Source organism: Centroberyx affinis, unplaced genomic scaffold, assembly GCF_046629955.1.
Source record: "Centroberyx affinis isolate AG114_WGS23_722 - 3 ecotype Tasmania unplaced genomic scaffold, CSIRO-AGI_Caff_v1 ptg001782l_1, whole genome shotgun sequence".
Classification (NCBI taxonomy): domain Eukaryota; kingdom Metazoa; phylum Chordata; class Actinopteri; order Beryciformes; family Berycidae; genus Centroberyx; species Centroberyx affinis.
Window position 1 is genome coordinate 953 of NW_027280175.1, and position 70,209 is coordinate 71,161.

The following is a 70,209-nucleotide window of genomic DNA, read 5'->3' on the forward strand; positions in this document are numbered from 1 at the left end:
ACTGTTTTTCTCAGGTTCCACACTTGCTTGAGCTGAAGAAGTCACCAGGTGTACTGTTTGCTGGAATTGACCAACCAGATGATATTGTGAACCTCACCCATCAGGAACTCCTCACTAGGGGTGGTTTTATAATGTTTGAGAGAGCAGCACTGCAGGCCTTTAGCCTATGTATGAGCACTTATTACTGAATGTCAGCTTTTGTTGTTGGAGATGTTGTCATATAGCAGCTTATGATGTATCCCTCTTCTAATCTAATCTTCAAGGCAACATGAAAAAGATGTCACAATTCGTGGAAGAGCTAAGCAAAAAAGGGAAGTGGAAATGGATGCTGCACTACAGAGATAGTCGTCAGCTGAAAGAAAATGCAAGGTAGGTGTTGCTAAAACTGTTGCTTCTTGCTTTCATTTCCCTATATGGTACTTCACTGTTCTCAACATTTTTATATTGAAATCTATTCTTAAATACCTTATAATATTTATTGTTTTTTTTACTAAATGGCAGTGGATGTTATAGGAGATAAAGACAGAGGTCGCTAAAATAACTGAATTGCTACTTCTGTGTCCAGGTTGAGTGCTGAGGCTAAGGAGAAGATGCATTTCATAAACTGCTGCCAAGAAGCTGGAATAGTGGAGGTCTTGCCTTACCATGAGTGTGACCTTATGTCAAGGGATCGACCTGACTATCGCACTTGTCTGGTCCGCTTGCAGGTCCAGAATATATCATCCCGTTTCCCTGTTTTTATAACTGGTGAGACACTAATGCATTAACTGTACCTTGACATTCACAGAGCTACATGACATTGTGGTTTTAACTTATTAAACATGTAGTTTGTAAGATTTTATGCATGTAAACATCTCTAATATTTTACTATGAATTGTGCATGATTGTTAAATTAAGCTCCTATATGAAAAACCCATCGGCATAGTTTTGCAATGCTGCAACGCTTTCCTAGCATATTGGCCCATATTCATAAAACTCAGTGTTAACGGTGCAAAATCTGCAGTGCATTAATTTGAGGTGATTCATAAAGTTACTGTGGCGGAGACACTTTACTGGGGCCTTATTGTCCGCAGTGGCCCGGGTGAAAACCAGTGAAAATCAACGTAAACTAAGTGTTGCATATTAAACATCCCCAATCATCCACACCCATGTGCAAGCACAATGGATTATGAACTAGATATGTAAGAAAGGCAAAGAAAGCCGAAGTTCTCACCAGCAGAACTCGGAGGTTGTGTCTCACTATGCAAAATGTATTAAGCACTAACACCTGTTTCCATGGACGGCACTGAAACACATTGACAAAACATAGCTTTTAGAGAGATTTTGTTTATTAATTAAACTTTTACAAATGTAGGTAATCATAAATTGGAACAATACCGTCTTGCCAGAGTAAGTGTTATTTTTTATGCAGTAGTGTGCTTTCATAAATCGCTTACAGGACATGCAAATGATCAGAAGTGGGCGGTGGCGCCAAAATGGCGCAAGCGGTAAAAACCTAGGCGGTATGAATAGGGACCGCCACGGTATTACCCACTACCACGTTGTTAACCCTGCCGATGAGTTTTATGAATGTGGTCTTGGTCTTGGTCTTGGCTGGACATTAAAAAATACAGCTTAAAGCTCATAAGTCTCTCTCCCAGAGGAATGCAGCTAATGGTGGTTGTGCAGAATGTATGGGACTGGGTAATTTAGCTAAAAGAGGATCACAAGCAACAACATCCACAACATGCTTTTCCTGAAAATACATAGTACATCTTCACTTTGCACTAATAATGCATTATGTGTGAGTTAACCCATTTAAGTTCTAGTTATTGTACAGTGCAAGATGTAGTGTTTCATTTAAGCCAGGATGAAATAACACATTTTTCCTCATTTTTACAGATACAACAGCAGACGGCGCATTTGGGAGAAATGGAATTTTAACAATGAATATCGACTCTTTCCTGACGATTTCTCCCAGCGAAACATTTACCATCTAATGAACTGCAAAGGTTAGATGGCCATGATAAGTTCTGGATTCTGGTAACTCAGTTAAGTACATCGAAATCAACAAAATGATGTCACATTTAAAGAAAATCACCAGTAAAGTGGTGATTTAAACATCCTACAGTAATTACTCCTCATTGGTACATCCAATTATTTAACTTTTTTGTTATTAGAATCGAGCTTGAAATATTCATTTCTGGTGTGATATGTAGTTTTGTCATATTGATCATTTGTAAATTCATTTATCATTAAGTTAATGAATAGTGACAATGATGCCAGTATGCAGGCAGGTGTGTATATTTACTTTTTTGTATATGGTATTTTTATTATAAAAATGTTAAAAAGTGATTTTTAAATTGTACATTATATTTTGTCTTTTTTTTTTCTTTGATCCTAACTGACCTGGCACTTTAGTAGCACCTTCAGTGGTGTTTCTTCAGTGCTGTTTTTTCATGGTCAAAAGATTGTTCACAAAGATTGTTTTTTTGAGGTAAAAGAAATGTAAAGGTGAATGTGGAGGATAGTACATTGCCCTAGCATTACAAGGAACAGTTAAATTAGGGCAGTGAAGTTGTTTGTGTTACTCATTGAGAAAGGTTATACATTGACTTGCTGACTGTTACCGCTTGAATGTTTGATATAAGCTCAACAATTAAAAATGATTGCTTCTCTTCTGCTCATGTACTTTTCAAATGCTAGATATAATGCCATGTTCAATAATTTCAATGAAATTGTTATATTTGTACAGTGCAGCGACTGAGAATAAAAGCAATGACACAAACCTTTTAAATTTGTGATGATTTAGCAGTTTCAGAGCCCAAAAGCCATCCCAGTGATCCCATGTAAGATGGGAAAATATTTTTTCAGATTTGTCCATCATTTTTAGGCTTAAAAAAATCGTATGGTGTATGAGGAGTCTGCATTTTGACCCTGCCTATTCTACCCAAAGAGCATCCGCATTTACTGTAGAAGACCACAAATATTCACTGTTTACAATGCAAGGATGATGAAGTAAATCTTACAGTTGAAAGAACTGTATCAGATGTGCAGATGACTCAACCGAAATAAAAATAATAAATACTATTTTAGTTTCACTTTTGGCAAGGGAAACCAAGCTCAGCTTTACCAGAGAAAGCTGTTTCTCCTTTAGGACTTCAGACTTGTTTGTCAGTGTCATGGGGTTTCTTCTGTTGGTGATTTGCTAACTGCAATTCTGATTCTTACTGTAATTAATTCTAGCCTTGGTTCCAGTCCATTGAAAGCCTTTGCACACATGGCCCCAGAGATTGAAAATACCCACATGACTGCAAGGAGAATGGAAAACAGTGAGCATCTGGGAAGCTTTACTGGGATAGCATAGCCTAGTTTCAATCGATAGGGAAGGGAAATGGTGGAAAGGCATGAGTCATGGACTAGACAGCCAAAGAGTTTTTACATTACAAAATCCAGCATTCATTAATATAAAAACCAACTGCCTACATTAAGCGATTTACATAATAATTTACTGTACGCTGCTTTAGTTGTGTTGATAGATTTAAAGGCTGGGTCTGATGATGGGTTACAGGCAAATATTTAAATTCAAGGAGTTAGGTCACCAACGGCAGATTAATTGTGGGACAACATAACGCCATACGTTACCAGCTCGAGTAACGTGAAAATGTATTTTTAATCGTAAATAATGAGTAAATGTTATTCTTCCGCCAAACAATATAGTTCTTGAACAGACGCTAAATGTTTTCGGTTGGCGCATTAATATACAAATTGACTTATGTGGTGACAGGTGTGAGGTTTTTTTTTATCAGGAATTTTACAACGGCTTCGAACCGAACGTGACTCAGCTGATCAAGTGAGGACCTGAACTCGCTATCTGTTTAATAACTTTTATTTTTCAAACTGCAGCGCACAGTTGCTATATCGGTTAACCGAACGATCAACTATTGAACAGTTACAAACCCGTAATTTAAGAACAAAAAGAAAAACGACTAACATTAGCATGTTTTGTGAATGTAAGTTATGTCTTCGAAGTGTAACGTTAGCATTCCCGAGCAATTTAGGAGCCACGACAAGACTGAACACTCATACAGTCCAAGAGATTCACTGCTGGAGTCCGTACACGACTGCGTATCAAGAAGGTTTTATGGAATATGCGTATACTGCAATGTTATGATTAAATCTGTGTTCCTGCGCACAGTCAGTGATGAATCCCTCGAATACAGCAGAGGTCTGTGGGCAGAGGCATACTTTGGCGCATGCGCAATCGAAATTTTGGGGATGGGTCTGTCGATGGAATCAAGATGGCGACTCTGGCAAAAGCGCCAATATATTTACTAAAGTAGATGTCCAAATTTAACAACCATACCGGGTTTTCTCAAGCCCCTCGCGGGTTCCGTGAAACATGAAGACCGGCAGCATGTTTTGGAAAAGGGATTGACCGGAATAAGACCGTAACAAGTCAGCGAGATGTGCGAGAGCTATGCCCGCTCGCTGCTGCGTGTTTCGGTGGCGCAGATCTGCCAGGCATTGGGCTGGGATGCGGTTCAGCTCACTGCCTGCGATCTGCTGTCCGATGTCCTGCATCGATATATCCAGCAGTTGGCCAGGGGCTGCCATCGATACTCTGAGCTCTGTAAGTGTTACATTACTTTAGCAAATTAACCTGAAATAGAGGATCACGTTGTTGTTAACCAATGAGCCTATCCCGCTATGTGACTAGCGCCCCCACAGTGTAAGGCCTAGTTGCTAGCACAGACTGGCTGTCAAAAAGTACAGTAGCTAGCTAGCTAGCTAAACAGCTTCCATGTATTGTTATTATTATGGCCGCCATGCTTGCCAGCTGTGGTAAACACACTGGCTGGTAGCTTGTGTCAGATATATCAGTTACCAATTAATTTATTAGTTGTATAACGTTTCACTCCATCATTTTGAGTTGGGCAGAATGCCTTGCTTCAGCTCAGATGTCAACATCAGCCAGGGTCACTCCCAGTATGTGCTGCAGTACTTAGCCAAAAACTTTGGCCCAAAACTTTAATGAGGACCAAAAAGTGTGCAGTTTAAGTGGTTTTCAGTGTTCAAGAAGCATACTTACGTATATATATATAAGCTGACGCTGGATCTGTTGTTCTGATGCATCTTTTCAGATGGACGGACGGATCCAGTGTTGGACGATGTCAGCCAGGCCTTCAGGCTGCTGGGGGTGAGTTTGAGTGAACTGGAGGACTATGTCCACAACCTGGAGCCTGTGGGCTTCGCCCATCAAACGCCACTCTTCCCTGTCAGCAAGAACAATGTCCTGCAGTTCCCCCAGCCTGGTGCCCGAGATGCAGAGGAGAGGAAGGATTACATTCCAGATTACATGCCACCCCTGGTCTCCTTACAAGAAGGTCAGTATTTATAACAGTTGTATACTGGTGTGTGTGTGTGAATTTCCAGGGAGCTGAAAAACAGCCCTTAACTGACTTCTTTCTCCCCTTTTCTCTCTAGAAGAGGAGGAAGAAGAGGTCCTCGCTGACATGGGCACCTCAGCTGAAGCTATGCAGGTGCCACTGGATGAGGATGAGGAGGAAATGGAGGAAGATGAGACAGTCAACGATGAGAACCACCCACTGAAGAGGCACCTGGACAGTCCTGATGCAGCTATGGGCATGATGCCCACTTCCAAGAGACCACGCATGCACCCTGGCCTCAGCCCAGAGTGGGGGGTTGAGCCCAGGGAGCCACTCACCTCCCTCAACCCACAACGTGTTCCCCCAGGCATGCTGCCTTCTCACGATAGCCTTGGCTCCCTTTCCCCTGAAACACCCTCTGGAACGCCGTCCTCCTACAGACCTCAGCCGGTAGTGCCGAGACACTCTGATCATAAGTCCCATGGCACTCCAGGAAGAAAGCCTAAGGTCTCGTCCCCCGGCAGACCACGGACTAAGTCCCCTAAAGGGGTTATTGCTGGACCTGTGGGTGGCAGCCCCATCCGCTCTCCGAAGTCTTCTAAGGAGAGGAAGAAATCTCCAGGCAGGACCAAGAGTCCTAAAAGCCCCAAGAGCCCAAAGATGGGTTCTGCCAAAGCATCTCAACCCCAGAGCAAGGCAGATGGTTTGCATAAGCTGCCTCTGTCAGCGCTAAGCGAGAGGATGGGCAAAGAGAACATCCATATGCGTCAGAGTATGGAGGACAGGGAGATAGCCGAGGCTCACTTCAGGAAACTGGAGCCTGACAATACGGCCATCGATGACTCCATTGATGCTGTGATTGCCAGAGCATGTGCTGAGCGCGAGCCCGACCCTTTTGCTTTCTCCTCGGGCTCCGAGTCGGAGAGCAATGGGTTTTCCAGCCCCAGGCGACTCACCATCATGGAGCCTCCTACACCGAAAATCCAGATTACAGTAAACAGCTCGGTAAAAGACACACCAACACTGCTTCACCTGAACACAGGCCCAGGAAACTGGACTATGGACGACTCGATCAATGAGGTGATCCGAAAGGTCAATCAGGGGGGTCCGTCGGCCACTCCTCAGAACCAAGGAGAGTACATGTCGTCAGGATCAGCTTCACCGCCCACTCCTGAACCCCTGCTCAAGGCCTTTGAGGAGAAGAACAAGACGGTGTCAACAGTAGACATCAAGAAGAAGCTGAAGAAGGAGCTCAAAACAAAACTGAAGAAGAAGGAGAAAGACAAGCCAAAAGATAAAGACAGGGACAAGGACAAGGGCAAGCTGAAAGAAAAGAATAAGGATAAGAACAGGGATAAGAGCAAGGAGTTTTCCAAGGAGAGCAAGATGCCCTGGAAGGAGTATGGAGGAAAGGATGATGAGCACTTCCGTCAGCGAGACTTTACTGGCCCTGAGGGTTCCTTGAAGATCAAGTCCAGAGACGGAGATGGCCCTAGGAAGGAGAAGGAGAAACACAAAGACAAAAAGAAGGATAAAGAAAAGAGTAAGAAGGACAAAGATAAGAGGGACAAGGGTAAAGACAGGGGTAAAGACGACAGGCAGAAACTATCTGCCCTGACCCCCTTTGGACTGGGCGAAGTCGCACCACTGTTCAGCCCCTCTGCCTGCTTGCGCATCCCCTCCATGCTGCCTCCACTGCCTCCGATCCTCCAGGATAAAGACATGAAGAGCAAGGAGAAGGACAAAAAGAAAGACAAGAAGGAGAAGAAGAAAAAGAAAGACAAGGAGAAGGAAAAGGAGCGTGAGAAGGCCAAAGAAAAGGAGAGGGAGAAAGAAGAAAAGAGGAAAGAAAAGGAGAGGGAAAAGGAAAAGCGAGAAAAGGAGAAAGAGAAGGAAAAAGAGAGGATTCGATTGGAGAAGGTAACCTGTTTTGTTGTTGTTGTTTTTTCAGCAGTCAGTATGTATCTGTAACAACACAATGATACATTGGTATGTTACTGAAATGTGCTGTACTTTGTCCTTCCTGTTTCCCCAGGTGAAAGTAGAGACCCCCACCCCTGTACCATCTCCAGTCATCCCCAGACTGACGCTCAGAGTGGGAGCTGGCCAGGACAAAATGTAAGTGTTGAATGTGTTTTTGAAGTGATATGTACCATGGCATTTTATGTGAGGTCCTCTTGCTCTTGTATTGTGTATGCCGGTATGTACTGTGAAACCCTGAATATCGTTCATGTCTCTGCACCAGTGTCACCAACACACATTCCTATACATTTATTGCATTTGGCAATTAACATGATTCAAATTTTGATTGATATTCCATACATTATATACTTTTTTGTTGTTGTTGGCACAGTTTTTATTGTCGTATTTATAAGAGATTGAGATCGGCGTACAATACAAAGTTAAATTACAAAACAAAGACAAAAAAAGTAATGGATAAATATAAGTAATGGACAAAATATACTTGAGGAAATATAAATATATATATACAGTATATATACACATACAATACATAGACATACTGTACTGTATATGCCTTCATTACATACTTAAAGGTAGCTCAGGCTCCTGTTCATATTAAAGTTTGTGCCATTAATTTCACCCTTATTGATATATATATCTTTCTTTTTTTTTGTGTGCGTGTTTCTTGTCTGTGTTTCTGTCCATCACCAGTGTTATCAGCAAGGTGGTTCCAAATGCGGAGCCCAAAACACCAGCGCCCAAGACCCCCGCTCCCAAATCTGGACCTGGAAATCGCCCTCGGACACCTCCGCCACCTCCGATTCTCTCCCCAGTTGTACCCTCTCTGGCCCCGCCTGCCTCGCCGCTTCCCCCTGCTGCTGCCCCTTCGTCAATGCTTTCCCCCACCGCTCTGCTCTCCACAGCCAGTTCCCTCAAGACGCCAGTACGCAGCGTAGTAACTGAGACCGTCAGTAACTACGTGGTGAGTGCTCATCCTCTACACTTCTCAGCTTCATATAATGGGCATCCCCTATAATGAAAAACCAATAGCGGGCGTCCTTGTAATATGCAACAGTATAGTTACTGAGGTGTCAGTATATAGGTTTGTTACAATACTAAAATTTGGAACTTTGAAAAAACCAGTAAAACTTCCAATATTGGATACCATTTTCCGCTGGGGGGGGGGGACGACACATGAGGCGCACAAAATAGTATAGCAATTTTTTTATGAATTATTGCTATTTTTTCTGATAAACCAATAATTAGTCACCCCCTTAAATAGTTTCAAGATCATTTTTGTCAGCTTCAGTCAGTTGAAAAAGAAAAACATACAATACAATTAAAGGCAAAAGTTGACAAGTTAAAACAAAAGTGCTATCTGTTTTCTTCTTTTAAAATCAGTCAGGATGAGGAAATAGCACATTCCTGCAGAGCAGAGCACAACAGGCTTGTCACTCGGGTAAAAACAGACGAGGCTCTATCCAACAGAGCAAACAATTAAAACAGTGAGAGAATAATGGTTGGTGTTGCACAACAGGCACAGAAACAGACCTGAGTGTCTGTGAATGTATCAATATCCATTACACAGTTTTTGATTTGTTTGGAAAGGAACACTAGCATATGAGTGTGGTCGTCTGTCAGCCTGGATCGTCTGCTGGTCTGCCATCATGCCTGATAAAATTATTCAACGTGAAGCTGAAGACGGCACAGAGAGAGAGAGAGAGAGAGACTGTGTGTGTCTCCCTCTCCCTCTCCCTCTGTGTGTGTGTGTGTGTGTGCCTTTCTTTTTTTCAGCCATTCAGTTCAATAAGTCAACTTGTGGTCCCATTACGTGCGAAATAGCGAGGCTGGTATCAAATGTATGCCGCACTGGATATTGATATCATTTCAAAAATTCTGAATCAATGCATATAGAAAAATCAATACTTTTGACAACCCTACTGCATACAATAACAGTATGTTTGTAAAGCATGGTACATCTTCAAGGGATCTGAGAAACTCTGCAAAAATACATGTAATGTGTTTTAACATTTTACAACAGGTTTTCTTCAGTAAATAAACTGCACTTAAGATCAAAGGGAATTCATAGTTATTCACTTGCTTTTTAATACCTCTTCATTGCCTATAATGACCATTCCCTCACTGAGCAGCATGTTGCTAATACTTTCTATGATCTGAATTTATCCAAGATCCGAGATGAATGGGGAAACCAGATCTGGATCTGTCCCGGATGCAACAAGCCTGATGACGGCAGTCCCATGATAGGCTGTGATGACTGTGATGATTGGTACCACTGGTAAGAGACTTATTTCCATATATTAATTTCTGTCATTTTGATTCACTTTGTACCATGTTGTCTATTTACAAGATCACAGTTTTGCACATTTGACAAATAATGACCAGCTTTTGCCAAACTTTACAGCCTTAATTCACTGACCTGTGTTTGTGCCTGTTGGTGGAAATCTGAGATGAATTGCATGTGATCAGCAACCTGCATCTAGTAGTAACCTGCAATAACTGACCCGTCCTCTCCTCTGTTTAGGCCTTGTGTTGGGATACTTACAGCCCCTCCTGAGGACCAGCAGTGGTTCTGTGTTAAATGTGCCAGCAAGAAGAAGGACAAAAAACACAAGAAAAGGAAACACAAACTGCATTGAGACTATGCAAAAAGCACATATTTTGGACTTTTTTTGGACTTACTCAAGCCATCGTGGAACACTCCTGGCACTGCTGTAAAAGAAAAAAAAAGACATTCATCTTGTGGCTGATATTCACTTCTGATGATTTTTTTGAATGAAATCAGTCATGATAAGATTGTGACTTAATAAGAGGAAAAAAAAGGCTTTAACCAGCACATATCCAACCTCAGTTCTCCCGTGGGCTCCATGGTCACCCTTTCCATCAGTAAATGGTTTCCTTGAGGCTTTTGTTCAAGATAAAATTAGGAGACTATTAAAATCTTGGTTGTAAAAGATCAGAGCTCAGCATTGTCACAGGGCGGAAACAGAAAATAAACTACATCCATATTTGTTATTTCTGTTCCATTAGTGTTGCCACAAAAGGAATGACCGATACCCGTTTAACCTCTCCCTGGTTTTCTGCAGTATCATTGAAATGTCATGTATATAAAGATGATGGCATTGTCTGTGTATAAATGTGTAAATACCAACTTCCAAGCCAAGTGCATTTTGTTCTTAGGATTCTGACTTGTTAAATCCATTTTCAGATATTGGTTTTTAACTTGAATGATTTTCTGTAATTTCTGTACATTTTTTAAATTGAAAGTTTGTATTTTTATTTTTCTTCATATGGATTTGTCCTGGAGTTATACTGTAGCTGTGCTTGTAATGTAATTCATTTCGCTGATATTTCAATATTAAAGCTGAACAGTCTGTGTATTCACAGACTTAAAAAACGTAAATCTCATTACCATCAAAAATGTTTATCTAGATTTTCTGTAAACCGATTCTCTGTATCCTTTTTTTTTTCCATCATGTTGTCTTTAGCGCAGACAAAGACTTTTCTTCCCTTCCCTCCTCTTTTCTCAGTAGCTGTTTGTTTGGATGCATTGCATTTGCTTCATGAAAATAGATTGGAAATATTTTAACAAACCAGGTTTCAGATGTTGAATTTTTTCCTACTTGCTTCAGAGCCGATGACAAAACAATTCATCTTGCGCTCAGCGTAATGTGTGTCTGGGCTTTTCTCGCTAGTCCATGTGTAGTCTGTTACTGCTCAAGTTTAGGATCCACCCTTTGCAGCAGTCTGTTCAATGCATTAGCCCAGATATCTGAGGCTATTCAGCTGTCTTGTCATTTAACACTTCACATACATGCCTGCATATTACACGGGAGAGTGCTTGATAGTCAAATTGCACAGTGAAGCTCATCTAAGAGACTGATTGTGGACTTAAAATTAGTTTTGAGGCACTGACTTCAAATGATTTAAGTTGAGTGTAAAATTGTCAAAAAACTCGTCTTCTGCAGGCCCATTTGCAGCTCACTTCCTGTTTCTGCCTTTCCCTGAACAACCACATGGGGTCATTCTTCATGCACAGACACTGAGGCGTCTGCTAGCTGCTATGACATGGGACAGGAAGTAGAATTCACGGCGTGCTCATCAAAAAATCATGTTAATGAATGTAAGAACTGGAGCAAATGTCTCCTGGTTGATGGCCAATTGCATGTAGAAGCCTTATGCCAGCATGCCACAAAGTGATCACATTTAAGATCAATCAGTTTTTGCAGTGTTGTTTTCTATGAGGCAACATATAGGATCCTTAATATAATGATTACTGTTGGGACTGTAAATAAATTTACATCTCTGAAAATATTTAGACTGAAGTTTAAATGGGAAGAATGCATAGCAGGAGAGTGAAACGTGTTAGTTTTTCCAGTTGTGACATTTTTTATGTTATTGGTTTTGCATATCAGGAGGGGAACTTATCTATGTTCTCTATAACAGAGGGTTTTTTTATCACCAGATGTCCATGACTTTGGATAGACTCTGAAAGGTCTAGATATTTAACAGAAGACAACAGTCACAGTAATCAATAGGATAAATACTTTGGCTGTCAAACACCTTGGATTAGATATGGATGCTTGATATTAGCTAGAGTTAGAAAGCATGTGACTCATTCATTTGTTGCATTCCTTGTGCTCAGATGGATTAGTGGTAGTGAAGGTGGATCTTATAGTGTGGTATACAGTATAGGGGCTACTCTTGCTCGCTCTCTTCTGTTTTTCTTTGAGTGTGTGTGTCCCAAAGATGGCCAAAATGTAAATCTACTAAAGGCCTTATGATAATAAGTCAAAGAGGAAGTGAAAAATGATAGGTGGCCATAGAAAAAGGGAAGTCAAAATGAGCTATGTGCATGCAAAACAGGCTGACATTTCTCTCTGGTGGCTTTCTATCTTGCGAAATGTATTCAACACTCACATTAAACACCATGCAATCAGTCAGTTCATACAGACATAGTGGGGAAATATCTGCAATAGTATGTCAAACACTTCACTGTTTAACGTGTTTGTTGTTTGCAAATGTTAGGCTATACAAAGTTTTAAGGTCTAAAAAATGTTAAAAGGTCTTTGCTGATAAAAAGCAGAGACTATGTATAGATTGAGATGTGAAGAAGGTTACAGACACAGTAACGTCCTGTAACGACCATGACTGTCTAATGTTATCTCCTCTTATGGTTGTGGGCTTCTCTCCCTCCCTCTGCCTCTTCAGTCACACACGCTGGTGTCAGGTCTCATACACTCACAGCTTGTTGCTAGCATCTGTTAGATCATAAATTTTTCCTGCGAGGCTGTATTACCCAACACCGGCAAAGAGAGAGCCGTGGAGTGTTTGACATATAAAGGATTAGGCCTTTATTTATTATTAGTTAAAAACGTATTCAGCTAATCAAAACCTATCTAGATTGCCTTCTAAAAAGAATATAATGCTGCTGTAATACAGCCCATGCTGCTCAATTATATAAACAGCTGATACATCTGAAATTAAAGAGTCAATATTGTGTGACATATTACTCTTGCGTTAAAACTCATATAAACCCATTGCATTACCTGGACAGTACAAAGCACAGTGTGTATTGAACCATGTCGGTTTCAGTTTTAACCAAAGAAAACACAACATACAGTGACAGACAGTATCTGTTTGTGCCATCAGTCCCATGAGAGGGGAAAAGTGGTAAAAAGAGAAAGCTGTTGGTTGTTTTCACTCATCATAAAGAAGCCACCTGGAGTGCTGTAAACACATGCTGTTATTAGACTCATCACATGACAGGCATGGGTGCATTTTGTCAGACGAGGCATGCACTTAGACTCAGTCTGAAGAACAAGCTCTTTCACAATACAATGGATGTGCACAGGATGTGGCTGCATGTTTTCTCGCCTCACCACGAGGCACAGCTAGGTACAGCTTTTAGAAGTTAATAGTAGAATATAAATCTATTTCATGTGTCACACATTATTTTACCTCCAGAATCATTTTTTATAAGTAGAATGAGGTTTAAATTGGATGTTAGTCTGTGAAAGGAACATTACCATGCTGAGCATTTTTTAGAAGTATTACACAGTGGAGGATCAGAGCAGGAAGACGTTACTTTCAGTTACTCTGTGCTCTACATGATGCCTGTGGCACTGACAGTCATACTAAGCAGCAACACATCATAAAGAATGGGATTTCAACATCAGTGTTTAAAATATTCATGTCAGCGGAAAGAGTAAGAGCAGGGCTGAAATGATGGGGATTTGTGCTCAGATCAGAGGGAGAGGAAGCCCTTCATGTTGGTCTCATCCCCTATGATACCAACACACACTAACATGACCCTGTTTCAGATGACTTACCTACTTAACGTCATGTTACTCTAAGGGGATAGAGCACCTATGGGGGGCTGAGACCTAGATTTAATTTCCCCTGGGTTGTGGCAAATCCCATTCAAAATGTTGGCCTGATGGTATTGTTACAGCTAAACGCAAATGTTACTTCATAAAGTAGTCATGAGAACGTGAAGTAGTTATGCAAGAATATGTGTTTCATAATGCTCATCGCTTAGAGAAAATGCTCTGCCCTTCATGTCATGTTCTTCACCCTGTGCCTCGGTCCATAGGCAAATGAGCTTTTTCCATTGCAAATCGCCACTTCAAACAGGCTTTGATAAAACAGAGGGTTGTGCCTCTCCAATAGACGTTGAATCCTGCAATCGGTTGATGATTTATGGCTCCGGGATCTGTGTCAATGCTATGTAGAGAATCTTTTCTGTTAATCTGCTTCAGCGCTCGAGTTGTACATGTGTGTACAGGCACATGTCATATGAGTATGTACATTATGCTCTGGAATACTGTAAGTGGGTGAAAGCGCCTTTGGCTTAGTCAAATACTGTCAGCTGAATAACTTTCAGTGCGCTGTAGGTATTTCGGTTCCAGTTTAGATTGACTGCAGCCTGGAATGGTGAAAGGGCCATACAGAGGACAGTAGTGTAATCCCCCCTTTATTAAAACGTACTCATGCTGACTAGAATGTTTGCTCACGGTTTCAGAAGCAGCCTATCTTTATTCCTGTCTGCTGCAGTGCAATAATGACACGAGGTTGTCTAGGACAGCTCTGTTTTTGCCATCCACTGGTTTATTATCAGTCAGCTCATGGTGAGGAGGGAGTGTGACATATGCACATCCCCATGTCGGGCATAAGATTATACAGGAAGTGATGTTATGACTGGAGAATGGTATAAATGTTTACCTAAGTAGCTGTTCAACTTGCTGATGTGGAGTGGGCTTAATGACAAAATCAGATCAACACTTAATGGACACAGCTACAGAGTAAACACAACTCCATTTTAGGCGTTAATAAAGATGATGTTTTTGAAACTGGATCCCTATTGCACCAAGCTTGATAAAACCTTTCACAGTGCTTTATTTGGGGCAATTAAATGATTCATATACATGCCTACATGCACAGGAGTGTGCCACAAAACCAGGACCTGTGGAAGAGATCTTGTGGCAACTGTGCCGATGTTTCCCCTAATTTGCCCCAATCTGACAGTGGGAATAAATCATCCATGTCCAATTTCCTGAAGTTTTCCTAATACGAGTGTCAATTAGTACAAGAGTGCTACTGTGGCCACAGCTTTACAGCCTGCAAACTGGGCTGCCGCAGGCAGCACAATGCATTAGCGCACGATGAGCTGTCAGAGAGGATTATTTCAGCCACGCCAGTCAGCGAAGGGGGTGGGCGCCGCTCTGCTGCGCTAAACCGAGGAGAAGAGGGGGCGGGAGACAGAGACAGGGAGAGAAACACAGAGAGGAAAGAGGGAAAGAGAAGAAAGTGGCCATTACACAAGGTGGATTTTTCCAGAGCACCGATGTTGGAACACTCTTCTGAGCTGGCCCTGGTGCAGAGTTTGTACGTCAACAGCATGCGCTGTCCCCCCTCTGCGGCCGGGGTCTCTGTCAGGAATGAGGACCTGCCTATGAGGTACGTTGGGGTTGGCCCCTCATTCAAATCTGGGCTGGCTTTTGTGGAGCAGCCCGTATTTGTAATGCCTCTTTGTCTGGGCTGGATATTGTTATAGCATGTATTGTTTCCAGTTGAGGCATTCTCCCATGCTGTGAGTGTGGGGAGGGCAGTGTAGTTGTAGTGTGTCTATATGCTTTAAGGAGAACAGAGAACAGAGACCATATCTTAAATTTCCCAGTCCAAACCACACTCATCATTACTAGACACAAATGATTCAATCAGAAGGGTTAGGGTAGTGGTGCATTTTTGAATAGCATACAATTTTCATTTAGAGTTTAGATACAAAATCAATACTGCATAGCGTTTTCATGTAATTAAATATAAATATACCTACCTCCTCTCAAAGTTCCACAGGGACTCAGATACTTGCATGGACTATAAATAAGGAGGGAGATGTGAATGTGTCAGTGATGCAGGTGTTTGTCTCTGAATCACATAGGCAACTGAAAGAGACAGACCTGGACTGATGTTAGAGGCCCACTGAACCCAACCCAGGCCTGACTGTCCTGCCTCAGTCAAAATCAACATATGATATGAATTATCTTTTAAAGAGAACAAGAGGGAACATTTATGTCCATCATTTGCATAAGTCAGTCAGTCTGATAAGGTGGTGTTATCATCTGTGCTCAGTTATCTTGTCGCTGTAGATTTCTTCGAGAACACTGGATAAGCTGAAGTTCCCCCTCTCCATTTTGAGAGCGCTTTAGTTGGTCGCCATTCTGCAAATGCTTTCATGAAAGGCAGAGCCGAAGAAAAAAGTATGCCTACAAGTTCATGGCGACATATACAAACAGAAATGACGTAGAGCCACTTGGGTCGCAGCTGCCCTATTTTTACATGACCTGTTCTACAATTGGTCAGGAATGGGTGCAAATCAAATGCTGGATGAATTGATGTGTGTGTGGGACTTCAGTTCCACTGCATGAAGAAAAACATTTGATGTAAACAACAAAAGCATGGTGGAGGCTTATGATAGGATTACAATAGTAATAATCTGAGATTAAGAGTGGGAGGCTAGTATTGGAAGGCGCCAGTGACTAGGCCTAGACCTATGCAATCCACTACAAGACATCTCTTAGAAAATCCATGTAGATACACACCAAACACTAGAAATAAATTAGTGGGATGACATTATCTACTCTACAGAAAGCATATTCTATGTACATATCCACCTAAACAAGAGGCCAAACAGGAGCCTGCTATTTACAGGAATCCAGCTCCTTTTATAACAAATCTATTCAATAAGCTCCCCTGAGATCTAATTGAGTCAAAGGAAATATGTGGATGCTGCAGATGGGATGACATTATTGTATTTTTCCTCCATTTTAATGAAACCTGATTCTCCAGAGAGGTTTAGACTACCTTTTTATAGCAGCCCCTCAAGCTTAATGGTAATGCACGTTACATACTGTGCTCGTCTGCATGTATGGCAAAATAGGTCGCATATCACATTATGCATTCAAACCTCTTTTAGACTCTGTTTAGTATAGCATACTCTGCACTGGTGCCAGGTTGCCTTGAAATTGCTATGGATACAAGGATTAAGTCGGATTTCATAAATGGGATATTTTTTAACACTCGCTATGAATAATATTTTTGGATTGTGCAGCTGCTGAAGCAGTAATGAGCGGTTTGATAATTAGGCTAGGCCCCCTGCCTCTCTGCTATGGCAAACAGTACTTGACAACGCCCCCCCCCCCCCTCCCTTTCCCCCCCTTTCCCCCACCTTTCCCCCCCAGTGTAGTAGAGGCCTCACCCTGCAAGTCCAGCTCAACAAAAGAAGATAGGCTCCCCTCCCCCAGGGACACAACAGCCAAACACAAAAGAGAACATGACCTATGACCCTGGGGAAAAGCAAGACCCAAGACGCCAAGAAAAACTGCATTTTAACCAGCTCACTTTCGGTTGTAACAGATTTATTGACTTATCTGCAATAGGTAAGATAATAAACCGGCTGGGACTGACCATATTTATTTGCTCAATCCAAAACAAAAAAACAGGCAAGTACCTAATTTACAGGCCTGGGACCAGTGAAAGTGTGGAAATAGGAGCAAAAAGATTAATCTTGACGATAATGGGCACTATATTGGACATCCTAAATTGCTCTCTAATCAGTAGATCCTTGACTTGTGCACAGACTACCTTACCAAAACCACATGATAGGATCAACTGCCACTCAAATATGTCACTTAACACATGGGTTTTTTCTGAAAAGGCTATAGAAATCCTATAATTAATTGTAGTCGTTATAGGAATATTACAGGATTATAGTGATACCAGAGGAGATACAAAAAATGCCACAAACTACAATAGGGTCACTATAAACTCACTATTGCATTCAATATAAGTCCCTATAGTGATATAATAGTGATTTTACATCGGGGTACACGCGCTGCGAGCCAGGCTGAGCAGCAGTAAGCATGGCTTTCAGACTTTTGTTAAGAGGCCACGCCTCTGCTTTGCTGCAGCTCGCTGTGCAGTGTGACAGCAGCTTGACTGAATTTATTTCAGTTGGGGACGGGAGAAAATTAGGAGGAAGAATACGGCGAATACCGGTTTCCTCTCCCATGCCGTTTTGAAGACGCCCCCCCTGCACCTGTTCTGCTCAGTCTCCTCGCCGTCTCGCAGGAGTTGAGCCTCTTGCGAGTGGACGTCGCTTCTCATTGTTTGATAGGCGTTGTTGTTTTGAACATGACTTCGGCGTACAACCTGGATTTTCACCCTTTGGCCGAAAGTCGGTTAATGAGTTCGAGTGATACAATGTAAGTAACCCAACTGTCGATTTGTCTTGCATTCTTCCCCGCCCAAACCTTGGCGTGCTTTGGAAGAGAAGCAATCACACTGTTCAGGAGGGACTTGGGAGTTAGCTAACGTTAGCTTAACTAGGAACTGAGATGCTAACGTTGCTAGTAAAGCTAATGTAACGCGAATATTATCGCAGGCAATACGCCCTGCCGAAGTTAACCCAGTTTACCTAACTTAACTTACATTAAAGATAATGTAACCACAAATAAATCGCCTAAGTAAATGTAACGTGAACTGTAGCCATGACTGAGCACATATCTTCTGGGCTATATATTGCTCAAAAAGACCAAAAGCAAACGCCGCTGGCTAGCGACGGTATCGGATATTGTGCGCGCTAGAATAGTCAAGTGACATGTGCTTCCGGAGATCACACGTTTCGGTATCAAACTAAAAAACAGTCTTGGGCAACCTTATAACGACAGTAGTCCCGTCGGTCTTTTTGTTTACTTAGACAAACACGACACCCACCGTCTTGTTTTCGTGGTTAAGTTCGAGCTGAACAAGTTCACATCGACGTGTTCTCGATCGAAGGGGTAGGTGGTAGATTGGGCTTCATAGTCAATATGCTACGCTTCAAAGGGAACTACACTGAATACCTTGTTAACGTTATATTGCTTGCTTGTACAGTCGCTTAAGTCAGCACTGGCTAATATAGGATATTGCCGTGCTTATATCAGCGTGTATTATTATCATTACTCAAAGACTTCCTCAATTTTAATAGGGGAAGCTCAATAAGGCAACTGAACCTTCTTTGTAAGCAGCACACGAGCTAAGCTTGGCTTGCCTGGCGCACTCCCAGTCCCTCCCTGTCTGTGCTAGCAATCTAGCTAGCTAACATCGTTAGCTACAGCTTATAGATTTCCATCGGTGCTCCATGTTGAATTTAGAGTGCTTACTTAACGACAGAAAACACGTGGTTGCTACATTGGTCCATTAATGGAAATCTTGTGACAGGGCATGCAAACGGGGAAGGAAAAAAAACAACAACCAGCAGACAACTGAACGGACCATTTTATAACTCTGTCCTCCCCTCTCGGTACAGCTAATTCTGTTTAACAGCAGCAGTGCCAAAACTCTAACTGCCTTCACAAGGCTGTTTAAACTCTGTATGTTTACAGTTTCTGCTATGCTATCTTTATTTTGCAGCAAAAAGGGCTTGGTCCCATGATTTCATGTCCTTGCACTTTCAACAAAGTGTTCAGTGTTCACAATTAGTATTTCACACTGTCCCAAAGTTTTTTCCTCAATATTCATTATATATTTTTTAATATATTTTAATGTTATTTTGAAAAGGTATTTCTTTAAATCCTTTCTATCAGTTTTTGTCTGTAATTGAATCATGTCAGAGGCTGGTTGGTCTGAATGAGCTCAGACTGCAAATTCATTTCTTATCCAGGGAATTACATTATGATCTGTTCCTTCATCCTTAAACCAAATCTTGGTGTCCTGTGATAATAACCCCAAATCAAGGAGTGCTTGTAGAATTTAATGGGTTTGACGGCACTTCTGGCAGTTCTCTATATGCCTGAAAAGCTAGGTGTGGACCTTTTTTTAACTCATTTGACGAGGGATGTCTTATCTTCTGGCTTCGGAGACAGTGAGGTGGTGATTAGATCTGGCCCCAGCTGTATTTGATTGATTAGTCCTCTGATTGGTGACAGTGAGAGTGACTATCTGGGCTTAAGCGTGATCCTTTGGCAGCAGATGCCGGCATAGTGCTATGTCAGTGAGCTAAGCGTCATGGTGATCCCTTTGTTGTGGACGGGGAGCTGTTGATCTGAGCGAAGTGTAGGCTCTTGGCACCGGGTCCGAGGGCTGTTCGGGCCAGCTGTTCTGCCCCCCCCTCACTGTGACGGTGGTAGTGGGAGAGCGCCATACAGACAGATGTTGAAGGCCGGGAGCAGGAGGGCTCTGATCTGGCCTGTCACCTGTTCCTCTGCTCCTGCTGCTAGTGTGGCACGCCAACGACCCTGTGTCTAATTAGAAGACTGCCTGGCCCGGACCAACATGCTCAGCTCGGCCTTGGAGCATTCATAATCATGCTCCCTATCTCTAATGTGGGGTGGTGTGGTCGAAGGTTGAGCAAATTCTCCTGCAAGTTTCACAAACGCATGGTATTGTGGGACAGTGTTACATAAGGTCAGATGCCCCCACCGTGTTCACAAAATTGTCAATACAGTGTGGCTGTTCAGTCATCACCACAATCTACACTACAGACCTAGTGAAACGGCACAGGAGCAAACTATGGGATGTTCAAGCTTTAATGATTTTATGGGAAATGGAGATCATTGAGCATAAAGCTAATGAACTGTTTAGGCCAGCATGCTTGTGACCTAGAAGTCAACAGTCTACGTCTGCAGTCCACGTGAAGTGGAACCAGCTGTTTGTTGAAAAAGCATTTCTCGGGTGGCCAAGTCAGAGTAGCAGTAGTGGATTGGGTGGAGGAGGTGTGTGTCAGCTGGCTAACCTTTCTCGTTTGGATTCATGCCTAAGTGGAACAGAAAGCCTCACTGACAGTTAGGGCTATCATATTGTGATTATTTCGCTGAATGTTGCAGTACAGTATACAGATAGTTTTCGGTGTTTTTAGATTTTTCAGCAAACAAAAAAATGAAATGTTGTTGCTGAATCTTTACTCCTGTTTATTGTCTTTAAATACAATGAAAGATTTTTTTTTTATCATGTGCAAATTGAATTATACACCAGAAATTGGGCTCAGCACCAGAATACCATGTTTAGGAATCCATTTTGAGCATCCACCACTGATAAAATAATTACAGCCTCTTCCGATCTGAAAATTAAGTAGTAAAGTAGTTCATTTTGCAATTTTCATTTTCTTTTTTCCCAATTTAATTGTGCAGCCCTACCGACGGTTCTAAAACTCTGTGGATGGGTGCCGTTTGTAAGCATAGACTGGAAATAAAAATAACATGTTTAGTAAGGGGTGTCCCGTATTCATTAAAGATGTCATGTAGCCTATTTCAGGTTAGGATAATGGATGACTTGGTAAGTCAGTGCAGTAAGCCCACTCTGTCAAAGTAAGCAAGTGTAATTGCTGCTTTTAGTGTGCTGTTTGTCTCTTCATTTGAGATGCCTCGCTACGGCTGCTGCCTCTGCCAATGAGCTCCACCTGAAGATTTGCATTCATGCTCCATCTGAGAGAGATGTGACCAGAGTTTATTTGGTTGGAATATTACGCTGGATATTTGACTATTCGTTTACACTGGCTTTACTTAGCAACGTCATCCATAACCGCCAGGGACGCTTGGTGTGATTATGGAGCTAATGGGGCGGGCCTTGTCATCAGATGCTGGCCGTCTGTTAACATGGGGCCCATTCAGAGGCTGATTGAACATGTCTGTCTTCATCAGGGGTAATGCAACAATGAAATCAGGCCATATTGAGCTGAATTGGTGTTAATGCCAGGAGGAAAATGTCTTAATACCTTCTCATCAGAACCCCGATGTGCTGATTAGGGTCCACCACTTAGTATGGAAATCAAATAATGCACAGTTCTGTTTCCGCTTTCCCGACTGAAGTGGCATCCATCCTTAGTCGCCATTGTTTTTTCGAGCCTCGGTCCCGTGATTCAGGGTGACTCTTCAGTGCCTCTTATGGATTTTATTAAAGGGTCCAACTGCTAACGTTGTGTGAGACCTGCTTCCGAGTCCAAGGCTGTCAGATGGGTATTTCTATTCCAAGTCTGTGATCACTTACTCAACCTGTCAACGAATATGCTTCCTCTTTTTGTGTTGCCTACTAGGTAGTGGAGAAAATAGACGGAGCTAGTGAGAGAGCCTTTATGTCCTACTTGACAGCTGTCAAAGATATTATCAAGGCATTAGAGGCATTCTGACTTTCTATGACTCGTCGAAGCAGCTTATAAGGCCATTGGTTTCCTGAAAAAAGTATCATGATTTTATTCAGGGTATTACTAGCAAACAGCTGTTTCACTTGACTGATCTTCCTCTTTTCTCAGAAGCATTACATGCGTCCATGTGAACTTTGGCTTTCTTTTTTATCCCCAATAAAGCATGACAGCAGTGTGCTGCTGGCTGCCAAAACAACCCTGAGGCAAGGGAGTAAGTTTTAGTCCATTACTCAAACAGGAAGAACCTTGGCAATACGTGTAACGTTGCCCCGACGGGACTTGTTCGGATCAATATTTTAATTATAGCAACATTATGGTGGTGTAATTGAATGACATTGTAAGTAACTAATGGCAATTATTAAGGTACATTAATGGCAGGCATCATAGTAATGAAAGTGAACACAATTAAAAGAGAGGAATAAGAGATTACTTTCCATCAGTGGTGATGACAAAACTCTCTCCTTCAACTAGGTCATCACGGTGCACATTGTGTTGCCTTTGACTTCCGGTGGTGTTAGGATGAGTAACATCAACTCACACAGCGCTGAGTTTTCAAAATCATGCGCCGTACTAGGCAAATTGGGTGGCTTTCTATAATGGGAGCAGCAAAGGTGTTACTGGCATACTTGTGCGGTCAGAGCTCACCAACGGGGAAGACACATGGTCCAGATAAATCACCTGTTTTATGGGCGGTGCAACAGCAAGTATGCAACTGTCGGGGATCTGAATGACTCGTCAGCTGCTCCAGGGCGTCTTGGAGCGCGATGGCCTGCCACATCGCAGGGCTGTTTCTGGAAGCTCAGCAAAAGACTTCCATCAGTAATGTCGGGGAACATTCTGCAGGGCGGTGTAGTGTGTGGGGAGATCAGCCTTCAATAGGGATGGGACGATATATCGCAATACAAAAGTGTGACAGTGCGTATCGTGTGGCAGAAAATTAACTGCAATATTAGTTACATTTTGTTCTGCTGTAGTAATCACAAATGAGACGGCATGCCCATCACAATTTCACAAACTCTCCATGGAAATTATATTGTTTACACTTTGTCATGAAATTTGTAAATTGTTGTTTACACTCTAGCAACCCAGTGCCCCTGCTAGAAAGATTTGTGGCTCAGAAGTGAACATTATTCTGCACAGTCATACTTTGTTGTCATTGAAGTTTTATTTATTACATCATATTGTGGTTGTATTGAATAGTGAGCCCCATATCGCGTATCGTGAGATAAGCATCCGTCCTGCTGAAGTGTCCTTGAGCACGATGGTCAGCTCCAGGGGCACTGTTCTGTAGCTGACCTGTCTGTGGAGGAGTCAGGCAAAAAGAGAATCAGTAATATACAATGGACACTTGTGGGGCACTGTGTGCCTGTTGGCAATACAAAGTTATATATTCTTTCCATTTTACAGTCTTTTTAACAGCAGCGACAACATTGTTAATGTTTTGCAAGGCTAACAGAAATACAAAATGGATGTTAAGACTTGCTTCTCCAATGATCAAAAAATGGATGGTTTGAATGAGATGAATCCCTCTATCATTTTTTCCCTGCTTAGCCCCACCTCTCCATGTCCGGGCATGCTTCCTGTTAAAGTTTTGTAGATGAGGTTAGTTTTGCTTCTGGGACCCAGGTTCGCTCCTAGGCCCGATCCAGGATCAGTTCTAGTGTGCAGTTTAAGAATAGCTCTTATTTGGATATTTATATCATGAGATATGGACAATTGTGCTGTAATTGTTTTTTTTTGTGGGGGGAGGAGTAGTACGGCTAGGTGGTGGATTTTTATTGTACATTTTTCTCAAGTTGTACAGGTTATTTTCCAGCTGTGAGGGCCACCGCAGCGAAATGAATGTAAAGGAAACACTGTATACAGGAGTATTGCGCTTGAGCTTTTATTGTGATGGTAGTTAAGATTTTTTTGAATAGGTAACATGTCCATTTCACCAAGTGAGTTTTACTGTTCCCACAGCGAGGTTGTATCACAGGGTGCTCGGCAAAATGGCGTCAGAGTGCCACTGGCAAAACTGGATAAATGGTGTCACACACCACAGTGCCGAGGCCCTAGTAGACGTAGCCTTCGATGTGTTCCAAAGCATCCCTCTGACTTGGCCCATTGTACTGTAGAGGGAACGGTGAATAGTGTTCTCCAGCATGGGGGAACAATATGTGATTGTTCCCCTGCTGTGGTGAAGAAGCTGTAGGTTACTCCCTGTACCATCGCCAAAACGCCCGAGGAGGAGATGGACCGCAAAATCCCTGTCTGCTAACCGGCGATTCTTAGAGGTTTAGAGCTCTGCAGTGCTGTTTTCGTGTAGCTGTCGGGGGCTGGTGGGGGGGCAGTCGCCCCTTTTGTTTGTGGAGAGAAGCTTTTCTTTCGCTGGTCTTTTTTTTTCTGTTTATCTCAGTCATTGTTTGGATGTATTGACAGCCTGCACTGGGCAAGTAGTGCTGGTAGAAAAAAAGACAAAAAAAAAACTGTTTGTAAAGAGGTGTGGAGTTGGATTTGAAGAACAGAGGTTGAAGTGTGATTTGTCAGTATGTCGTTTAAGTCCTTCAAGGAGTTTGGCGTTTCTGCCGAACGCCTGGGCTCAATTTGTAAGAGATGGATGGCTCGTGTCCAAAGGTCTGTATGCAAAATTCTCATTACTTGATTTAGTTTATCTCTGTGTCAGTCTCTCTTTCCGCCTACAGTCTCGTTAAAAGTAATTGGGGACTGTCTGTTGTGCCAGATTGATATCTCCACTTGAATCCCATGTGTCTCCACCTTACGTGTGCTCTCCCTGTGATCCTCAGCCCGGGTGCAGTCTGGTAGCACCATGTGTACCGGGAGTGATACCTTATGCTCAACATGATTTCTCTGTGCCTGGACAACTGGTGGATGGCTGTAGCTCCAGCCTTATGCCTAGTCTAACCAGTCTAGCCCTATTGGGAGATATTTGTGTGTGCTTGTCTATGTGTGCGAGTAAGACAAAGGTGCTTTAGTTGCAGGTACACTTTTGGTTATTGACTCTCTGTGAAATGGAAAATGGCATTATTCAGTATTTCACTCATCTCCATCATTCTCCAGCACCCCAGACCCGCCTACATTGTTGTTCAGTATGTTAACTAAGCAATTCAAAGTTGTTATACCATCCACTGCTCAAAGGATCACATTTGGTTTGAAACGGCTGTCAAACTGGCATCCTTGTCAACAAAACTATGATTTATTGCTTTGATTTTAGCTGCTTGCTTTTTTGCAGGGAAATAACTTATATTGCATTCAGGCAATAAGTTGAATTGCAAGTTCCTACAAAGTAGTATTTTGAAAGTGTGCAGCAGGAACAATACCGTTTGTGTTGCAAGTGTCGCAAGCTGTTACACAATATGTGTCAAAAGATGGTTGTCAGGTGAACACCTGTCAGCAAGCAAGCGCCTGTTGCTGTTTTTATTACTCCTGACCTGATGGAAAAATTCTGTTTTTAAAATGTTAATTATTGGGACCTTGTTTCAAATTATAACTGCAAAGCCATACATGTGGCAATGGTCAATAGGTAATGTAAAACAGAGATGTGATGGAGAGACTGAGGCAAAAACTGAACTAGTATTTCCCTTTAATAAACCTGAGAATGCTGATCTCTCCACTGCCATCAGGCTAAGTAGTCCTCACCACTCTGGAGTAGGCTTTGCACCTCTTTATTTAGTTAACTCAATATACTTGGCTTCCCGTTAGTCTCTTTCCCCTTTGATAGGGTGTAGAGGCCTACTTAAAGTGCATTGTCAGATGCTCTGTCAGTTTTTGATTTTCAAATATTTTTTAGCTGGTTAGGGTAAGCTATTTGATTTTTCTATATGCTGTAGACTCAGCAGTGTATGCGCACTAAATATGAACAGCTTCAGGTTCTGAAATATGTCTTGGCAGGCAGTGTTGGACATTTATCATAACTTTTCATTCCAGTCCAAATATTAATCCCAGAATCCCAGTCGTATTATTGATGCATTTTGTTCCGTCTCCAGTGGATTGATGCAGTGATGAACACAGAATCCATCCTATTTTGGTTTAAAATGACTGAAATGAGAATTCTAATTACAAATACCTTTTTTTTCCATCTCCCCCTTAGCAACGGCAACGGCAGCAAGATGAACGGGTCGCTGGAGCACTTGGACCAGCCAGACCCAGACTCCATCAAGATGTTTGTGGGCCAGATCCCACGCTCCTGGTCTGAAACAGAGCTGAAGGAGCTTTTTGAGCCCTTCGGCGCTGTGCACCAGATCAACATCCTCCGTGACCGCACCCAGAACCCCCCTCAGAGCAAAGGTACTGCCAGGACTGGAAATTAATTTTTTGTTTCTAACCCACAGTGGCTGGTTAATTTGTCAGACACTTCCAGTATTTTATCAGCGAATTAGATTTTTAATAGATTAGGACATCCAAATGATGGTTGGTTACCTGCCAAAGTGGTTAGTAGCCTGGAGTAACTTGCTGGCCACAGTTCAATTTTACCAGCATTTGGCAAATTTTTGTTAACACAAAATCCTACTATCACCACCATCACCCATTGTCGCATTTCAACACAATACCCTGAGGCAATGCACAGCATTACTTGTGTTCACATGCAATACAGCTGTGTTTGTGCTTACCGATGAAGAGATGATTCAATCATCTGTTGCGTTTCAGGGTTAAAAAATAACACCCTTTTTCATAACCCTGCATTATGGAAATGTTCTTTTTACTAAGCCATGCTGGTTTAAAAGCAGTGTTGTATAAAGGAGGGTGTAGGGAAGAGTGTTACTCGTCTGCAATTTTCCATTAAGACATCCATCGATGCACTCACCTTAGAAAGAGTGCTCGAGTTGAGCGATTCAGTTTAGGTTGCAATTAGAGGAGACAGTGAAGTGGAAGCCTGCCGTCTGCAAAGAGCTGCAGAGTGCCACTGGAAGTGCCCAGTCTCCCGGAACTAACTGCAGGTGAATAAAGTAAAAGACAGCTTCCTTGATGTAAATATCCTGAGTTTGAGACGTTTCCAAAATTTCAATTCCCTCGATACTTGGGTGACTCGCTACGCTTTAAAGCCCTAATCCACTCTTGGGTTTTAATGTGGGACCCCCTTTGATGCTGGGATTTAGCGTCTGTATGGAGTCTATCTGGCTCTGCCAGTGGTTTGAGAGTTGTCACTGAGATTTGGTAGGTAGAAGATGTGTGTCTCACCTCCTGAGCTGTGACAATCTAGCCTTGCACTCTTCCAAATTTAGCCTGGTACTGGAACAGCACTTGAATTCACATGGACACTCTTTAACATAAACTTGCGCAAATCTAACATCACCCAATAATCCTGTGTGTGCTTTCAAAGGTAGACTAATTCTCCGGGGTGCTGATTATGCGGTATGTATACAGCCGACATTGTGCGGTTCATTGGGTGGCTGAATAGTTCAAAGCCCCCTTTTTTAGCAGAAAGCTCTCCCCTGTTCCTAGGCGGAGTGTCAGCTGTGATGGCCTATTGACATGTTAATGCCATGTTAATGTATTCTAATAGATAATCTGGCCTGATCACAGCGGCCTTTTGCCTCGCCTAGCCTGTGTGAGGTGAATTCGTTTGAGCAGCACCCCCCACCCACCCCACAATCATTTCCACTGGCCTCCTTCTCTTCTCTCCTCCCTCCTCCTCCCCCCTCATGCCATGCTGAGGACCGGTAGTCATACCCCTGCTGGGAGAACTGGGGGCAGTTTTATCAAAGAAAGGCTGCCTGATGCCCTCTGGCCTATACTTTGTTTGCACACCAGATAATACACCCTTCACACCCCTCTTATGTCACCAATCTTGCTTTTGCTTGATTCATTCGTTGGAATCACTGTAATCCCATTTCCGTTTTGGTTGTTTGTTTTGCCACAAATCTATTGTGGAGCCATCAGATTTGCGTTTTTTTGTTGTTGTTTTTTTTAGGTCACATCTACTGCAGGTTATGAAAAAATCATCTGATAACTATCACGCCTCTCTGGATGGTTTATTTAGCTCCAGTAAAGCGGAGGCAGGGCTAAGTAGCAGAGAAAGAGAGCTCAGCTGGTTCTGAGAGAAGAGAGCAGCTCGATGCATATTAGAGTTCACCAGCTCTCCCCGCGGCCTGGGAGCTCCAGTAACAGCATAATACACACTATGTAGGTCAGAGACGCTGCAGTGCTCCACTTCCCCAGCCCAGTGAAACTGACAGGCTGGAACGCCACTGGCGGTCTGCTGGGACGGAAGGATGAGAGGCTTTTTTTTTCCTCCCCCCTGCTCTTCTTTTCTCCACCCCCCTCCCCCAACACCTCCTCCCTCCTCCCCTGACTCCTCTTCCTCGCTCTCCCTCCTGCTCTCTCTGTCTCTTTGTGCCATTTCCATGTCTCTCATCTTCCTGTGTGTGTGTGTGTGTGTATGTTTCTCTATGTGAGTGTATTCTTATGTAATGCAGCACCACTCACTCTGTTGATGTGTGGGTTCTTTGCCCTGGCTTGCCCGTACTGTGTTGACCTGTCCACCGCACATCAGTGGCTGCTGACAGCTATCCGACCCTGTGGTCTTCTCTGTAGCCATGTCACACCACAGCCTTCAACCATCTCGTTATCTCCCTTACCCTCACTGCAAGCTCCTACATGTACTGTGCACACCATGTAACAGTCGGCGCTAAGAATATCACGTCACATGTTCCCAACATGTGATGTGCATAGAACACGCTTTTGTCTGTTAAGGTTCTTTCCTGTTCTTGAGCAGCTGTGGTGTAACACCTTTTGTTCTTGCTGTGCTGTGTTTTTAATGCTGTTTTTGTCTCTTTCTCCCCCTCCCATTGTTTGTCCCTGTTTCTCTCTCTATCTGCAGGATGCTGTTTTGTAACTTTTTATACAAGAAAAGCCGCACTGGAGGCCCAGAATGCACTGCACAACATAAAGACCTTAAGTGGGGTGAGTAAGCACTGTATGGGCTGCTTTAGCTGCTTGAGCCCCTTCACATCCCTGGTGCAGGCTGTGAGCTGTGTGCTGGCCGATAATGAGCTCTCAGCTCACTGAACGCCTGTCTGGCCTGAGAACGTAGCTCAGGCCAGACAGCTCACCACACTCAATTGATAAGCCAGGAGCCCCAGCACACACACAGAAGGGTCAGGTAGAGTGTGCTTGTCCGGGGGGCAGGTTATTCACTGAAGCGCAGGACCCCATCGCCACAAAGTGGAACAAATTATTAATGCTTGTCCTCATGAATCATTGATGCAGATCTACATTTTATTTCCCAAAGTTGGAAATATAAAAGGAGGGGGGATCAGGTCTCCCAACAATGAAGCCTAGTGAGAGAGAGTGTGGTCTCTTAATTCCTCACCTGATTTATCTAGAGAGATTAAAGCCCAGTCAACTGGAACAAGTGCAATTGCTCGTTAAACCTCTACAAATCTGCCCTGCCTATAGCCCGTTCAAAATTACTCTCCTTCCAATCAATTAAATCAATACCAAACAACTCCAGTCTTCAATTAAATCAATAGCCTAGTCTATTGGAAAAGGAGCTATTGTCAGTGAAGTTACTGGTAAATATTGAACCAGGTTGATAAATGAGTGTAGCAGGCTGCACATACAGGCCTACGTCTGCTCGCTGGAGGACCATCAATCAGCTAGACATTTCAAATAAAGTGTGGTCTGACAGCTCAGCTCTCAAACCCCAGTCCCCAGTCATGCTGTTACTGGCATTGACTGCAGTTGAGTGAGTTTGGTTTTGCGTGACAGTGGAAAAGCTTGTGTCCCTGTTCCTGCTTCTCTGCCGTCTGTGCCTCTCTCTCCTTGGTCAGTGACGCTAGCCAGTTCCCATACAGAGCGGGCCATCTGTCTGTTTCTCTTTAGTGCTTCTCAAAAAAAAAACCCCACCACATTTCATAACTACAGCCTGCCCAGCCACTTCATGCACAGATATATTTCTCCTCCTCTTTCTTTCATATTGCATAGCAGGTGATATGATAGAAATGCATCCGCTCATAGTACTGCAAGTCGCCTCGGACAAAAGCGTCCACCAAATGGTATGTTATGTTGTACGTTAATATGATAGATCCAAAGGCAGGTGTTCTGCATCCACTTCCACATATAATCAACACATTTCGAGAAAGTGCCAGGGGAAATAAGCTTCAGGTTGAGAGATGTCAGGCAGATAGAGATGAGATTTTTTTTTTTGGTCGTAGCTTAGATTTGCCACGCCTTATTCTGTCTGTATGAGGCATGTATTATCTCACACTCCCTTATTAAAGCACACTGTACATTTAAAAGCAATATGGAAGTGGCTTGTGTGTCAACGATTTCTGTAAAATGGATCCTATGAAGATGAGGGATGTTGACAGGAGGAATCGATATGTTCAATCACAAGTCTACACTACACCGAGAAGTGAAATTGGATTCTGGAGAATTTGATCCCCACCATCAACTCGTAGACACTTCTTCCCTCCTGAAGCTGGCTGTAGTGAGGGATGATAGTCTGAGAGGGAGAGAACAAGGCAAGAGGCAGAGAGAGGGAGATACTTGATGATGAGGGAAGAGGTTTAAGATACGAGACCCTCATGATGAGAGATAAAGCACCCGCGTTGTTGGTGGTGGTGTCTGGGTTAGCCAGCATTGACAGGTGCGATGTTAACCGTTTCTCTACCCTGTCTTTCAGATGCATCATCCTATCCAGATGAAACCCGCCGACAGTGAGAAAACAAACGGTGAGTGGCATCATTGTAGATGCGGTGTGACACCAGCCAAAGTGTGTGTCAACATGTGGCGGAGGGAGGATGCACAGCTGATGTCTGCCATGGAAAATTCTCAGGCGTGTGCGATTTTCCCAAGATCAATGGGGTGAGGGAGGGTTGAAGGGGGGGAAAACTGGATTGTGTCTCTATTTAACGCCAAGATGAAGGCCTGAGCTGGACTTAGCTCGGGGAATGTGCAGCAATACACAATTTCTATATGGTGTCAGGGGTTAGGAGGATTAAGGGCTTTAAAAGGCACCAAGGGGAGCAGAGTAGAGCAGGTACAGAGGATCTGGTGGAGAGCGTAAATGGATGATAGAGTAGTCATCTGTCTAGAGAGCTAGAGACTGAGGGAAACAAATGAAGCTGCAAGTTGGAGAGATTTGTAGAACAGGCTGGCACCTTGAGTGAGAGCCAGAAAATGTGCCAGCATGACAAGGGGAGAGATTGAACAAGAAAAAGAGAGGTGGAAGATTTAGTGCCTGATGCAATCGGCTCCTTCATAGCTCTATAATTGTTTGGCTTTCACTTAATTCCTCTTCTATTTTCATCCTATTTTCCAGCGGTGGAAGACAGAAAACTCTTCATCGGAATGGTTTCAAAGAAATACGGGGAGAATGAGGTCAGAATGATGTTCTCGTCTTTCGGACAGATCGAGGAGTGCCGAATTCTCCGGGGACCAGATGGCCTTAGCAGAGGTGGGTGTGCTCTCAACATGGCCACAGTAGTCCTAGCCTCACAACCACCACCTTCGGCGTAGCCCAATACACATTCTCATAAAGTATTTATTCGGACCTGCCTACTTTCCCTTTATTTCAACCCCCAACCCCCACCCACCCACCCACGACCCATTCAAGTGCTATTCACCTCCGATGGCGCCCACTTCCCATTCCACCCCCATAGTCTATCCTCCCGTCACAGTGACACTCACCTCCACATCTCGGTGTGAAGGGCCACTGCACTTGCCGTCCGGAACAATGGGCCGTCGCCTTGGCAACCGCTGGCTGCTGGTGTTCGTGGGCTCAGCTGGCAGGCAGCTCAGCTCGGCTCAGCTCAGCTCCTCCTTTACCGCCTCCTCCATCACACTCCACAAAGGCTGGAATTAGCCTGCCGCCGCATCTCCTACCTAGCTTATCTGTGCCGCATAAGACCCCAAAGATAGCAGGCGGCACAAGGCTCGTGTGCTGATGTACACGATAAAACCCGTAACGGAGATGAACTATCGAAGCAGACCTGAGCAATGAGTTTCTGCTCTCTCTAGTAAATGTATGTGTTGTAATTGCGATTTGAAACGGACCTCACTCCCTACAGTGTTTGTGTAATTACAAATCTATGTATTTTAGTCCACCCAAAGCCTTTCAGTGTGTATTTATGTGTGCGTTATATGTCTACATAATCACGTTGACTGTTTCACCATGACACCACACACATACAAGCCTCTCTGGGTGGTGATTTAATCCGTCGATCACTGTGCTCATGTGACGTGTTACTGTTCTCCTTGTTGTGTTCTTTCTCCATGTGCTAACCAGTGAGGGTGGTTCTGTGTGCTTGGGAGTTGCCATTCTCTGTACAATGTGTTTTTTTGGGGTTCATAACGAGTTGTCCAAACCTTTTGTCTTGTTTTGTTTCTTCTTGTCCCTCCCTCCCTCCTCTCCCCTCTCCTATTGTTCCCCCCCTACAGGCTGTGCGTTTGTCACATTTGCTACCAGGGCAATGGCACAGAATGCAATCAAAACCATGCATCACTCTCAGACTATGGAGGTACTGTACCCCTTAGCACCTATTTCTCATTCCCCCCTCCCCCCTCATACATTCTGCTGCCCCCTTGTGTTGGAAAGATGGAGAACCTTGCCAAGCAGAAGGCATCCATTCATCATAGAGCATGAGTCATTTCCAAAGCCACTATTGCTAATTACAAAATTACATTGTCGTCTGCAAAATAATTGAATAAAACTTGAAGCATTGCCTCTCACATAGCAGCTGAATCCAGAGCTAACAGGACATGACGAGAATTGCTTTCATCTCTTATTTTAGACAGAACTAAATGCATCTCATTTATTGATTCAGATAATACACCACTGAGCCTAGCTGTCTCAGCCTCCCATAATAAATCCATATTTTGGACCACAGGGAAAAGAGACCACTCCATTGAATATAGGTTAACAAAGAATTAGCCTAGACTGGAGCAATTGCCCTATTTGATTTCTTCAAAAACTGGGTCCATGTCCTCGTGTATCCAGTGGAGTCTTTGAGGAAGTGGAGCAGCAGTAATTTGACAGCTAGCAGGTCAGAAGCTCCCCAGTGAAGCATCCGACCAAGTCTAATTAGGAGCCCAACCAAACATAACACTCATCTTCCCAGATTAAAAGCAGGCCCCAGCGGTGGTGCCACCTATTTCCCCCATATCATTACCTCCCCAATTCCCAGCTGCCATGGGAGGTGCTGCTGGTGCAGAAGCCATTTTCCCTGTCCAGCCTGGTCCCTGTCTGCCTCTCAACTCACAAAACACTTGACACCGCATGTCTGTGCGTCCGTGCGTCCGTCTGAACAATATGTGGCTGTCTGTTTGCGAGATTGTGTGCTATGCGGTTTTCTTTCAAATGTCTGTTTCTTGTTCATGTCTGCTGACATATCCTTGTTTGAATGTCTGTTTTAAGTCTTGTCTCCATCTCCTGTCTGCCTGTGTGTGGACTCTATTCAGGTCCTCCAAGAGCTAAAAAGATTCACTGTCTGCAGCATTGTCCCGTGCTCCTTTTGGAATGTGGCCTGGCTTAGTTATGCATGGCAATTGTCCTCTGTGTGTTAGCTTTGATATGAATGCAACAGACATTAAAAAACACTGTCTTGAGGCATAGACGATTTCTCCCTTTTTAAAAAAAAAAAAAAAAAAGAATCCCCTGCAATGACTGCGCCCTAGCATTGCTAATGAAAGTATGGATCTATTTGCGTGTGTGCTACTGAACAGGTCTAACCTCTCTTCCTTCCTCACTGCTCCAGGGCTGTTCCTCCCCCATGGTGGTGAAGTTTGCCGACACACAGAGAGATAAGGAGCAGCGGCGCCTGCAACAGCAGCTAGCTCAGCAAATTCAGCAGCTCAACAGCGCCTCCACCTGGGGCAACCTGGCCGGCCTGGGGGCTCTCACACCACAGTACCTGGCTGTAAGTGTTAGCCACATACTCGACCCCGTTGGGCTGCATAATTACTCATGTATAATCATATGTCGCAATTTTAGTTTCCCCAATTAATAATTATTGAGTTTGACTATATGTGAACGTTAAATCTAATGTCATTTAGAACGGCCTCTGTATTCACAATGGCTCATATTCTGAGCTGAGATAAGCGTGCAGGGGATTTATCCACAAAATTGTGCAAGTCAGCATTCAGACTTCACCCTTGTCTGTGCACCGAAGCTCTCGCTTGGCACCTCTCGAGCAGCTACGCGTGTGAGGCGGAGTTTTCCTAAGAAGAGGTGCAGCGATGGTTCTTTTCTATTACGCCATGTCTTCTCTGGAGAAAAGGTGGCTGAAGTACAGCGGCCACTATGCGTTTTTGATTAGGCTTGCATTCAATAACCACTATAAAGACAACAGCTTCTTTTTATTTAGCTTAATTGTATTCAGTATCACCTTTTTAGACCATAAACCGTTTTCCAATCATAACACTTGATATTGAAATAAAATGAAATAAAAACATAGATTAGCCTATTATAGGCCTAATGAACAAACATGCATATATAATATGCTAATAAATAAAAGGCTGTCATATAATTGGAAATATGGCACTGCTTTTAGGCCTATTTGATCTACACTACGTTTCTCTTTAGGCTTATAGATTTTCCAATTTCTCGAAATTAAAGGCAAGTGCTTCTCTCAGAGGGAATGTGACTGGCCTGCTGAGAGCGCCAATCTGCAAAAATGTACTCATATCAGAAGCCTGGCAACCCAGTAGGCAAGTGCGAGAGAGGGGTAAATATTCACGTTCCCAGGTGGCACGAGTCAGAATACGAGTATCTTGGCTCATGTAGTTTTTGTCTTGGCTGAGGGACGTAGGTGTATGCCTTGCATGCGCCAAGTCTGAATCGGAGCCAGTGAGCCAACTGCAACCAATCACAGTTATCGAGTGTGCAGCACAAGGTGTACTTGTGTTTACATGTGCCATTCCACATGATTCAAGCATGCATGGACGTTGCTCTGAACAGTTGAGCTAAACGTGTTGCTGGCGAGAGAAATTCATAGCCTTGCATTTCAAGTAGTGAATTGCAAAAACTGATAAGATGGTAGTTTCATCAATCCAAATGTCACTTAAGGATGAACAAATCCTGACAGTAGAGGCAACTCCCACCACTGAGTGCGAACAAAAAATAGTTTTAGTGTCTAAAAACGAATAATCATTTGTCATTTGGAAATATTTTGATTACAAAGCAGATGGCGTCAAACAAGCAGAGATTCTATATAAACTTTGCCTCAAAGTTGTTGCTGCACCTCAAAGTATTTATGACTTTCTATCTTTTCAGTCCCCTCACCACAAAAATAAACGGCACAAATTAGATGACTGCATGAAAGCCAAGATTGGTGCAGCAGTCTGTAATAGGAACACTAAACAATGAGTCGGCGTAATTTTGTTCCCAAATTCATTGAGACCAATAATTGTGATTATAATATTAGGCAAAATAATCAAGATTATCAATTTACCCGTCAGTGTGCGGCCCTTAACACCACAAGTCCCTTTTCCTCTTTGATTCTGAAGTCAACATTTCTCTCCTTCTCTCCTCAACAGTTGCTCCAGCAGGCTACATCTACCAGTAACCAGGGCAGTTTCAGTGGTATTCAGAGGCTAGGAGGTGAGTTGATCCTTCCAGTCGTCAAGACAGCTGTCCTCATATCATCATCCACAAATGAACGAACTGACACTTTTCATGTCAACAACCTTGTGACTCAGTCCTCTACGCCCACATAGTTTTACTACTGCCAAATCACATTTCTCTTTAATGAGATCATCGGCACATTAATCAATGCTGCTATTCTAGGCCTTCGCAGGCTGCTAAGGACAAACACGCAGCACATCAACATGACTATATCAAATTACCGAATTAATGAGGCAGAAGAGGATTTTAACTTGTGGAAAAAATGTGGTATGACTTAAAGCAAGAAACTGCAGTCTCCAGGCTGCATTATAATGACAGAGTTTGTGGGGCTGTCACATTTCTTATGTTAAAAATAATTTTGTGTCTTTGGGAAGAAGTCTTACATGATTGGATCTGATGTCTTATTTCTTGTCTCCCTCAATAATATGGCCTTAGACCAGGCGTGATCTTTTGATTTGATCTCGTACAATGTGCGGTCATTTTTTATACCAAGTACCACAAAAGTATCACTTAACAAAGATATTTAGAATGTTAGAAGGTAAGTAAAGCGGGTAATGTAATAACAATAATAAAACCATAGGAGACCACACAGAATGAGCTAGTGAAAGTGCAGTGGTAACTGCACAGCCAGTCCTGTTTACCAAGCATGCATTGCTCAGAGAAATATTTGCATAGTTTTGCTCTCAAATCAGAAGTACTTGTTAGGGAAGCAGACCATTTTCTACAATACAGCCAAGTGTTTATTCAAAATTGTTGTTTGAGGTTGTACCACAGTGATCCTTTCATAACTTGACTTGTAAGCTGCATTGCAGTTTGCTGTGTTAACTACACACTCTGCTTGCGTCGTATCAGTGATGGTGAATTAAGGTGTAAGTACACCTGTGAAAAATGTTAAGTGAATTACACTTGAGTTGACATGTAACTGGAGTTTTGAATAAGTTGAAACTCATTTATTCTGCTAATCGTTTTGTTCAAACCTTTGGGACAAAGTGACAGCTAATGCCCATACCACCAACAAACCAGTGTGAAGCTACTATGGACATTCTGCTTGGATTCGTTAGTATAGTCAGTTCAAAGAAGCTATCCCCAGCTGAGCTCTAAAAAAATCCTTGAAGTTAACTTTCCAATTGAGGATGTATCGGATGGTAACTTGACCAGCAAGAGCGAATGGGAAGTCCCAAGATTAATTGTGAGAATGATGCATCACATCCTAAAAGCATAATGCAGGGTAGGTAGAAATAGCTGAGAAAATGTACACGTGTCTTAATTGATGGCACAGTCCATCTCAAACTGTAAAGGTTTGTTATCTGTTCTTGCGTTCTTGAGAAGTTTGTTCTCTCCAAGACAACTTAGGAAAAACGTTCTCTGCAAGGACACAGGTATGAACTTGGAATTCTTGGATGTGATAATCAGCTCTAGTGTTTTTCCATTCCCTCCAGGTGTGAATCCCCTGCAGCTGCAGAACCTGGCCACGTTAGCTGCTGCTGCGGCTGCAGCCCAGAGCACTGGCAGCCCGTCCTCCACCAACCCCCTGTCTGCAAACGGAGCCCTGGGAGCTCTGGCTAGTCCAGGTAATTTAGCGTTGACATGACAAGTTATGCAGTTTGGCATAATGCGTACCGTGAGCATGTACATATTTAGCCTCCAGTGTGAATCAAATCCCTAGCCCTGCATCATGGTTATTTTAATTTATTTACTTTATTTGTTTATGGATTTTTTTTTTTTTTTTTCTCCTTGCTGAGTTTTTTTTTTTCTCATTTGATTTCTGTTGCACAATTCACCCATGTCTTGGTCATGTCTTTGGGGAATGTTATATGTGTGTGCAAATAAACTAAACCTAAGTGCTCCACCGATTGAGCTATACAGAACCACATTTAGCAACTATTATTGTACCTACCAATAGCTCTGCAACCCTCCTCCATCCACTATTTGCCTAACGGCCCTTGGCCATCCCTCATTTATTTTATGGGAGTTAATCACCCTCATAAAATTTTTTTATGAGAGCCCCCATTCCCCTTTAATCTGTGTAAATATACATTGGCTCCATCTGTCTGAGTTTAGCATATTGCTGCTACGGTAATGACCTCTCCTCATTAAGGGACAGATTTTTAACTACACCCTGACTGCTGTGTCACCCTCTCATAACCATAACAATTTGCGGCAAGGATGCCAAACATTTAGAGTGATATGGAGTGTTGTGAACATGAGAGAGTCACCCCTGTGGTAACCTGCTTGTCCTTTTTACTGTGCTCCCCAGCAGCTGGTACAACAGTGGGTTCCAGTGCGGGTGCTGCGATGAACACACTGGCATCTCTGGGCACCCTGCAGGGTCTCACTGGGACCTCTGTGGGCCTCAACAACCTTAACGCTCTCACCGGCAGCGTCACTGGTAAAGAAGCTCCTCCTGAATAGCTGGCTAATGGCTAAAAAATAGATTTCACCTAGATATTGTTTTGTTTACACCAACTTCAATTATGGGTCTTTTATTCTGTGTACAGAATGTTTAGCTTGACAATACCTATCATTGAAATAGACTATATAAATAGAAATAGACACATTTTAAATACTTTGTACCGGAGGTGTGACCAAGTCAACTTTGCTCGAGTCCCAAGTCAGTCTCAAGTCTTGAGGCTCAAGTCTCAAGTCTAAATGTAGAACACCAAGTTAAGTCGGAAACAAATCAAGAGTCCAGTATCAATTTAATATCTTTAAGAAAACAAAAAATTCCATACATTTAAATGCAATATCATTTTAATAGTATAAAAGCTTGGTGCATCATATGTTTGACATATATTTTATTTCTACAATCGGTTTCAACTTCAATAAATTCAATCATTCCATACAAAATCAGAAAACAGAAATTAAATTCCGTTGTCTGGTAGAACAAATCTCATAACTTACTATCCAAGTTACTTACACAAACGCAATATCTTTTGTCAAAACTTTAGAAGCCTTTTCAAGTCATCAAAGTCAAATCCCAAGTCACCAGAACCCAAGTCAAGTCTCAAGCAATTAAAATTGTGACTAGAGTCCAAGTCATGTGACTCAAGTCCCCACCTCTATTTGGTGCAGATCTTTTATAACATGCAGAAAATGGTTATGGGTTACGAGTGTGTAGCAAATATATTTATTTGTGTTTTTCAGGTATGGGGGCCATGAATGGAGGCCTGGGAGCCTCTATGGCCAACGGGTCGGCCAGCTCCATGGACGCCCTGACCCAGGCCTACTCAGGGATGCAGCAGTACACAGCCTCCGCCCTGCCCTCCCTCTACGGACAGTCTCTCCTGCAGCAGAGCGCTGCTGGCAGCCAGAAGGAAGGTGAGTCGACCTTCGACACACTGATACACCCTGGACTTGTATTTTGAAATATATGATGTTTGTTCTGTCTTGGTTTCAGTCTTTAATATAATTTGATGAACCTATTTTGTCAAGTTTTCTAAATAAACTTGCAGATTTGCACTGTCCAGCGCAAAAGAATACATTTTCTGTTCCACTACATTTGTGTCTCAAACTTGTTTCCCGTCTTTTCTCCTTACTGGTGTAGGGCCAGAGGGGGCCAACCTGTTCATCTACCACCTCCCCCAGGAGTTTGGGGACCAGGACATCCTGCAGATGTTCATGCCTTTTGGAAATGTGGTATCTGCCAAAGTCTTCATCGACAAACAGACCAATCTGAGCAAGTGCTTTGGTATGTGCACCTCTATCTCGTAGACAACAGGAGCTGACCATCTGAATTATTGTAATAATAATAACAAACTGTATTCATATAGCAGTTAACTGAAGGGAGAGTTTACAAAGTGCTTTTACAATAAGGCATAAAAACAATAATAGTAAAATAGGAAATGAAGAAATTGGGAAACATTGGCATCATTGGTCTCTGAATGCCTCTTGATAGTGATTTTATTGATTGATTGTTATGTTCCACCACCATGATACATGGTATGCGGGACATTATGTCGTCATGGTGGCGTCTGTGTGTGTGTGTGTGTGTCTGTGTGTAGACACATTCTTGTGAACACAAGAACTGACACAGTACATGATACAAGCACGTTGACATAGAAATATGTGCTATAATAATGCATTAATTAGCTTAATTAATGACATAATTAGCGTAAACGGTTATGTTCAATATATAATGTAATCATGGCGAGACATTGGGCAGCTCAAGTGCCTTTTTGTTTTGAGTTTAGCAGAATGTAACACAGAAATGCTACAACTGTAAATAGTTAGCACTACATTAGCACTACGTTATTATATAACTCCTCCCCTCTCCCTCTTGTTCTCCAGGGTTTGTCAGCTATGACAATCCGGTGTCAGCGCAAGCCGCCATCCAGGCCATGAACGGTTTCCAGATTGGCATGAAGAGGCTGAAGGTTCAGCTGAAGCGCTCCAAGAACGACAGCAAACCCTACTGATCCTAGCCCCGGGGCCTCCCCCCCCTCCCCAGCTCTCATGCTAGCACTGCTAGGGTAAGTTCACCCTCCAGCCAAGGTCACCACAGCAGAGACTCACTGGGGCGGGGGGAGAGGGGGGGCTTGTCTTCACCCACGCCCACCACTGGAGGGAGACTCATCCTATCCCTAAAAATGGTTGCAATGTTCTTTCCATATTTTACTGTATCCCATTCCTGCGGTTTCATCATGTAATTTGAATCGTATAAAATGTTTTAATTTATATGATTATTTATGACTATCACTGGAGTCAGTGTTTGCTGGAGGTATTTTGTGTCATTTGTATTGAGAGGAGAGCATCAGGTGTATTTTCTGTACCATTTCATTGCCTTCAGGTCAAGCTAGACAGGTTGACTAAGGATCAGTTGTTGTCTAAAAAGGGCTGAAGCCAGTCCAAGTAAACCCCGAGCCCAGAGCTTCAGCCTTTGTTTGGGTCTTTACATGTAGTCTGTCGCGTTCATCTGTTTGTCACCTCTAATATGTGAGAATCTTTTGCACTCTACCTTTCTCTCTCTCTCTCTCTCTCTTTCTCTCTCTCTCTCTCTCTCTCTCTCTCTCTCTCTCTCTCTCTCTCTCTCTCTCTCTCTCTCTCTCTCTCTCTCTCTCTCTCTCTCTCTCTCTGTGTCTCGCTCACTCTCACTCTCACTCTCCCTCCCTCTCACTATCTAAGCCATGTTAAGCTAGGCTACCTCTCTCTTTCTCTATTAACAACCTCTTCCAGTCATTCCATCCATCCTCCAAGTCTCCCAAAAGGGACTGGCTCTAGATGGATCTCTTTGGGTGCCAAGTATACTGTTTGTGCATGTCGGAGTCTCTACCATACATCTGGTGGTGTCACTTCCTTAAATCTTTGTATTGTTTTGTGTGTCCGGGGGGGCGGGGAAATGTACCCCACTGTCCTTATGTGGTGATCGGCATTGTTTTTGTTGGTTGTGCCTCATGGCTAAAAGGTTCTTGTGCTGTGGCCCTAACTTTCTCTCTCCTCTTTCTCTTTTCTCTCTCCCTCTCTTCCTTTCATGTTTTTCTTCCTTTTTAGAACAAATCTCCATGCCTGTTTGCTCATCATTAGCCTAGCATGTCTTCATGGTGTTGAAAGCCAAGCCAAACTCCTGGCCTCATCATCCCACCATTGTCTGTGATGTCTCTCTAAGCTCGCCTGACCAATACCTGGCCACCCACTGACCCTTGACCTTAGCTCAACCTGATTTCTGCATGTATATTCCTTTTTTTGTTTTTTCTGTATAAAAATGTGACAGGTGGGAGAGAGGTCAAGCAAATCAATGTGAAAACTTACCTACGCTCAATTCATTTAAGAGACTTTTTTTTTTTTTTGCAAATGTTTTAAAGCCTGTGGGATTTCTTTTTTTTTATTTTTAATTTTGCTTGTTTTTTATGTTGCTTTCTTTTTACCTCTCTCAGTAAAGTTCACTTGAAAGTTGAATACAGGGATTGGCACACAGCTGTGCTATTTGGTGCCATTAGCAATATGTTGGCTTCTAAAAAAAAAAAAATGCTATAGACCACTTTCCAACACTTTTGAAAGTCTGATCAGTAAAACCCCTCAGTGCTCTGTAATGGTTTCTACATTTTGCGGGCAGTGTAAAGATTTTCACCGAGGCTGTTTAAAAAAAATATATCTTTTTTTTTTCATTTACGAAAATATTCAGTGTATTTACCTTTTTTCTTTTTTTTTCTTTTCGAAATATTGACGGCACAATAAAAGGTACATTTGCTCTGTTTAGAGAAATGACTACCTACATGAGTCAACTTTTTTAGAACTGATTCACAAATAGACAATCTGTGGTTTAAATGCACACTTAGATTACCTATATTTTATACCATTGAATCTATAGAAGTTTAACTAACAGAAACCCAGGCAAACTTTGGGTTTTTTGTAGATTATGTTGTAATGTCATCTATGTCGGGGGGTCTTCAGTGTATTACGTTTTTAAAGAGGACTAAAATCAGTTTGCTCGATCAGCACAGCCTTTTAAGGGTCATTTCTAGTGAAGTAAACGCATACTTAAGTCAAAGATTCCTCTCTGCATTAATTGTAATTTCAACTTCTGGGAAAAAAGTACTTTCTTTTCAAGTATCATTTATAGGGTCACATCTTGAGTATATAGGCTCATTCTTTTTCCTGCATTTAAAAAAAAGAAGTTAAATTTAGTGTTAAATTTCTACGGTACGTCTTGTTGCATTTTGGTGAATTTCTTGTTAATAATTTGATTAATTAATTGATGTTTCACTTTGGTTTAGTACGGATGCCTCATATTGAAAGATAATTATTTACAATGTCTGTTAATAACATAGATGCCAGACAATGTTTTTTTTTTGTTGTTAAGTGCCCATGTGTCAAACTCACAGACAGTGTTTTAAATTCACACAATATTGTTTCCTGTGATAGTACCCAGTTTTCTTTACACAGCAACTTGCACACACACACACACACACACACACACAGACATGCACCACCAGACACAAAACACATTTTTTTTTGTGATCGCAAATGTGGGAGCCCCTGAAGAAGAGATCACTTGGACACAACACACACAACCTGTGGGTCTCTGCACATTTTACAGACACACATACTCGCATACATTTTGTTTGCTGATTTAAATTGTTCTTTTTAAGTGACTTCCGATAATCACGTTTCAGTCATACACCCAGCACAGCACATTAACCCTACTAAATCCACCACAGCAGTGTTGGTTTACAAATACATTCCATTTTTTCAGCACAAGGTTTACACTATGTTTTTTATTGGGGGCGGGGTAGGGGGGGGGGGGGATTTTATGTCTGTTGTACTGCAAGTTGAGACAACCCTGGTAATTACAACTGCACCGCATCACCCCCAAAGAAGGGTTCCCAAAAACTGCGTACCTGATGGCGCTAAAGAGTTGTCAACTCAGGGTTTTTTGTGTGTGTGTTACTAGATCACACAAGAGATTAAGACACAAAATGCACAATTGTTAACCATCTGACACGTTTCGGTTTGGATTTTTTTCTTTCTCCAATTTAACGTTAAAAAATTCCAAAAAATGGTACCAAATTTGACATAGTAACTTGAGAAAGTGTTGTAGTTTTTGTTAGGAGAAGTTAAGCACAATTATGGGAAATATTCACTTTTGCGGAATGTTGTGTGTGTGATATATATCCCAAATTATCAAGGTACCACTAATTTCACTTTTTAATATGGGCATGTGCTTTTTGCAGTGTGTTTTTTCTATCCAAATGCAATACAATATTCAAAGTGCCATATACGTCTAGAAACTGCCTACACATCCTATTAGGCCTTGGTTAGAGATTGCTGCAGTTCGCCTTTTTGTCTATTTATGCCAGTGTCATGAAAGCTCTGTCACCTGCTCATGTTTTCCCCCCACTCTCTGTGTGTTGAGTTATTGGTAAATGTGTATTGTGATGTACTGGATTTGAACAAATTGGTAAAGATTTATGTAGATAAACAATAAAACTTCCCTAAACAGTTGAAGGATAAACCTCTTTGTTAGTGAGTGTAAAACAGATGTACTGTAACACTTTGCGATACAAAACCACAATGTGTAGAACAACTGGTGATGGTCAGATGTGAGAGGAAAGCTGTTGAATTTGAATAAATGAGTATCAACCAAAATCTCAAGTACAAAGACAACTTGGGTGCCGTGTTAATCAGACCATTCACCTTAAAATGATAGATTTGTTACGTCTGTCAACACTGAACCGATTGCAGCCCTATCGCTATATACAGTGTATGGTGAAGTGTTACTTTTGAATGAATAAAAGCACAATGTACAGTACACACCGGTCCGATTAGCAACTTGACTCACTTCAGGGGCTTCCATCACAAATCCCATTCAACTGTAGGATCTTAACAATCACTTTCTTCTATTCTTTCATATTCTGAAGTGCTATTTTTGACAGTGTGGTAGCTTTGCATCTCTAGATATTGTCTTGGTCCAAAAAAAAAAAAAAAATCTTATCCTGTGTTATTTTCTTGTCTGATAATCGATAGGACTTTGTTCATGTTCCACCAATAATTTGATAGATGTTTGTGTTGTCTTGATGAAAGCCAAAGTGGGTGCATCTTGATGTGATCTGTATACATACAGTAGTTTTTCTGTTTTATCAACTTTTTGAACTGGGTGGGATTTGAAAAAAACAAAATGACATAAACAGGCTTTCCAATTTCTACAACTGGTTGTTCATATGTATTTTGTACCAGTGAAGCTTTTTATATTGGAAATTAAAGAAAAAAAAATCTATATTGGAAAAAAATTGTCTGGCCTCTCAATGTGGCCTCGCCTTGACTAGGTCTTGAGTTTGGCCTCTTGGTGGTGTCAAGCAATTTTTTGGTCACTAGTTTTTGTCTCTAAAAGATGCCTGATTTGATTTATTTGGATCTCTACATGTTCCTCACTTCGTTATTCAATTTCATTTCGGGGGGGTTGGGATCCTCTAAATCGTGGTAAGTTTCATGTTAGTATTTGTGCTGTCCACATAGTTTAATGGTCATCAGGATTTAGACAACTTGTGTGGATAATTGTCTTAGTTGAGCAGTTAACTATCTGTTGTTGAGTTTCAGCCTTGCTTTTACCTGTGTAGAGTTTTCTGTTTTCCCATAGCGGAGTGTGTAGCCGAGAGACTCGGTCTTCTTTTTGGTCAATGTTTGTTCATGTGTGGTGTGTTTCTTTGCCTCTGTCTCCAAATTAAACCATTTCCCCTAATATTGATTGTGTCTTTGTGTGTTGTGTAGTCCTGGTGCCTGTCCAGTGTTGTAAAGACATTTACAAACCACCACCCCCCCTTCCCCAGTGTGTCATGTCTCGCTAACTTGTTTCTCTCCATTGTGCTTCTCTTTGCTTATTATTTTCAAGCGACAACAGACACGGGGAGGCAGTAGGTATATTGATGGTCTAATATACACTACAAGCACCCGTGTCTGGTAGGGAGTGAGGCGGGGCGCTTATTATGGGGTCCCATAGGGTGTATTGTATGTTGAGTGATCCAAAAGCCGTTCCACAGGTAAAGTAGGCCTCTTGTATGTCTGCGAAGCTACATCATAGGAGGTATCCCACGCAAATGAACATCAGTGTGGGGAGAAAGTTATTCCTGTAAACATAGTTAGTTGCAAAAATTAACAACTCAAGGTTTGACTCCACAGAGCAACTCTAAAACCAGAAAATCACCCTCTGCATCATCAAAGTCTAAGGGGTCAGCTGGTTATTTATGCTTTATGAAATGTCAGAAAAATGTTGTCTTGTTCATGTTCATGTACAAGAATTGAAGCCCTCTACCGTCAGAGAATTGATGTGACCTTTTGATTTCTAAGGAGGATTTTCACCTGAACTCTGTTTCTATTGGTTTCGTTGTGCTGCTGACTCTCATTAATGATGCACTTTGCTCACACCGGGGTTCATGATGTCCAAAACCGTAATTGTTAGAGTAACCACAGAGGCAAGCGGGATATGGAACATTCTCATCCAAAAATCCTCAACCTGCCTCATCTACATCTATCTGTTAGGCTTTTCCTACATTTCCCAGAATGCCTTTCTACAACCCCCAGAGAACCTGTATGAACCATGGAGGTATTATTTTATATGTATAAACTTAAGAAATTGCTGCATTCAGTAGATGTAGGTGGAAAGGGCAACAGATAGCTGTAGTGATGGCATAGTAAGAGCAAGAGAGTGAGTTTTTTTCAGTCAAAAAGTGAGAGTCGCCTCTTACTCAAAACACGTCTTGTGGCTGCAATGCATTCTGGTCTATTGAGGCTACTGAGGAAATTGGTCTCTCTGCCTCTTCTATGATGGATTTCTCCCTGTATGATTGTTGAACGTCGGTGCAGAACGGTGAGTCTAGAAAGAAACCCTTGCTCTTTCTGATGGGCTGAATCAAACTGTTCATGAATAAAAAAATTTTTTAGAAATATTTTCTGCTATCAAACTGGAAATGTGTTGACGTCACGTCACAAAATGGGCCCAGAAATTCAAGGTACATCTGCTTTTTTTTTTTTTAGAAGTGTTTTAGGGTGGATTGTTTCTTTAAGAGGATTCACACTATTACAGAGGTTAAATGGGAAGATGCTGAAGTCGTTTCCAGGTTCTCCTCATTTACCAATACACAGAATCTAGTGAACTATGGTAAGTAGACTGACTTATGTCATTGATTAGGGTTATGAAGTGCATTCCTCCTAGATGTTTCATTGAATTAAGCCTATGGTGACCCGCAGGCTCATGACATTCAGTGAAGGCTCAAAATAAACTTCCAAGTAACAAGGAGGAGCCTCAAGCTGCTTCCCTTCTCCCTCTTTATAACATAGTGTGTAATGTCTCCATCCAGTGGCAGAGAACAGACATTGTTGTCTTATTTCTTGATGCCACTTTTGGACTCAGGACTTCTTGGCCTACTGGCACTGCATAAGCCTCGGCATTATCTAAAAACATCTTTTTAGATAGTTTAAAGTCACATCAGCTCTATGAGTGAACAAACACCTCACCTATCAAGATTTATCGACTCAAAATAACTGCCACTGAAAAATCAACACTTATTAACACTGGAAGATTTGTAGTATGGGTATGTATCCCTGGCTTAGCATTTTTTAAATTTAAATGAATGGGTAGCCTATAGCTTGCTTCACGAGGTACACTTTGGAAAAATAATAAGTTAACCTGTAATAGATTTTAGAAGGATTCTGTAGAAGTATCACAAAAAAACTATGCAGCCCTACAGGAATATTGTAGTGAAACCATAGGGGGAAAAATACCATAAAGTACCACAAAGTCACTATAAATTAATTATCAAGTATCATAGACACTATAAATCCCTATTGGAATAATAAGGGAATATTATAGTGATCTTTATCCTACTAAATCTTGAGCAAAAGCCTTTTTTTCCAGTTACTCTGACTGAAATGTATCACAGTATGATATGTGCGGTGAAGAAAATAAAACACTAAAAGTCAAAATGCCAAGATGTGCAAGACATTCCTAATGTACAATCAATGTCATCACAGATAACATCCAGACTGGATCAGATAAGCAGGCAAATCTGCACATACATACTGCAGGGTTGGACTCAGTCATGTTAACTCATCCCAAACACATTTTATAGAGTTATATTCATGGCAGTGTCATGTTTATGATAGGTTAACTGTAATGACAAATCACTGTTATATTCTTAGGATATTTCTCCAGGGACTTACAGTGTGTCTGCATCAGTTTATACTGAGTTTATAGTGACTATACTATTTTCAGGTATTTTTTAGGCCTATTTCTTATGGTATCACCAAAATATACCTATGCATTTCTATAATATTCCCATAGGTGCTGGGAATATGATATATTATAGCATGTTTCTAAAATGTATTGTATGATTATTACAGTTATATAGTTCTGTAAATCATTACTTACTGAGTGCAGCCAGCCTCCACAGTCTCAGTTCAGTCTTCAGTCTTCAGGTCAGTCTTTCACAACACCATGACCTGTAGTGACCTCACCTCACCTGCCCAAAAAGAAACAGACTTGGTGAAATATTTCATGATTCAACATGATCCAGAGAGATTACACAACAGTGTTGGTGTAATGCTGCCTTCAGGTGCTGTCGGACATACTGTGATTTCGTTTTGAGTGAACAGAAAACCAACCAAGGCCCGCACAGACTAAAGGTTTGCACTGGTACAAACTAAATAGCACACGTACAAAAAAAAATCTACACAGCGCACAAGCATTTGGCCTTCAAAAAGAAAAAAACGGATCAAGCAGGATGTCGCTGTTATTTGGGATCCATGCAGCTGTGGATGTTTCAAGGCTGGAGCAAAATATAGCTAGGGAATTAGGGAAATTGGGAGTGAATGTGGTTAATCAATGCTGGAGGCTAGCTAAGAAAAAAAACATGTCTTAAAACATGCAATATAAGTACAATGGAAGGCATGCAGTAGGCTACTATGAAACATGCTAAGAACTAGAAAGGTCTTAAAACGCGATATATGATAACTCACACAAACCATAAAACGAAACAGTAGCCAAGAAAATAACAACTTTTATTGCAGGTCAGGGTCACTTTCGTTACTGTTTCCAACCGAAAGCACGTGACAATTTACGACTTCCAACTGCAGACGATGGAGTTTACGAGGAGCACCTGAATGCAGCATGAATCACAGAGCCGGTGAAGGCTTGACGTTGCTTGACACTTGTTGCGTGGCATCGTCAGGTCATTACCAGTTATTTAACGCTACGAAATAAAATAATAAATTAAAAAATATGCACCGATGTTCCAAATTATATTCATAAAGTAACAGCTACGAATACTAGCTACACTATATTTCAATTTGAGAAACAATCAACAATAAACGTGGAGGATTTCTTCATAGCAAGCCTCTGTCTTTCAGCCAATAGGCTTCCAGTGCGGCGTCTCCTCCCATCACATCTCACAACCAGTATGGCCGCCGTCCTGTAGTGTGTGTTGTCATATGCGAGATTAGATTATCTGCAATTCATTCTTTACTAATTTAATCATGTCAGCCGTACTTTTCCTGAAAAACTCGGTGAGCAGGTTGCCGCTGAGCGTCGCCCGACAGGCCGCTGGTTGCTTTTATCACACCGAGAAAGGTGTTTACGGCTACCGACCTAAACAAACCGAGCAGGAGCACAAGTTGCAGAGCGACCACATCGCTGCACTTAATCAAGGTCAGTATGGGGCAATGTGTGGGCAACTTAACATCACCTGACAGTACGAGCAATCTTCATTGTTGTCTCCAAAAATAATGTAACTGGTGAATATTAGCTGCATTAACACTCCTGTTTTTTCACCTTATTTTGTTCCAATATTCTTTGTAAACTTATGTGAAATTAGTGATTCTTTTCCCTTGCCGTCTTATTCATCTACATGCTTGTTGATACAGGAGTTGTACAGGAGGAGTTGCCCCTTGCACCCACGCATTGACATTGAGTGTGTTTTGGGACGGCTCACTCTGAGAGAGGCCCCTTGTTTTGCTTTGCACTCACAGATCATGGTCTTGCCCGTCTGGTGGAGGCATACAGAGCACATGGACACAAGGCTGCTAAAATTAACCCTTTGCTGCCCCAGAGGCCTGTGGTAGACACTGTACCGGAGATTAACGTGTTGACCGGCGCCGTACAAGGACAACTCAACACTTCAGGTAAATGACTGTGGAGGGAAACCCAGAGAGAGATCATCCATCAGAAGTTGGGATAATGACTATTTCCCTCTCCTTTCGGGGTTTTATCACTTACATGTACATTTAAACTACTTGCATTGCTTTTAATGTGCAGTTGCAATACCATTTTTATCTGATCCATCATTAGTTTGCACATGCATTGCACGATATAAACTGATCTTTGATTATGTCTCAATGTCTCCACATCATGTCAAGCCTAAGCGATCAGAACTCCTCTTCACTGACACTGTAATTAATAAAATGTAAAGTCTTTATATGATTCAGAAGGAATTCGCATATCTTGTGTTGTCGGGTGAAAACCTCCAAATCTCCAGAATGCAGACTTTTTCAGAAACAAAGAATAACAGCCTTGTTTATAGCTTGATGACGATGCATTTTTGAATTTATCCACTGGGTTTTGAAAGGGTTTGATGAACCCAAGTGTTTCTCAACCCACAGAGGAGTTGAGAAATGCATGTAATCCTTCAGCTGAGTTTAAAATAGTGGTTTTCACTCCTCCAGAGTACTGCTGGTTTTCTATCCTGCCAGGTAGTTTATTGCATTCCCTTTGAATCTCAGATGTAAAATAGTCCCTGAACCAGCAGGGCTTGAAAACCACTGGGTAGAACATGAAAGTCCCCCAATTTAGAGTTAGGAGGTTTTCACCCAACAACAACAACTCTTCTCTTTCTGTTCACTTTCTGCCTTTTTCCCCACATCAGCCCATCATGCCCAGTGAGAGTTTGTGTTTCCACTGCTCATTGCATGCACTTCTCCAGGACTGCGACACTTTGGCAAGGCGGAGGCTTCGGTGGAGGAGGTGCTGGCCTACCTGGAGGAGGCCTACTGCGGCCACCTCTCAGTGGAGACCAGCCAGCTGACCAGCCTGGAGGAGAGGGAGTGGTTCGCCGACCGCTTCGAGGAGCTGAAGAAGGAGCCGTTCTCCGCTGAGGAGAGGAGGCAGCTGGCCAAGCTCATGCTGGAGTCCCAGGTACTGTAGGTTCAAGTTATTTCGAAGAATGCCAAGGCTGCAGGTGACACAGTATTTCTCATACTAGAGCATTTATTTAGTCAATTTTCCCTCTCACAACCTTCAGGAATTTGACCATTTCCTGGCTACAAAGTTTGCTACTGTGAAACGTTATGGAGGCGAAGGAGCGGAGAGCATGATGGGATTTTTCTACGAGCTTTTCCGCCATATGGCCAACAGCGGAGTGACTGACGTTGTCATTGGGATGCCCCACAGAGGCCGACTCAACCTCCTGACGGGCCTGCTGAAGTTCCCACCAGAGGTTAGACTGCAAAACAACTTTTAAAAAATGAAAAGCCTTTAGTATGTTTCTTTATTTAGACACAGGGGAAGCTGAGAGGGAGGCAGCGTAGGGGAGGGAACTATAGGAGAGAAGGGTATGGAGGCATTCGTTTAAGTACATGTGCATGTAACTTTGACCATTTCCGACCTGGAACCTATTTTCCCGTCATTTTCTATCAAACAAATGGAGTCTGGCCAAAATCTCATATATTTCACTGTAGAGGTCTTGCCTGGTGCACAGTTCTCCATTACAGTCCTGTAGGGCCAATGGACACTCTAAAAATCAACCCCTAAAACACCAATGCTTTTTCATCACATTGACCCTCACTCTGTAGTAAGACATGTATATTTAATTTTCAGTTTATCCATGACCTGACGACTTTCAGTATTTATTTTGCACTACTTTACACAGCAGTATGTGTAGACGGGCAGCCACAGCCAGCCAGTAAGGGTAAACGAGGCCAAGGTAACTTCACTGTACTAGTGAAGAAACTGTACTAGAAAGGCTTGGCTTTAGATCATTTTCATTTATATCTTTTTACCAACATACTGTATCTCAGTACACAGCATGCAATCAATGTGTTGAAAAATATATGCTTTTGGGGTTAATTTTTTGAGTTTTTCTGGCCAAAAACTGAGATGATTTTGGTCAGAATCGAAAAAGAATGGAATAGAAAAAAGATGGGGAAAATAGGGTCCAAGTCGAAAATGGACAGACTTATCCTTTAACCACTCCAGCATCTGTTGGCACACAGACAACCAAGCTTTAATACCTGGATAAGACTCTATCAGTGTGTTCAGTGTTTCAGTCCTGTGGAAAAGTCATGCATTTTACAGGGAGTGCAACATACAAAAATGCAGAGATGAGATAACCCAGAGGTTTACGGGCTCGTCAAATGAAGGTTACAGGCTTATTTACCAGAGGGCTAGGGCTTTGGAGGACTCCCTTACTGAGAGAAATGTCAGTTGTTCTTCCACGTTCCCTCGTTCTCCAGCTCATGTTCCGTAAGATGCGCGGCCTCAGCGAGTTCCCCGAGAACTCCCCTGCCATCGGCGACGTCCTGTCCCACCTCACCTCCTCGGTGGAGCTGGAGTTTGGAGCCGGACACCCGGTTCACGTCACCATGCTGCCCAACCCGTCCCACCTGGAGGCAATCAACCCGGTGACCCAGGGCAAGGCCCGGGCCCGGCAGCAGCTCCGGCGGGAAGGGGACTATTCGCCCGAAGACAGCGCTCAGCCGGGGGACCGAGTCGTCTGCCTGCAGGTATTCAGCCGAGCTTTCGTGTCAAAGAGGGGGACGACAATTTTGGGCAAACTGGGCTGAGTACATACAACCACAGAGACCAGATTTTGTATGAGACTAACTTGCTGATTTCCATATAGCACCCCACTGTTTCAGATAATGTACATGGTTATGTTTATATAGAATTAGAATGTGTTTATAAAGAATTATAAAAAAAAAAAAGAGGGGGACGACACATTAATACCCCTCTTTCACGCATGACCCGGTAATAGGGGCTTTGCAGTTGCGTCATAAATCTCCCAGCAACTACTACATCCTGTGTTCAACATGGCAGAAGTCATGACACCCCAGACGAGAGGTGACAGGGGTTAGAGAGGAGAGTTTGACCTGTGTCTCAACCATGATCTTGACCAGGAAGAGACATTTTTCAGGGTTGACTTACCCAGGTCGACCTTTTCACATTGACGGTCAACCCGCATTTGTCTCAGGTCACTAGTCCAGTGTGAAAGGGGAAGTAAAATGCTCAGAGCACATGAATCACTTTGGGACAGTTGTAACACGGTTAGCTCCTAGATTAGATTTTGTGTAACTCTATTTATGTGAGGCAGGGTCTTGCTAAAAACGTCTTCACCAAACCTTCTCTGGATAAATAAGGGTTACCAAAATATCAGTATAGTCAGTGAGCATACTGTATTTGAAAGGGGATAGTTGTAAATATGTTTTCCTCTTTTCCACAGGTCCATGGTGACGGCTCGTTCACTGGCCAAGGGATTGTTCCAGAGACCTTCACCCTCGCAAACCTCCCCCACTACAGAGTAGGCGGCAGCATCCACCTCATTGTGAACAACCAAGTGGGCTACACCACTCCTTCTGAGAGAGGCAGATCCTCTTTGTACTGCAGTGATGTGGGTGAGTGAAATGTACCAGTAATATCAGTATCCAAGGTATGAATAATTAGCTGCTACTTTCTTAGCAGATGTGGGTCAAATGTATTTGCAAATAGGTTTTTATGGAAGTTTAATGTATTTGAAAAGTTAAATCAGTGTACTTTTATGTGATAAACAACCTACTCAACTGACACTATTTGAATTGTGCTAATGCAATAAACCCCACCAAGGTCTGTTTCCTAGTGAAACCTTAACTCTGGATCATGTTATAATCAGAATAATGTGTATGTGCATTGCATTTGTATCCCAGGTAAGATGGTGGGCTGCGCTGTGATCCATGTGAACGGTGATGATGCGGAGGAAGTGCTGCGGGCGACTCGGCTGGCTGTGGAGTACCAGCGGCGTTTCAGGAAAGACGTCATCCTGGACCTGATATGCTACCGGCAGTGGGGCCACAACGAGCTGGACGAGCCGTTCTTCACCAACCCAGCCATGTACAAGATCATCCGGTTAGTTCGGTGTATTTACATTGTATCATAACACACATTCACCATTATTTCAAATGTTAATATACAGTACAACATATTCTCAGGATTCCTAAGCAGATCTGGGAAGTCTTGTAAAGTATGGATAATGTTTTTAATAATTTCCAGGTCTTAGAAAGCATGGGAATTGCTCAAAAAGTATGGAGAAGTTTGGAAAAATATTGTTGTTCAGTCCCTACACTTTTTATTTAGCTGTAGACCTACTGTATAATGTATCATATTATGAAGTGTAGAAGTGAATTGTTTTGTGAATAATGGCCTTCAGTTCATAGTCGTATCAGAGTCATATTGTCCAAGTACTATCGGCACACAGCATATTGAATACTGAACAAAATCTTCAAATTGAAGGAAGAATTTTAGGTCTGGAAAAAGTATTGAAACCTGTGTATTCTAGCTAGTGGTTTAGAGTATAGAAATGCCTTACATTCCTTTATTCTTTTAAATCTAACTGACTTAGATTTTAATATGATTTCCCTGTATGAATATACAGTACAATTAAAAATGGTATCAAAGGATTGTCCTGGTTACTTAGTGGACGCACACCACATTCTTGCGTTTTCATGGTGTGAATCCAGCTTAGCAGCTTTGTTGCGTGTCTGTCCGATCTTCCCGTCACCCTCCACCTCATACTAGGCAATCAAGCAGAAATACCTTCAAGGGGCATGAAGTAATCCATGACCTCTCTTGGTGACTAGTAGGAATAAAGTAATTTTTTCACAATAGAGATGAGGAAGCTAGTTAATTTGAGCAAAGATCCAACATAAACATCTAGTGAAGAGGTAATATATTCCAATGCAAAGTACTGTAATATTAATGCTCTTTTGTCATTTGCTTTTTTGGCTTGAGAACGAGGCTTTTTTGCTTTCGAGGCTGAAATCTCTGTGATGCCGGTCACTTGCTGATAGCACCGTCCTCCATTGTTGAGCCGTTGAAAATGGGAGTGTCTTGAAATTCCAACGGGTGCAGAGTTTTTATTTCAAAACAGAGGACAGGCCAGAAAAAGAGCTTTGAAAGCCAGAAATTTCAGCACCTGGCGAAGTAATCGTTGATCAGCAACTCTATCATACCCCCGCAGATATATTATGGTCATTTTGTGCTATGGAGCAGTATAAATCTTATTTCCCCTTTTTAAATAACCTCATAAAACATGTAATATTCTGGAAAAAAAAAAACTCTGCCATGTCCTCACAGCTCCAGGAAAAGCATCCCTGACTCCTACTCCGACCAGCTGATCTCCGAGGGCCTGATGACAGACGCTGAGCGCGGAGAGATCAAGTCCAAGCACTACGCCATGCTCAACGACAAGCTGGCCAACATGACCGTGTACAGCCCTCCGCCCACCAACCTGCAGGGCCGCTGGGGCGACTTGGCCGAACCCCAGGCCCGGGTCACCACCTGGGACACCGGCGTCCCCGTTCCCCTGCTGCAGTTCGTGGGTGCAAAGTCTGTGGACATCCCCGAGGACATCCAGCTGCACAGCCACCTGGGAAAGACCCATGTGCAGGTACAGCTGGGCCTCGCTTCCGTCATTTCTGTCGTTGGCTGTTTTGATCGGATGGTTCTGCATTGGACGATGTGTTGGTTGTGTTTTGTGATCCCAGGCTCGGCTGCTGAAGTTGGAAGATGGAACCAAACTCGACTGGTCCACAGCAGAAGCCATGGCGTTCGGCTCCCTCCTCAGCCAGGGTCGGTGTCAGTCATGAGTGTCTTGCCTTGTCAAAAAAAAAAACAGAAAATACTTGATTAAACTTGGGTGTGATCGCATTTTATTGCTGTCAAGAAATGGAGTTGTGACTGTAGATTTACTTCTTACGATTCAGTGCATTTGCTTTTGTCTCCACTACTCTACAGGCTTTAATATTCGTATCAGCGGACAGGATGTTGGAAGGGGCACATTCAGTCAGCGACATGCCATGGTGGTGTGTCAGGACACTAATGACATGTACATCCCTCTCAACCACATCGACCCTCAGCAGAAAGGATTCCTAGAGGTAACACCTATAGAACGCAGTTAAAACCAACAGTATGATCAGATACTGTACACACAAAAATGGCATATTTAGGACATTAATCCTTGCATAAGACATTTTTACCCACACCTTTACCAACCTCTACATGTGGGGTGTTATGGTTTTTCAGGTGTGTAACAGTCCACTCTCCGAGGAGGCAGTGCTAGGATTTGAATATGGCATGAGTATCGCCCAGCCCAAGCTCCTACCCATCTGGGAGGCTCAGTTTGGGGACTTCTTCAATGGAGCGCAGATCATCTTTGATACCTTCATCTCCGGAGGTAAACTCCTGGCCATCCTGACTCTACAGCTACCAGCAGATTCACAGTTACTTAGATTTGCCATGTACAATGGGTGCAGGAGGAATTTTACCTGGTTAACTGGTTGGGACACTTTACAAGACAGTTGCACAATACTGGATTGGCACACTAATTGCGGAACCAAAGATAACAAGTCAAGTCAAAGTCAAGTAATGAAATGGGATTAGAAGAAATAAAAACACACGACACAAAAAGAAAAAGAAATCAATACAGCAATAAGAGCAATAAAATACGAAATAAAAACAATGATAAAATAACATAAGATGGATGTAGCAGCAATAACAATAATAAGAGTGCAGTAAACAGGCTCAAATCAAAGGCTCTGGAGAACAGGAAGGTTTTGAGGTTACTTTTAAAAGAGGATAAGCTTGTCGCACAACTCAGATCAACTGGCAGCTTGTTCGAACAACTGGGAGTGTAGTGACTAAAGGCCATATCACCAGATTTGCATTTTGTCCTTGGGCCAACTAAGAGGTTAGAGTCAGATGTTTTAAGAGACCTAATTGGCTCGTATTTGACTAGAATTTGGGAAAACTAGAATTTGGGAAACATCACATATTGCAGACAAGACAGCATGACAGTCGACAAATTATAAACACTACAATTATTCATTCAAAGCAGAAGAATTTTACAAATGTGGCAGCAGTGCCATAGCTGTTAGCAGCTTTGGCATTGTCACAGATATGCAAATTACAACTAGGCTGATAAATGGCAAAACATGCATAAAAATCAAATGTGAAAAATACAACTAGGTCGATGGATGGCCTGAACAGCTGATATCGCTGTCCATGTGCAAATTAGCAGAGTTCAGTCAGTCTGTCACCCAGGTAACATAAAGGGGAAAATTGTCACACATTGAATTTAAATTGCTGTGTCTCCAGGTGAGGCCAAGTGGCTGCTGCAGTCTGGGATGGTGATCCTGCTGCCTCATGGGTACGATGGAGCAGGACCTGAACACTCCTCCTGCCGCATGGAGCGCTTCCTCCAGGTCTGCTGGGCAATAATTACCTGCAGCGTCATCTGCTGTCGCTTAATGATATGCCAAAACCACAGTTTAATTTTTGGTTATCTTTTGGGATTTCACATTATGTGAATAGTAAATGATTGGCAGCTCTTAACTCGTCCCCTTTTCTTCTGTCAGATGTGTGACAGTAAGGAGGAGGGGGTGGACAGTGACAGCGTCAACATGGCTGTGGTCAACCCCACCACTCCCGCTCAGTACTTCCACCTGCTGAGGCGGCAGATGATCCGCAACTTCCGCAAACCCGTCATCGTGGCCGGACCCAAGACGCTGCTGAGATTTTCTGTAAGCATCGTGTTCACTGTGATGAAGAAACACCTGCACTAACATGTGCAAGGAGGCGGGGGGGGGCGGATGTAGGGACATTGCAAAAACTGGTGATTTCAAGGACATGATTTTACAAAAGGCTGAATAATGTTCTCTTTCTTTTCCCAGGGGGCGGTGTCCAGTCTGGCTGAGTTGGCACCAGGAACATTTTTCAGACCGGTGTTAGGTGACACTTCAGTCTCAGCAGAAAGGTACAGAATTCACAACATAGTGATGCCGGTAATAAATCAGGGCCTTTCCTCAAGCATGTTATATTGATTCTTCAGGGCGTCTGTACGTGTTCAAAGCCTTAAAATGTATTTCACTGAATTATCCAAATTCCAGGCCTTTTGAAAGGTCTTAAATACAGTAAAATCTAGTCTTAAGGTTTAAATGCTATTTCAGTAGTCTTACAAATGTTGTGTTCCCTTGGTGCACTAGTTTTCTAAAATAAGAAGGTAGTTTTTTATGTTTTCAGTTTATTTATTTTTAAATAAATCTTGAATAGTCTTAAATGTAACTTGCTGAAACTGGAAGAAACCCTGTTCTTATTATGATAACACTAGCATAACCCTGTTATAAGTAATGGAGCAGTTAATCTGGCATGTTTTCTTTTATAAGTAACCCAAACCTCACAGTATGAAGCCGACCAAATGATCAAACCTTTCCCATCTTCTGTCCTCTGATTGCACACAGTGTCCAGAAGGTGGTGCTGTGCTCAGGGAAACATTACTATGCCCTGCTGAAGCAGAGGGAGGTGTCAGCAGCCACCCAGAGCACGGCACTCGTCCGTGTGGAGGAGCTGTGTCCCTTCCCACTGGAGGCTCTGCAGCAGGAGCTCAGAAAATACCCCAACGCCAAAGGTAGTGTGACCCCAGATGATCTGCACCGGCCTCCCGCTGCCTGCCTCACAAAACACCTCCTTTACTGTCAGCATGCATGTTGAGGTTAAGGGTGGAATCACACCTACAGTTTGTTTGTTGTAATCCGAACCATGTTGGGAAGGTTTTTGGTTTGTTTAGGTTCACACTGCTCAATTACAAACCAGGGCTTGTAAATAGAAGTTGCATGGACTCACAAGTAGGTTGTTCATTGGACAGAGTTTTGATGAGATCTTGATAGCAGGGGGAGTCAAAACTAATCAGATTTTAAGCCTGATTTACTTGTCTGCCATTCGCTGTAATTTACATATTAGTTAAAAACACATGTAGAAATAGCTCAATGTGGGCGATTTGCCCTCAGTTAATTTTGTTCAGATCAGATGTCAACATCATTCTCCTTACATATAAAACTTTGAGTTTTGGGGTCATTTCCATTCTCATTTCTAACAAACCGACCACAGTTCATGTTGAAGAGAACTGAGACTCGCATTTTCAGCCGGTCTCGGTGCGGTTATTTGATGCACACCACAGTACGAATGGCTTCGTTCTCACCTGCCCAAACTGCCCAACTGAACTAAAGGAGTAAATGCTCTAGAGTTTGAGCCACTCCAAACATGCTTGGTGTGAATGCACCCTAAAAAAATTGTGAACAGTGTTCTCTTTTGCTCTTGATTGTGATCAGTTAAATTATTTCCCCTGCAGAGTTTGTCTGGAGTCAAGAGGAGCCTCAGAACATGGGTCCCTGGTCCTTTGTAGCTCCCAGGTTTGAGAAGCAGCTGGCCTGCAAGGTGAGCAGTGGCTGAAATAATAAAATGTACTGTACATTGTAAAGATTAATGATTAAACAGTCAATTGACTGTTGATGTTATACATAATAGACTCTGTCTTCTTTCCTTCTCAGCTCCGGTTAGTCAGTCGACCCGCTCTGCCCGCCCCTGCTGTGGGTATTGGAACCCTCCATCACCAGCAGCAGGAGGCCATCCTCACCACTACCTTCTCCTAAATCACAAGAATACTGGGAACCAAAATGGATCAGTGCTACATTACATATCTGCAGTGGTCTTCCCACTACGGTCTACCACCATCGCTGAAAGCACAAGTGCAGGGCTGCTGCATGGAGAATACATGGGACCTTTACATGGTGTGGACGTGTGGTTAAAATGCATCGGTCATTACTGTACAAATCGTGTCAACTGTTAAAGAGAATAGTGTTGATTGTATTATTGGTGTTCTAACAGAGTCAAATCCAGGTTTTAATTTTGTTTGTGGTTTCAAGGCAAGGCCAGGATTCCAGTCTGCTTGTTGTTTTGTTTTTTTTCTCAGTTAGAGAACAAAGAAAAATGACCACTACCAACATGGTTCAGATTTGAATCAATGCCTTAGACATGACGTTTACAATGCGATTGTAGTACAAAGGCACTTTTAGCTGATCATCATTACTAGCACTAGGGACTATAACTTGCCATTGTCATGGCTCCGAGTTTCAGATTGTGAATCAGAAGGGCTTAGTCATCTCATGCATTTTGTTTGCACGAGCGGCTCATTTTTGTACTGTTCCAACCAGCAAGCACCTGTTTAATAAGTTATTTGGAATTTATTTGGAAGTATTAGCTTTAAGTATTTATGCCATGGGCAAAAGCATTTTAGACAACACTAAATATATTTAAGATTATATTTTAGACTAAAGGGGAAAAACTGAACTGTGTTTCTGAACTACTATCTAGATGTGTTACCATCATGGCTGTTGAATGTTTCAGCCATTACCTGCCTACTTTGGATTGGGTTAGGTGTATTCGGTCTGTTGTATTTTTCTTGACACAGGTAAGAATTTGAACTTAGCAGTGTTTGATCATTCTTGTTTAATCTAAAGACTTGAAGTCCAAATAATGGCATTAAAGGGCTAATGTAAATGACAATCAGTTGCCATTTACGAGTTATGAAATGGAAATATTCAATATTTTCAAATAAATATATTTTCACCATTGTGGATGATTTTTGTTTTCACCTAAACTCTGCTTTTTATTTGCAGAATAGAGTTTATCCTGCTTTTTAGTATGTCATACTAAGTGCTATCAAACTAAGTTATATAAATACACAGTCTTACAACGTAAAAAAAAAAAAAAGCATAAAATAAATGATTTGTTTGTATTGGTATGTGATTTCCTTATAATTACCAACTGCAGGTCATAGTTTACCACTGTATCATTGCCCATGAACTCTGCTCTGCTTTGTAGGGTCTAAAACTAGTACGGCCTTACAAAGAGAAATCACTTGCTGCTGAAAGGAGGCAGCTGTAAACTGACTTAGTATGCAGAAACCCATTACCATGTTGATGTGCGCCTCCAGGATGTTCCCGGTCTGACCTGTAAATGTAGGCCTATAATTAGAATCAGGGACATAGTGGAAGGTAAACCCAGGTAAACTCAGTTTACCCACACAGCTTTCCAGGCTGACACAAACCTTGGTGGCCTAAATTCAAAGTGTGCCTCATTGTAAGCAGTGTCAAACTGAGGCAGGTTATATGAAGATGGGGGCTTTTAAGTGGAAAAATAAGAATGTTTTGCTTTTCTTGTTTGCTGACATTGGTGGTTGTTTGCTGTAAGATGGTCACCAACTGGAGGTCATAGTTTATCGACCTTTTAGGGTGCTGTTTTTTTAGGGGGTGCTGACTACCCAGGGTCCCAAGCTGAGGGAAGAGCCCCTAAAGTGTCTAGACTAAAATGCCTTTTGTGGCTCTTAAGCGTATATTTATAAATATTTTATACTTTAACTTCACTCTGCTCTGGTTTTGAAACAAATTAAAAAATAAAATATAAAATATCCACAACTGCAAACAAAATAAAAACAGAAGAAAGTGGAGGGGGGGCCCAGTCACTCCTGTGCACAGAGCCCATAATTCCTAGCTACGCCCCTGGCCCCGGCCCCACGTTTTTATTTATCACTGCATTGATCAGGATGCGTCTAACTGTGAAATAGCCCGACAGAAAAACGTGACATTGTGCTCGTTCACCAGCATTAAAGTTTATAGTTAATCGGGGACAACAGACCACGCCGTTAAGTCCAGCATAGTTTCCACTGGGTCATTGATTTGGTGCAATGCGAACACTTAAATCGTTCACTGTACATGCTGTCAGATAGATAGGCGGGAGCAGCAACCTCCCACTCCTATTGCTATAACAACCACAGGGCGGTCGGTGTGACTCAATGGCACAGCAGCTCGGATGCGACTGACTTCCAAGTGTCATCCTGCAAGTAGCCCGACCTCACCTTAACGCACCGTCGGCCGACACTGAATCCTGCCGGGGGGAGTCTGTGTTTCCCCTATCACAGAAAACTGAATAGTGGGGAAGCTCGGGATCCGCTACGTCAAACAGATTAGTCAAATAACCTCTCGGGGTAGGACATACCTCCCCTCCTTGCCTTGGCTTGTCTGGCTGTATGCATGGGCTGAGGAAGCAAGATAGTCTGCGCTGACAAATAGCCAGGAAACCCTTGGCGAAATACAGAAGTGCACTACTTTTTTGTCTGGGTGAGACGCCTGTAGTGAGCTCCAGCTCCCTCACGTCTTTTCTCCCCTGCCCGTGCGAAATGGCGAGAGAAAACGGCGAGTCCAGCGATGGATCTTGGAAAAAGCATGTCGATGATATCAAGAAAATATTTGACTTCAAGGAAGTCCTTGGGACGTGAGTAACAAGATAATGTAGCGTTGCCACACGACAGGCTCTGAATTGAAACTTTGTATCCAGTTGTGCCATTAGCGTCAGACAACAATGACACATTGTATCGTTATAACGGAAATGAATGCCGACTGACAGCTGTTGAATATTTCTTGAATTAAGTCAAGATGTCTCGACGACGATAGCGACAGGGCCTTTTGAAGTTATTGCATGAGAAAACAGAAATGTTGAAATTTAATTGGGACCATCATTAGTTAATTGTGGAAGTAATTGCTCATGAAACATTTGGGGCACAATTGTGTGTGAAGCCGTACACGCATGGTGTCCCGCATTATATCATACTTCATTGAACAACAACCGTATTTTTATTCTTCCCAGAGATTAGTGTTAAAACATGTAGAGCTATGTTAAGCAGCCATTTACCTGGGGTCTTTTTGTACAAAATGTAACGACAAAACAAAGCCAGCAGGGCGTATTTGCATACACAAATCATGAGGTAAACTTGGGCCCTCCCAAATTAACGGGCCATCTGTGATGTCTTCATGTATTCTCAAGCCACATCACACAAGCTTGCTTTAAAATAGCACGTTTTTGCCGGCGATTGTAAACACTCGTTCAGCAAACAGTTGAACGGATTTCAGCTGGGAAACAAGCTTTCTGGCTTTATGAATTCATGTGAACCAGCGCCACAAATAGTTGTTCACACAACAAACATACTTAACCACACTTGAGAACTAGATTGAGGCTGGGTTTCGTTTTTGGCTTGTTCATGTAGTTGGGGGACCAGTTTGGCTCCTTGCTTGTTTCACAAGTTATTCTCTTGCACTTGGACCACAGAGCGGACAAATTCCAGAGTTTATTTTAGTCCACTGTTAGTGCTGCTTGACTTAATGTCTTTTCTTCACTGGATAAGTTATGGAGCAGAAGGGGAGCCTAAGTGCTCACTTTGAAGGGCAAATTCCCCAAATGGAAGACTCAAACTTCTAAGGGAATTTGGTCAAGGGCCGTTCATGCATACATGAGGGAGACAAGAATCGGGCCGACAGTCTTGAGATAAAGTAGATTTCTGTGTGTTGAGAAGAAATCTGTCAAACGATTGATTATATCGGTCATTTTCCTGGTGTGTTTGCCCGAAGGCGAGACCCAAAGCCACCTCCCTCTCCCCTGACTGAGAGGAATTTGATGTGGCGATGTTTATATTGTTGGGGGAGGCCTGTGTGGAGGAGGGAGTCTCCCAGGGGAAATATGGTTTTTAGCCTGGGAAATTGGTGTCAAGCTGAACGAAAAAAAACAGCCTGTGGTCACCATGGTCTGCAAAAACATTGGAAGCTGGTCTCCATTCATAAATGTTAACATAGAACAGGCGCTGTCTGGAGTGCTGATGGGTTTTGCTGGCGTCAGATATGCAAAACTCATGTGTGCCTCGCCTCTAAATGATCCCATCCCCCCCATCGCAAACAGTATATAATTCTGGGATGACTATTAACGAGGCGCCTCTGTCTCTACACCTGTGGGTCTGTGTTCCTTCCATTTTGTGTGTGTATAACCTCCTTGATTCTGTTGTCGGGGAACAAGTTGTGTCCTCTTGGCATCCTTTAGGACGGCCTAGTTCTGCTGAACCTCTTGAATCTGCAGTTCAGCGTGACCGCAGATGCGTTGTACCTGAAGAACAGCATCATAGTATTCTCATGGATTTGTGATGATTCATAACGGCACACTCGGCACTTCAGTTGTCATACTCAACAATCAGACAACCTGTAGGCAGTTCTGATTTCCCTAAGGCTTTCATTTATCTGTGAAAGAGCCTCTGAATAACACCAGTGAATCATCATGAATTTCTGTCCAAACAATGGTCAGGTTGGAGGAACACACAGCCTCGCCCACAACCCAACACACAAAACTAACGGACCAGTTTGTGATTGCTCACCCTTATCTTCCATATTGTACAGCGTGTACTTGTCCTTATTACTTTTGAAGTAAGTCCCATTTTAAGAGCTCCTGTGTGTCTTAATCGGGGAGTGCCTTGTTGTGCAGGCCGTGCTGCACAGCGGGGGCCCACAACGGGTCACAGAGGGTAGGAAAGCAACGGGGATCCCGCCCTCTTTTGCGCAGACCCGCAGCTTTGTCTGGGGATTAAGAATAGGCTGATCTAGGAAGGAGAGTTGGACAGAGGAAGAGACATAGATTATCCCTCTTCCTCCGCCCCTTTTCAACGTTAAGTTCCTCAGGATTCCCCATCGATGTCCAAAAGGGATCATCTCCTCGTAGCTTCCTCTTGGCAACCAAAACTCAGTCACTGTTCCCCGCATCATAATCTCCAATTGATCACCTCTAATGATAGCAGCTATGACTGTAAGAGTAAGAGTGTGATATTTGGCTTTGTGAAAAAAGCAGGATACGATTTTACATGCAAAACAAAGTGCACATTCAAATAAAGGTTCTAAATAGAGAGGCAAATTAAATGTTGGCTGCCACTGGTGATCAATCTCTGTGTGAATGTTATGATTGATTGGATTTCATGGATCAATAGTAGTGTGGGAATAGGAAGCCTGCAGCAGTGCTAGTAATGGTTTGGCCACTCTTCTTCCCTCTGTCATGCGGTAGCTGTTGTGAGTTAATGAGATCTGCACCACCGAAGCCAGTCCACCTACATGACTGCCACTTGCCTCAGGGCTAATTTCAGAGCCTTAAGCTGCTCATACTCCAAGGGAGCAAATTAAGTAACCTCACCATGAGCACCTTCATAGATCCCCAAAGGGAAGTGATCTAAATGGGTAGCATAAGCAGAGTTGCTGCTCACAACGGGGATGATGACATGCTAGTCTGAGATACCTTTAGCACCAACATACTTCACTCACTTGAAATACTTTTAAGGGTGCAGAGATTTTATTTATTTAAATGCGGTGGTAATGGTGGACGTATTAAAAAGAACCACTTCCCAAAAATGATGCTTCTCTGTTGCACCCCTCCTGAGTGCTTTGTCATGTTTTCCAGATTTCCATTAACTGTTGATGCTGTTGATGGATTTCTCTCAGAGATTGTGGAGAAAAGTGATTCGCTGTTAGCTTGGTTTCTACTGCAGGGCCAAAGATGGCTAAACCATAGCTAACTCATTATTTATATCTCCTGTTTCCCCTCAAAGTCACATCTCTGTGATTCCATTTGCAGCTTATTGGCAACAAAGATGAAAATAGTCTTAAAGTTTATGTATGAATAAGCAGGGTTTCACATCTGGTGTTAAGCTGACCCTGGCTCTGACAAAAGCCTTACCTGTCCCCGATGTGGAAAAGTAACTACTGTTGCCTCTGTGCATTGATCATTTCCTCTAACCCAGCCTGTGGAGAGGCTAGTTGGGTCCTTGAAAGCAGCCTGAGTGTGTCTGAAATGGCAGCTAGGCAACTGGGATGATGGAAGCCCTCAGAAGTCACTGTCTACTACTTCCCACCACCACTCTCTAGCTACATATACCTAAAATGTGTCCTACTAATGGCAGGGGGTACTTTGTCATGAAAACTGCTAACTACAGTGATGGGGTGTCAAATATTTCCCAAGATAATGTTGGTTGCATGCGTAGTCATTTCATGAGTGTCCATTTGTGTTCCTGTCCCCCTCAGGGCCTCTCAGGGAGTTGAAGTGAGCCAGACGATTCCATATCTGTGCAGAGGAGGCTGTAATCGCCTTTATCAAAATAAATCTGCTTCTCCCATGAGATCTCTGGCTTAGCCGTATCTTCAGACAGGTTTTTGCCAAACCTGTCTCTGGAGTGTTTGACAGTTTGTTTATTTATTTATGTAGTTGTTTATGAGCGGCATTAGCTCTTATCAGGCTGCGAACTGACCCTCCAGGAAAGATCTGAGTGATTATTTTCTCCATTTAATCAACAGTCTGGCAAACCTTCCAGGAAAGCTGCCTCAGGTCCCACATGCTGTTAAGGCCCAACTCCGGTCCTTGGGATGCCGAGTCCTGCTGGGTTTCATTCTACCCATATAACAGGGACTCAATTAGACCTGCGATGCCAGATGAAAGCTATTAACTACATGGTAGGATAGAAAACCAGCAGTACTCTGCGTCCACGAGGAGCTGCTTTGTTAAGGCAACAGGCAATTGATGACTTTCCCCTTCAGAAGATGCTATACAACAATACTAGGAAAGTATTTTTTTTGCACCCATCTAGAGAGCTGCAGGAAATGTAATTCTATTCTTGTATGACATTTTAGTGCGTAGTATTACTAAAGGAAGCCTCTTCCTCTGTTGCATTGTGAAGCCTTCAAAAAGTTGTTGTAAATTATGTATACATATCAATTTTCCTAGCTTCCTCCCCAAAGCATAGGTAATATCAGCTGTCATATTTCTGGTTAAGAGTTGCCATTGCACCGCTGAAAGGTGACTGTTGAGTATGATGGGTTTCACTGGCACAAGCTCCACCTGGATTATCAAATTCCGACTTTTCCATCCCATATGTTGCATAACGGGCTGCTCTAATGCGTCTTACACAAGATGATTCAGTGTGATTACTCAGCAGCACCATACAAGCACAGGCAGTGAATGTCAATAAGCCAGCCTCTGTCCCCGAGAAACAGACCCCTCGAAAACACTATTCCATCAAAAGTGCTCAGCATTTACATAATTGCCTGGGATCGCAAGCTAGGTCACTGCCTGAAAAGTTTTCTGGATGGTGTCTTGGTACAGGACGAACTCTGCATCTGCAGCATCAGCCTCCAGTGGGTTTCACAGAGAATGCAGCCCACATTCACATTTCACATTAGTCAGCCAGTTTGGCTTGGCTGTCTTGTACATGGTGTGGTGGTGTTGTGTGGCTGCAGACTGTCACACACGGCTCATACTGCGATCCAAGAGCTGTGAAGAGGGAGCTCTGTTGCTCTGCGAACAGAACTTACAATTCAAGTAGTATTATTCAACTAACTGAGCCAGTATGTCCGCTTTATTGCAGCAAGTGAGGCCGTGAGGCAGAGTGCACTGTGTGACACTGGGTCAGAAACATTTTGTAGCCATACAATCATTTCATCTGGCGTAATGGATTGAGATGAGCTTTAATCAAGGGTCCAGTTCAGATGGAGCTTCTCTCATCCCTTAATGCGGCTCCAGCTCACACCTAGGATTATTCTAGGGGCAAAGTAGATGTACCTGTTAGTCACACAGGTTTTTGAGCTATGCTTGATTGTAGATGCGTTTTTGCGTCTGTACATATGGATGTATGCACGCATATGTGGGTGGCGGCAGCACCATATGCGTGCCTCTAGCAGAGATTGCACCTTTGATTCCTGTGAATTATGAAATAATAAAATGGATGCTATTGGAGCCTGCACCACAGTTTGTCATGGTTGATGCGCTGACAGTGCGAGGGAAGTCACAGTGCTTCAATCTGTTATGTTGTCATTGTCAGGAAGTGATGCTACTGTGTCTCAACGTGTTGAGGTGGGGGACAGAAATGGTGCCGCTGCATGCTCTAACCACCCTCTCAGCGAGTTCACAGGTTTCCTGTGGTTTTAATCATTGTGTTTCTCCTGCTGCAGAGAGCGGAAAGCGCGCTTCGTAAAGACATGCAAGAGAGTCGTTTCACAGACGCAGCGTGGCGGTGGAGGAATTTCGTACTTCTCCTAATGTCCACACAGCTGTGGAAATTGGTTGCATGCGCTGAATAGAAATGATGCTCGTTTTCCTCACAGCATCAACTGCAGTAAGAAGATAGTGCTATAACAGGCTAGGGTGACGCCAGCCTGTAGTGCCCCGACTCCCTCACTTACACAAGCCCTTGAATTTCCATATTGCCCCACATCATGTGTCAGAATGGGGTCAAAGTCAGAAGGGCGTCTGCTCCAAGCCCCCCTCAGTTCTGTTTGTTTACAGCGAGTGTGTTCCACCTCATCACACCTGGGGCCCGGCTCTGCGACCAGGTAGTGTGTTTATCCTGTGTCTGTGTTTGTATGCCTGTCCCTCCCCCCTGCGGACGGTAGAGAGGGGGATTAGCGTGGATTTGATGACCACGGGGGGACTTAGTGGACTGAGCGCCGCTGAGTTTAGAGCCCGCTGGGAGGAACTGATTACACACCGAGAACATAATAGACCCTTCTACATTAGCCTTCTCGCTTTTTTTTAAAAGACAGTGCAGAGGTGACTCTCAATTCAGGTGTGTGTGTGTGTGTGTTTCTCCACGTCCCTAACTTTGTAGGACTGATGATGTTCAACAAGCCATTTATTTCCACTGGGTTTGAGATTTAAAAAGCAGAAGAGAAAAAGAAAATATGCAGAAGAAAGGAACTATGTAAAATCACAGAGGTGGCTTGAAAAGTACCAGTGAGTTTTGGTGAAAATATTAAATGAGGTCGGGACGCGTGTGTTTGTGATCAAGGATTAGCCCAGTCTTTTAGATCATTAGTTGTTTTGGTCAAGGGAACTTGGACCATTGAGCCTCAATCTTCAATCTCTGTCTATGATCCTCACTACAAGCCCCTGCTGGGGACGGTTGAAGGGGAAAGGTCCCTGCGAAGGTGTGGAGGGGGAAAATGAGAAGGAAAAAGCAATCACGTTGCCTGCTCAAAGAGATTTATTAAGGTGGACTGAATGTGGTATCATAGCAACAGATACAGATTGCTTGAGCAAATATTCCCTTAATTCCATATTTGTTTTTTTAAGGCTTTCATGTATAGAGACAGATGGCCAAGGAAGACACGCTATCTACCGTCCTAAATGGGTGTTTTTTAGAGGTTTTAAAAGTGTTTGCCATGCTATTGGCTGCACACAAGTACAGTACACACATACACCAACCATAAGCCAACACAGAAGGCTGTTGCTCATAGTCAGGGACTTAGCTGGTTCTCAGTAAATATTCACAATATGCTGTTTGTGTACTTTGGCCTGTCTACCTCTGAGTGCCCTCCATCTATTCACTGAGCATAGGTTTTCTGTGTCAATATTGCCTGAGCTCATGTAAAGCTGACAAACGTGTATCTCTTCTCTCTCTCTCTCTCTCTCTCTCTCTCTCTCTCTCTCTCTCTCTCTCTCTCTCCCCCCCCCCCCCCCCCCCCCCCCCTTCTCTCTCTTTGTGTGTTTCACAGTGGTGCATTTTCCGAAGTGGTGATGGCTCGGGAGAAGGCCACCGGAAAGATGGTTGCAATAAAGTGCATCCCTAAAAAAGCACTGAAGGGGAAGGAGACCAGCATTGAAAATGAAATCGCTGTGCTTAGGAAGTAGGTACTGCGTGACGCCGCCACGGGGATTTTGCTGAAAAAGCACAACACTTTAAAAAGGGTCACCCACCTTGCGACATCCACTGGGAAACTTATGTCTCTCTCCTTTTTGGCTGGCGCACATCCACTGACTGAGTAATGGCTTGGAATTGGGATGCCAATGCAGCACAGTTTATTTAACAGTCATTGCCGAGCCAAAGTGACTTCCTTGTCGAATCCCATCTATCCGCCTTGTCGAATCCCATCTATCCACCCAATTTTTGTCTTAACACTCACTTGCACACACACATACACACACACACACACACACACACACAGGACAGGATTGTGTTGACACCAGGTGACACTCCATTCTCCTCCAGGGCCTGATGAGTAATTCCCCTGAGAGGCTCGGTTATCAGTCACTCTTGACGAGAGCAAGCCAGTTGTTGGGCGTAGTTGCCTGGTTACAGTTGCTATCCTTTGACTCCAGTTTCCCCTTTCTCTTTCTTTCAATTTCTCATCCCCTTTTCTCCCTCTCCTCCGCATTCGCACTTCCTCACTCCTCTTCCGTTAATCACACACACAACCCTGAAACAACAACCTTGTTTTGGTTCCGGGCCACCCAAACGGGACTGAGAAAGGAAGTTGCGGAGGTTGTTTAGTCCTTTGAGACCCCCTCCCTCCCCTCCCCTCCCTTCCCTTCTCCTCCTCCCTCCTCCTCCTCCTCTTCCACCCCCACCTTCTCCTTTTCACCCACCTGCCCCTCTGAATATGCTCCGTCGTCAGCATATCTGCTTGGAGCTTGTTTTTTTCCTTTCCTTTTTTTTTTTTTTTTTTTTTTGCATTTACCTTAACCCTGCTGGATGGTTGCCTGGACACAGACTCCCAGCACCTTGATTGATTCTATATTCTTTTCTTCAGGCGCTCCCGCTGACGGGGGTTGCCGCTTCGTGAGTCACTGATTAGCATCCTCCAAGAATCCCCGCTCTCCATCATGCACAAAAAGGTTTTCTCCCTTATGTGGCCTGCTTTGTGCAGAGTATACAGTTTATACCAGGTTCATTTTGAGGATTGTGAACACACACACACACACGCGCGGGTAGACACACACACATGTAGGGCAAGTTGCTTTTCCAGAAACTGAAAAACACTTTATTTTTCGGAATGTGAGAAGCAAGTTTACATGGCAGGGCTTCATTTCAACAAAAGAATGGGGTAATTGCACCTGGTTAGCGGACTGTGCTGAAACGAACAGAGGCTGACAGCAACTGAATTGAATTTCCTGTTCTCCCTCCCAGGATAAAGCATGAGAATATAGTGGCTCTGGAGGACATCTATGAGAGCTCAAACCACCTGTACCTCATAATGCAGCTGTAAGTACATCAACCCACCGCATTGTTTAGACTTGAGTCATCCCCTTGCCTTCCATTTGGCTGGTCATTTTGATAATGTATTGTGGTTTTCGCTTGAATAAGCATCTACAGCGTCCTTGAGGCATCTTTGCCCTTAGATGTGCCTCTGAGTAGGAGTGAATGCCAGCACAATGTTGCCTAAAAGATGTACGTGTCATTGTTTTAACGACACTGTTTTGTAGACAGCAT

At 42.9% G+C, this 70,209-nt stretch overlaps 4 protein-coding genes and 1 long non-coding RNA gene across 7 annotated transcripts in view; all 5 read left to right on the top strand.

The window, feature by feature from the left end:
* The window catches only part of LOC139652349 (uncharacterized), a 3,699-nt gene extending 932 nt beyond the window's left edge, over window positions 1-2,767 (top strand). The window contains exons 2-5 of the long non-coding RNA XR_011695742.1: window positions 15-168; window positions 264-369; window positions 566-747; window positions 1,882-2,767. This is a non-coding gene — a long non-coding RNA (uncharacterized lncRNA). The remainder of the gene's footprint in view (window positions 1-14; window positions 169-263; window positions 370-565; window positions 748-1,881) is intronic.
* A 1,502-nt stretch (window positions 2,768-4,269) lies between these two features.
* taf3 (TAF3 RNA polymerase II, TATA box binding protein (TBP)-associated facto) lies at window positions 4,270-10,888 on the top strand. The gene is made up of 7 exons (XM_071529384.1): window positions 4,270-4,612; window positions 5,124-5,366; window positions 5,467-7,289; window positions 7,405-7,487; window positions 8,043-8,313; window positions 9,521-9,627; window positions 9,874-10,888. Exons 1-7 carry the CDS (start codon window positions 4,447-4,449, stop codon window positions 9,986-9,988), a joined length of 2,808 nt encoding a protein of 935 aa, XP_071385485.1. The 5' UTR covers window positions 4,270-4,446; the 3' UTR covers window positions 9,989-10,888.
* Window positions 10,889-15,181: 4,293 nt separating this feature from the next.
* celf2 (cugbp, Elav-like family member 2) lies at window positions 15,182-44,758 on the top strand. 2 transcript variants are annotated; one of them, XM_071529386.1, is made up of 13 exons: window positions 15,182-15,308; window positions 26,117-26,313; window positions 28,847-28,929; window positions 30,653-30,701; window positions 31,292-31,426; window positions 32,410-32,489; window positions 33,726-33,887; window positions 35,506-35,569; window positions 37,033-37,164; window positions 37,851-37,982; window positions 38,738-38,911; window positions 39,138-39,281; window positions 39,881-44,758. In XM_071529386.1, the coding sequence occupies exons 1-13, from the start codon at window positions 15,196-15,198 to the stop codon at window positions 40,006-40,008; spliced, it is 1,593 nt and encodes a 530-aa protein (XP_071385487.1). In that variant the 5' UTR covers window positions 15,182-15,195; the 3' UTR covers window positions 40,009-44,758. The 2 variants fall into 2 exon arrangements, with proteins under 2 accessions (XP_071385487.1, XP_071385488.1); XM_071529387.1 differs by having other exon boundaries at window positions 37,854-37,982.
* Window positions 44,759-48,500: 3,742 nt separating this feature from the next.
* On the top strand, window positions 48,501-59,716 carry LOC139652347 (2-oxoadipate dehydrogenase complex component E1-like). The gene is made up of 17 exons (XM_071529385.1): window positions 48,501-48,725; window positions 49,046-49,198; window positions 49,996-50,207; window positions 50,314-50,508; window positions 51,524-51,793; window positions 52,510-52,681; window positions 52,970-53,168; window positions 54,396-54,708; window positions 54,806-54,890; window positions 55,056-55,195; window positions 55,344-55,494; window positions 56,415-56,521; window positions 56,675-56,839; window positions 56,990-57,072; window positions 57,557-57,723; window positions 58,444-58,529; window positions 58,643-59,716. The coding sequence occupies exons 1-17, from the start codon at window positions 48,554-48,556 to the stop codon at window positions 58,742-58,744; spliced, it is 2,772 nt and encodes a 923-aa protein (XP_071385486.1). The 5' UTR covers window positions 48,501-48,553; the 3' UTR covers window positions 58,745-59,716.
* Window positions 59,717-61,137: 1,421 nt separating this feature from the next.
* Window positions 61,138-70,209, top strand: part of LOC139652344 (calcium/calmodulin-dependent protein kinase type 1D-like) — a 14,709-nt gene continuing 5,637 nt past the window's right edge. For both annotated transcript variants that reach the window (XM_071529382.1, XM_071529383.1), the window contains exons 1-3: window positions 61,138-61,424; window positions 68,495-68,626; window positions 69,907-69,981. In XM_071529382.1, coding sequence (XP_071385483.1) covers window positions 61,330-61,424; window positions 68,495-68,626; window positions 69,907-69,981 — 302 coding nt within the window. In that variant the 5' untranslated portion in view covers window positions 61,138-61,329. The remainder of the gene's footprint in view (window positions 61,425-68,494; window positions 68,627-69,906; window positions 69,982-70,209) is intronic.

What these genes read in the sequence shown, in the direction of transcription:
- taf3 (XM_071529384.1), top strand. Translation starts at nt 4,447, where the DNA reads ATGTGCGAGAGCTATGCCCGCTCGCTGCTGCGTGTTTCGGTGGCGCAG. An exon ending in CCATCGATACTCTGAGCTCT is followed by an intron (nt 4,613 to 5,123) that starts GTAAGTGTTACA and finishes GCATCTTTTCAG; the next exon opens with ATGGACGGACGGATCCAGTG. An exon ending in CCTGGTCTCCTTACAAGAAG is followed by an intron (nt 5,367 to 5,466) that starts GTCAGTATTTAT and finishes TTTTCTCTCTAG; the next exon opens with AAGAGGAGGAAGAAGAGGTC.
- celf2 (XM_071529386.1), top strand. Translation starts at nt 15,196, where the DNA reads ATGTTGGAACACTCTTCTGAGCTGGCCCTGGTGCAGAGTTTGTACGTC. An exon ending in GAACCCCCCTCAGAGCAAAG is followed by an intron (nt 26,314 to 28,846) that starts GTACTGCCAGGA and finishes CTCTATCTGCAG; the next exon opens with GATGCTGTTTTGTAACTTTT. An exon ending in GGGAGCTCTGGCTAGTCCAG is followed by an intron (nt 37,165 to 37,850) that starts GTAATTTAGCGT and finishes TGTGCTCCCCAG; the next exon opens with CAGCTGGTACAACAGTGGGT.
- LOC139652347 (XM_071529385.1), top strand. Translation starts at nt 48,554, where the DNA reads ATGTCAGCCGTACTTTTCCTGAAAAACTCGGTGAGCAGGTTGCCGCTG. An exon ending in CGGCTCCCTCCTCAGCCAGG is followed by an intron (nt 54,891 to 55,055) that starts GTCGGTGTCAGT and finishes ACTACTCTACAG; the next exon opens with GCTTTAATATTCGTATCAGC. An exon ending in AAAATACCCCAACGCCAAAG is followed by an intron (nt 57,724 to 58,443) that starts GTAGTGTGACCC and finishes TTTCCCCTGCAG; the next exon opens with AGTTTGTCTGGAGTCAAGAG.